Source organism: Sus scrofa, chromosome 13 (genome assembly GCF_000003025.6).
Source record: "Sus scrofa isolate TJ Tabasco breed Duroc chromosome 13, Sscrofa11.1, whole genome shotgun sequence".
NCBI lineage: Eukaryota > Metazoa > Chordata > Mammalia > Artiodactyla > Suidae > Sus > Sus scrofa.
The window spans coordinates 197,549,123-197,621,211 of record NC_010455.5 but is presented as its reverse complement, the minus strand read 5'-3'; the positions used below and the strand labels follow the sequence as shown (position 1 = coordinate 197,621,211).

The 72,089-nt window shown below is 45.4% G+C and overlaps 1 long non-coding RNA gene across 4 annotated transcripts; it reads right to left on the bottom strand.

The window, feature by feature from the left end:
• Positions 38,506-68,757, bottom strand: LOC106508031. 4 transcript variants are annotated; one of them, XR_002338041.1, is made up of 3 exons: positions 68,264-68,756; positions 60,596-60,736; positions 38,506-38,661 (listed from the first exon to the last, which is right to left on the bottom strand). It is a non-coding gene; the product is annotated as an uncharacterized LOC106508031 (long non-coding RNA). The 4 variants fall into 4 exon arrangements; XR_002338042.1 differs by lacking the exon at positions 38,506-38,661 and adding an exon at positions 44,273-45,103 and having other exon boundaries at positions 68,264-68,757; XR_001304560.2 differs by lacking the exon at positions 38,506-38,661 and adding an exon at positions 49,711-51,780.

The following is a 72,089-nucleotide window of genomic DNA, read 5'->3' as shown; positions in this document are numbered from 1 at the left end:
CCCAGGTTCCCATATTCCTGTGTCCCCAGAAAACTTGCTGTAAATGCTAAAGCCAATGTGTAAATGCAGAGGTAAACTTTCTGGAATTCCTTGATGTACCCCCTGTGCAGCCTGCCTGTGTTTTCACACTCTTTTCCTGAGTGTTTACCACCCTCCTGTAAGTACACACTTAGCAGATCCATTTAGACAACCACAGAGCAGGGATCAATTGAGGTAATCTCATCTCTGGCAATTTTGAGCCGATGTTGCTTTGTGATGTGTTACTTAAAACATGTAGGGGTGTTCCCACGGTGGTTCAGTGAGTTAAGAACCCAACCTAGCATCTGAGAGGATGTAGGTGAGATCCCTGGCCTCGCTTGGTGTGTGGCATTGCCACAATCGGTGGTGTGGCTCATGGATGTGGCTCAGATCCAGTGTTGCCAGTAGCTGTGGTGTAGACCACAGCTGCAGCTCCGATTCAACCCCTAGCCCAGGAACTTCCATGTGACAGGTGCGGCCGTACAAAGGAAAAAAAATGTAGGGTTCATAAAAGCTGCAAGCAGATTTGCAGGCAAGAGCCATTTAGCAAGAATTCATATCTTCTCTCCTTTGCCTGTCCCCCCACTGGCAAAGTGTCACTCCATTTGGACATGAGGAATTGAGAGAGGGGCTGGGCAAGGAAGCTCACCATTTAGCAAAATCCCTGCTATGGGAGAGCGGGGGATTAGCAAAGTCAGATCACAGTCGGGGGCAGTGAACCCAGGCTACCCTCACTTCAGTGAAGGGCCTTAAGTCGCAGGCATGGCTGAACGGTTCCTGGTAGTTTTCCACTTGCTGCTCACAAGTCCTTACCCTCTTTGGCCCTTTGTCACTTGGCCCCATGAAAACGCCCACTTCAGGGAACTTGAGCGCTTGCTCATGCCACCCACCAGCCCCCTGGCATGTGGGGACGAGGGTTAGAAGTTCACATACTCTTCCTCCATTGTTTTCTTGTGTTTCTCTCTCGGGATAAGCACCTCTAAATGGGCCAAATGTTTGTCGTGATTGCTGCAGCATTCTGTCCTGGTGGTTTCCTTCCGTCTTCCCATCCTCCAGGCAGGTGGGCAGTGGGAGAGGGTTAACTATTTGACAAACAGTTTGCAGGATGAGTGGCCACAGAAAACAGAGTCAGCTTTGAAATGGACTGCTTTGTATCGAGGGGCTGATTTCCATCTGCAATACTTCTTTGCAGTTGAATAGACACTGCAAAGAGTAAGCGCTCTTATCTTTCTTTTAAAAAAAAATTGTTTTCTCAGGGGGCTGGAAAAATTCTCATGAGTATACACGTTTAGGGGGAAAAAAAGAGCTAAGCTCTCTAATTCTGGCAACCAGGGAAAAGCTCTTGGATGATATGTTCTCACCTCCATCACGGTCCACTGCTGAGGCTCATGCAGCCCCAATTCTTCCCCCATCAGCTTTGAGGCAGGAAGAAGCAATTCTGTGATTCCTCTTCACGCTTCCGACTCAGATCGTTCAAACAGCTGGACTCCTTTGAAAAACTGACTTTAATCATGACAAAAACATATTCCTTGCAATGCAGAGTGGAGAGAGAAAAGAAAAACATTTTCTAGGATCGTTTTTCCTCTACGTTTCTGAAAAGGGAGGAAAATTTTCATTTGAAGAAAAAGCCATAAAGCTGTCTTAAGATGCACTCCGCATAGAGGAGAGAAGACAGCCATTAAAGGAAATTACAGGATGAGAAATGGCACCATTCTGAGCCTCTTCTGTTTCTTTTCAGAAGTGCCTTTTTCTAGAAACTTCTAAACATCTAATAAAAAGCCAAATGTTTTTAAGGTAGGGGTGGCTTTCCAGAAAGGTGGCCCTTGGCCTTAATTATGACTAAAAAAAGCAAATAAAGTCAATCTACATGCAAGCAAGAACTGGGCCACAATGAATTAGCTTCCTTCTTAGCTAGAGATTGGTCTCAAGGATTATGCTGAACCATTATCCCGCATGATGTCTCTTGAAGCTAAGTTTCCCGGCGAACTGGGAGCCATGGAGTGTGATGAGGAGAATGCTTTGGTGTCTGTGCTTGGTTCAAGTCCAAATGGAGTCACTTCCTGGTTGTGTGCTCTTGGGCAATAACTTGGCTTCTCTAACCTGAGTTTCCTCATCGATAAAACGGAAGTAAAAAATAATATGGCCTCATTCATCATGGGTTGTCAAGAAGATTAAAAGATAAGGCAAATACTTAGAGACACTAAGTGCTTGGGATGGCCCCTGGTACCTTTTAAGCCGTTGTTCAGAGGAAACCACCATAATTATCACCATCTGGAATAGTCAGGAAAAAAATTAACTGCTGCTCGGCAGACATGGTTTTTCCTCCATTTCTCCTTCCATGACTCGAAGCTCAAGCAAATCGTCGGATGTATTCCCGTACGGAGGCAGGTTTAGCATGGACTCAAAAGCAGACTGAATCATATTTGCAAAATCAGCTGGCAAACTTTCATCGTGTCATTGTGCCTCATGGGAAGAGAGTGCTAGAGACTGGATTTTGTGCTCCCCAAACTCATTTGTTGAAGTCCCATCCCCCTAGGTGATTGTATTTGGAGACAGAGCTTTTAGGTAGGTAAAGTTACAAGAGGTCATAAAGGTGGGGTCCTAATCTGATGGGATTAGCGGCCTTTTAAGAAGGGAGAGAGAGAGAGAGAGAGAGAGAGAGAGAGAGGGAGAGAGTGCTCCAGCTCCCTTTTCCCAAGTGTATGCATCAAGGAAAGGCCAGGACATGAATTGGCCAGCACCTTAATCTTGAACTTTCCAGCCTCCAGAACTGATAATAAATGTCAGTTGTTTAAGCCACCCAGTCTGCAGTACTTTTTAAAGGGAGCTCAAAATGACTAACACAAAGGGAAAGATGTTGCTTTTTTCTCCCCGGCCCCCTGCCCAGCAGAAAATTGAAAATGTGCCTTAAGGAAAACAGAATGCCTCCTTTCTGGAATAACCCTGTGCTAGTCTTGAAGGATGGCCAACTGTCCATAAAATTTTTAATGGTTTTATCTGATTTGGGATGGTAAATACATCAAATCCCACTTTTCAGGTTAAGTAATTTTCACTTGTGGGGAAGAAAATTCACGTCCGTCTGGAGAGCATGATGTCAATGGTCGCATGGAGAATTTATTTTTATTTTTATTTTTATTTTTTGCACAATTCAAACCTCTCAGCAGGACTAAGAAATGGCTTCCATGACTTTGTAAGAAACCCTCTTGAAACTAGAAGGCTTAGCTCTCTCCTGGCATGCATTTCTGCAAGCGATTCACAAGGCTAAAGACAGATGTTATCATCACTTACTGAAATTATAGTTTCCACAAGGGAGTGGCCCCACAAGAGATAAAAATGTCCACAGAGGATGAGTGAATCCTGAACCGTTCTAGTAATTTCTACAAAAACCAAGTTAAATAGCCTCCAGCTCCACTCAAAGCAAAATGCTGCACAGACCTTTGAACCTTAAAAGGGTGGTGTATGCTTAAGGGTGGCAAAAGCCCGGGGCTGGGATTCAGAACATTCCAGTTCCAATCCATTAGCTCAATGACTGTTCACGAGGGCCTGTTCCATTTACGGTAAGTGGAAGGGAGGAGAGACGAAGTCAAACTACCAGACCAAGTCCTGGCCCTGCCCTTGACTGGGGCAAGGTGACTTTGGGCATGTGTCATCCTTCCCATGCCTTAGTTTCCCGAGGTTGATGGGACAGACTGAAAATAGTACCTGTGCATCCTCAGAAGCCCCAGGTGTTTGCCATTATCATCACCGCCACTGTGGCCAGGGTCCATCTCACGTACTGACATCGACATCCCCTTTCTCATACTTCCCAGCTCTGTGTGACCTTTCACAAAACAGGTAGCTTGCAAGTGCTTCGGTTTCCTCATCTGTAGAAAGGAGGTGGCTGTACCTGCCTCACGGGATTACATGAGGATGAAGGGAAGTAAAATATGCAAAGTGCACGGTATAAAATGATGGCTCAGAGAATGTTTTCCTACTAACGAGATTAATATTCTTTTTTCTTCAACTTCCATCTCCCCCTCCCACCACCACCACTTAATTATTCACCACAGAGGGTCCTCCTCGGCCCCTGGCCACAGGCAAACCCTGATGATGCTCTTGAGTGAGAGAGGTCCCTGGGATTTCGTCAGGTGGACTTTCTCTCTTCGATCATCTGTGGACTGCATCTTGAACACACAGTATACAGTGGAAATTGAAATCATTCTCTAAACTAGTGTTCTGCAAACTTTGTCCAGAAAGGGCCAGATAGTAAATATTTTGGGGTTTGTGGGGCATATGGACTCTGATACAATTATTTAACCCTGTTGATGTGTGAAAGCAGCCTTAGGCAATCTGAAAACCAATGAGCATGGTTGTGTTCCAATAAAACTTTATTTACAAAAAACATGCAGTGGGCCAGACTAATCCTGTGAGTTGTACTTTGCTACCCTCTGGTCTAGACTCATTCATTCAACCAAAAGATACTCCGTGCTTCATACATGACAGGAAGGTGCTGGGGACATTGCCCTAAATGAAATAAAGTCCTTGCCCTAGTGGAGCTCTCACCACATCATAAAAGTGTTTGTTGTTATCTAGTCACCACACTGAAGAGACCAAGGGAAGACACTTTTTCCAGAAAGGAGTAACCATTTGCATGAGATGCTGCTAAAAGTTTGAGTAAGCTGAGGACTGAGAATTGGCCATCAGATCTGACAAGGAGGGAGCCACTGGGTGGTGAGAGCACTTTCCATGGAACAGTGGGGACAGAAGCCTGGCTGGGGTAGATTCAAGGGGAACAGGAGGTGAGGAAGTGGAAGCAGTGAGGACAGGGCAGAAGGGGGAAGCACAAGAGTGAGGTGGAGGGCAGAGGGGGTTTAGACTCAGTGAGCATTTCTTTATTTTTGTCTTTTTAGGGTTGCACCTGAGGCATATTGCAGTTCCCATGCCTGGGGTTGAATCGGAGCTACAGCTGTTGGCCAGCACCACAGCCACAGCAACACCAGCTCTAAGCCTCATCTGTGACCTATACCACAGTTCATGGCAATGCCAGATTCTTAACCTACTGAACGAGGCCAGAGATTGAACCCACTCCTCATGGATCCTAGTTGTGTTCTTAACCTGCTGAGCCACAACAGGAACTCACTGGGAGGATTTCATTACTGCTTCCAGGTGAGAACCTCAGAGCACATTTGCATAGAGCATGGCCAGAACAGAGGGACAGTTGGACATTATGACACAAGAGAAAGCAAAGAGTGGTGTTCCAGAGTGATGTTTTAGAGGGGTGGGAGGACATGGGCCTGGAGCACAGGTGAGGGTTAACCTCTGCAAGGAGCAGGTGCAGTTCATCCCAGGTAATAGTGCAAAGGGCACAGAGGCAGTCCTGGGAAAACGAGACACAAAATCAGAAGCCATATCCTCAGATGAGAAGGAGGAAGGAAGGGAGTTCTGAGGGGAGAAAAACATTCCAAACAGCCATCTCAGAGAGTAGGAGAGTGTATGCGTTGGTGATGTGGAACCAGCTGACCGGGCAGTGCTGAGGTCCCCCGTGAAGGGTGATCAGCCAACAAAGTTGTATCTTTCTCTGGCTGTTGCCCCTTGTGGGAAGAACATTCCCACTAGCCCCCTTGCTAAGCCTCTGGCCAGACTTGGGGTGTGCCCTTTCAGGTTGGGTGTCCACTCCTGGTGCAATCAGCTGAGTCCAGGGGGGTGGCCTGGAGGCATGAACCACAGCCAGTTCTCTCTGCATAATGGTCCAGCTCTGTAAGGGGCTGCTTGTTGAGTGGAGGTCACTTCCCTAGAGAGATCTATAGGCATCAAGCCCTAGAAGGGGGTGAGGGAGTGAATAATGGTCTGGGGTTAGGCCAGAGAAGATCCACTTGGTCTCAGGGGACCTTGATTTAGCATGTGACAGTGAAATCCAGGAGTTACACAGTATGCAGAGTGTCCAAGACACAGTGCTGCCAGATCCTGCTCTCTTTTTTTTCAGTTCTTGTATCGGTTGATGCACTCTATATCTGTAATGGGAGGCAACTCCTGCCTTGTATGACCATCTATTCTGTTCTTAATATGTGCAGGGCCCTGTGCTAATAGCACTTGAAATATACTCTTTCAAGGAATCCTTAAAACAATACAGTGGTCAGAACTGTTACTGAGTCCATTTTACAGATGAAGTACCAACAGTTGAGTATGTTCAAAGTCACGTAATAGAACACATCACTAGGTCTATCAGAACTCAATGTCTGTACACTCTACCACTAGTGTAGGCTGAAAAATACCTTTCACGCAGTTTTAGACATTGACTGCAAGTAACAGAAACTCCCAAAATATCAACTTAAACAAATTAGGGGTTTTTTTATAATGTAAAATAATTTAGTGGTAAGTAACTGGTACAGCAGCTACACAACACCCTCTAGAAGTGGTGTTTCTTCTAGTTTCCTGCATCCCTATACTAAATTTGTGGCCTTTGTACTCATGGCTACAAGGTGGCAATTCTACCGCCAGCATTGCACCAGTGTTCCAGGCAGAAGTAAGACAAACTTAGAGGACAAAATGTTCATGTTGACTTCTTTCCCCCAACTTCGTCTTTTTTCTGTCCTCTTTTAAAGAGTTTTCTGGGAGTTCCCATTGTGGCTCAGTGGAAATAAATCTGACTAGCATCCATGAGGATGCAGGTCCTATCCCTGGCCTCACCTAGTTGGTTAAGGATCTGACATTGCTGTGAGCTGTGGTGTAGGTCACAGATTCTTCTCGTATCTGACATTGCTGTGGCCATGGTGTAGGCCAGCAGCTACAGCTCCTATTCCACCCCTCACCTGGGAACCTCCATATACCAAGAGTGTGGCCCTAAAAAGATAAATAAATAAATAAATAAAAGAGTTTTCCTGAAAGGCCCACCCTGCAGCATCTGCTTACATCTCAATGGCTGGAACTGCCACAAAGCCCTCTCTGGCTAAAAGTATAGAATTTTAGCTGAGTCCAACCCTAAAGAAAAATGATGTTCTGCAGTAGCTTCCATTGTTTCTGTAGCAAACCCTGTTGCCATCATTGCTGAGGCAATAGGCATTCTATCCCACTTCTAGGCATACATCTAGACAAAACGTTCATTCAAAAAGATACATGTACTCCTATGATGAGCATAGCAATATTCACAATAGACAAGACGCAGAAACAACCTAGATGTCCATTGAAAGATGAATGGATTAAGAAGATGTTGTACATATATACAATGGAATACTACTCAGCCATAATAAAGGACAAAATAATGTCAATTGCAACAAGATGGATGCAACTAGAGATTCCCATACTAAGTGAAGTGAAGTCAGAAAGGGAAAGACAAATACCATATGATATGACTTATACATGCAGTATAAAATATGGCACAGATGATCCTATCTACAAAACAGAAACAGATCACAGGCATGGAGAGCAGTCTTGTGGTTGCCAGGGGATAAGTGGGAGAGTGTGGGGTGGATGGGGAGTTTGGGGTTGGCAGATGCAAACTATTCCATTTAGAATGGATAAGCAATGGAGTCCTACTGTACAGCACAGGGAACTCTATCCAATCTCTTGGGATAGAACATGACGGAAGATAGTTTGAAAAAAAAAAAGAGTGTAAATATATGTATGACTGTACAGCAGAAATTGAAGGAACATTGTAAATCGATTATACTTCAATACAAATTAAAAAAAAAAAAAAGATCCCCATAGTCAGAGTCACCGTCATGGCTCAGCAGTTAGTGAATCTGACTAGCATCCATGAGGACACAGGTTTGATCCCTGGCCTTGCTCAGTGGGCTAAGGATCCTGTGTTGCTGTGAGCTGTTGTTTAGGTCACAGACGCAGCTCAGATCTGGCGTCGCCGTGGCACTGGCTACAGCTCCAGTTGGACCCCTAAACTGGGAATCTCCATATGCCACAGGTGTGGCCCTAAAAAGAAAATAAGACCCAAAAAATAAAAAATAAAAAGAGCCCAACATTTCTAGGAGTGTGAAGTGTGGTTATGTCATAGGGAAGTTTTATTTTTCCTTAAGAGGAAACACTGAACTTCTTCAGAACAACTGATTCACCCCAAGAAGAGCAATATCCCAGGCCTTGATCCATTAGAACAGCCTAATTATAAACATTCACCCACCAATTTCCCAAAGCATTCCCAAGGATCTGAGGGTTCACAAAGGGAATGGGCACAATTCACCCAGCACTCACTGCACAGTTTATTTAGGGGCAAGAAAGAGCCCTCTTCCTCCTTCTTCTTGGAAAGAAGATCCCTCTTCTTTGAATAAGAGACTAAGAAGAATTTATTCTTCCCAGAAAAGAAGATACTCTTAAATCAGTTACATATCTGATGGATTGGTCCATGTGTCTAAGGTTTAATGACAGCATTCACATTTACTACAATTGATGGGTCACTATTGATACGCCATTTTTTTTCTTTTCTTTTCTTTTCTTTTTTTTTTTTTTTTTTTTTTTTTTGTCTTTTGACCTTTTTAGGTCCACACCCATGGCGTATGGAAGTTCCAAAGCTAGGAGTCCAATAAGAGCTGTAGCCTCCAGCCTATGCCACAGCCACAGCAATGCAGGATTCAAGCCACGTCTGTGACCAACACCACAGCTCATGGCAACTCCAGATCCTTAACCCACTGAGCAAGGCCAGGGATTGAACCCACAACATCACGGTTCCTAGTCGGTTTTGTTTCCACTGTGCCATGACAGGAACTCCCATACGTCATTATTAACTGAATTTTATAGTTTACATTAGGGCTTATTCTCTGTGTGTACATTCCATGGGTTTGGACAAATGGAAAATGACATGTATCCACCATTATAGTATCATACTGAGTAGTTTCGCAGCCCTAAAAATCCTCTGTGCTCCCCTTTTCATCCCTCCCTCCCCTCAGCCCCTGACTATCCCTGATTTTTTACTGTCTCCATCATTTTGCCTTTTCCAGAATGTCATAGCATTGGAATCATACAGAATATAACCTTTTCAGATTGGCTCCTTTCACTTAGTAATATGCATTTAGGTTCCTCTGTGCCTTCTTATGGGTTTGATAGCTCATTTCTTTTTATTGCTGAATAGTGTTCTCTTGTCTGGATGGACCACATTATTTACCCATTCACCTGCTGAAGGACATCTTGGTTGATTCCACATTTTGGCAGTTGTGAAGATAGCTGCCACAAACACGCATGCACAGGTTTTTGCATGAACGTAAGTTTTCTGCTCCTGTGGGTACATATCAAGGAGTTAAATTACTAGATTACCTGCTAAGAATATGTTTAGTTTTGCAAGAAACTCTCAACCTGACTTCCAAAATGGCTGTTCCATTTTGCATTCTCATCAGCAGTGAATAAGAGTTCCTTTTGCTCCACATTCCCACCAGCACTTGCTGCTGTTAGTGTCTTGAATTTTAACCACTTAAATATTTTGATCATTTATTCCATAAATATTTCCTGTGAGCCTGCTTAGTGTCATACACTAGAGAATCCATCTCTTTAGGTGCCTGGAGTTCGTGACATCTTTGGGTTGAACATGGAATGTTTTGTAAAGTCTTGCATCCTTTCCATCAATGGTTCTGAAACTTGATCTGGCATCCAAATCACCTCCAAGGCTTGTTAAAACTTAGGTTGTAATTGTCAGGGCAGGGAGGCAGGGCTCACCTCCAGAGTTTCTAATTCAGTAAGTCTGGGATGGGACCCAAGAATTTGTGTTTTTAACAAGTTCCTAGAGGCTGCTGCTACTGCCGGTCCTGGGACCTCACCTTGAGAATCACTGCTCTAGATGCTTCTCAGGTCAAAGGAAAATACCAGATGGGACAACCGCAACTTCCTTATTAGACCCTATGTTCTAATCCTAGGGAAAGTTCATGACACCTGTGCTTCTCCTGCTCCTAAATGTTCTCGTGCTTCTCTGCAGCAGATTAGTTTAAATTTTGTTTTCCAGAGTTCCCATCGTGGCGCAGCAGAAATGAATCCAACTAGGAACCATGAAGTTGCGGGTTTGATGCCTGGCCTTGCTCAGTGGGTTAAGGATCTGGCATTGCCATGAGTTGTGGTATAGGTCAAAGACACAGCTCAGATCACAAATTGCTGTGGCTGTGGTATAGGCCAGCAGCTATAGCCCCAATTGGCCCCCTAGCCTGGGAACCTTCATATGCTGCAGGTACAGCCCTTAAAAAAAGCAAAAAATATAAATAAATAAATAAAACTCTTGTTTTCCTTCTGGAATGGGAAACCCTTTGTTAGGCTCATCATCACCATCTGGGGGAGCAGCTCTGGGGTGGAGAACCCTAACATGAAGATCCCTTCTGGAATGTCAAGTGTCTGTTGTCTATGCTAATGTATTTTGATAAACATGAATCATGAGAGTTTTTTGGCAACAGATGCCTCACCTCCTGGTACTGGAGTTTGTGCTGCGCCACCACATGCCAAGTGACCCCAAGGTCTCGATCATTTATGGTTTACTTCTCAAAAGCACTGTCACATGCAGAAGACCTGAATTGACCCCAGGGATCAGCCCATGCCACAGCCCCTTCTATGCCTCTGCCTTTACAACCTATATTCATTAGAGACTCTTCTGCATCTCTGTCTGAAGAATAAGCTGATACTCAAGAGAGTGTTGTTCCTGCTGTACAGCAAAAATTGACAGAACATCGTAAATCAACTATAATAAAAAATAAATAAAAATCTTAAAAAAAAAAAAAAAAGATAGTGTTGCCCTAAGAAGGACACTGGTTATCATTGCTGGTCTGCTTGCCTGCATTTGGTGAACCTGACTATGCCAGATACTTTACCAGGCATTCCATGTGCCTTATGCTTAATCGTCTATGTCTTTCTGAATCCAAAGACCTCTAAAAATGGGTCCTATTGGCATCTCCATCCCCAATTAACAGATGAAGATACTGAGGTGCAGGGCAGTTAAGACCCTGACTCTGGGCCACATAGCTTATAAATGGCAGAGCCAGAATTTAAACCCAGGTCAGGCTAATAATAAAGACTCTCATGTTGAAGGCTAGAGATGAGCCAAGCTACTAAGAAGATAGGAGGTAAAGTCTATAATGAAGAACAAAGGCTTCAGGGATCTAGATCTCCAACTGGAAATCTCCTTCCACCTTCCAATCATCATGGAGCTCCATCCATACCCTGTGGGCAGCACTTCTCTTGGACCATGGAGTAAGAGAATTATTTGCACTTCATTTTTCTTATCTTGCTCCAGAGTCTTGCCCAAAGTGGGCACTGGGAAAGTTATGTGTTTAGGAAGTGGATGAATTGATTAAAAGTGGCCAAACTGAACATATCTAGGACCTAGTTCTTAGTTTTTAAAACTGTTGTCCAATATAAGGATCCAGGGCTCCTTAGAGAAATGACTGATGCTAGGACTGGAGCAGCAAGTATTTAAGATAAGCCTGGGACAGTATATAGCACCAAAAGTAAGTGTAAGCAATTAGGGTAGGGAGTCCCAGGAGAAAGAGAGCCAGGCACAGCTTTTTCAACAGAAGAGAAGCCGTTTGGGGCCTAAGTCATCTTGTGATCTAAGCCTGGCCACCATGCTTGCCCTTGAACAGGAACAAGAAGGCAGAAGCATATGATTGTTATCAGAAAAGAGAAGTAACAATAGCAAAGATAAATATATCAGCTATAAATACTCTCAGTTCTGGTTCAATGGTAAAGATTAGCATGAAGTGCTCAACCACCAGATCAACTGGAACCTAAGGGATGATGACATTGACTTTTCCTGAACTTCGTGATTAAACCCTGGACTTCGTCAATGGCCCAACCCCCTTCATGAATATGCATGTATGCTTAGCTTAAAACTCTCCCCAGTGTTGCTGTTCAGAGAGACACTGCTTTGAGAAAGATTCCCAGTGTTCTCCTTACTTGCCGCTTTGGTTCTATCTTTTTGCTCAACGCCCTCCAAGAGGTGAACTCAGTTTTTCAGGTAATATGAGGAGTGTCATGGAAAAATTAACCAGTTCATCTAAGAAAGAATTGGAAAATTTTATGCAAGCCAAATTTGCAGATTATAATCCAGGAAGAACATCTCAGAAAGCTGAGAACTGTTCCCCCGGTAGGAAATCAAGACACAGTCAGAAATCAAACACTTACATAAGTTTTTTTGAGACAGAAGGCTGTACATCAAATGATGTAAATTGATAGTTTACACAGTCTAGATCTAAGCATCATCCTGGTGGGTCATGTGACCTTTACGAAATCAAGAAGGAATGTTATCTTTTAAGGAGTTGTCTTGTTGATGCAAGGAGACTGTTACTCTGTAGTTGAGCAGATATTCCTGCCTATGGAGAGGTTTGGTTGATGCATAATGCAGATATACAATGCACACTGGGAAAGAGAGGAAGCCAAAGGGCAGAGGACAGTTTTTATGCTTAAATTTTTCTTGTCTTGCCATAAAATATGAATTTTATTTTACAGGAGGGAGGGTATCAGTATAGATTGTGGGAGGCATCTACAATTCTCAACATGAGTTTTCTCCCATAAAGGATACATTTTATAGGTGGATCATTATTCTAATTATTGCAATATGTCCTTGACTATATTAGGTCAAAATATTAGCTAAATGATATAAATCAGTACAACTATTCAAAGGCATATACCTTTCCTTGAAAAGAACCAGTATGGCTTAATAAAGAAACTCCATCCCAGATTTACAAGTCCATTTTGGGGGAGGATCCCTGAAAGTCATTGTCCTCTTCTTAGTAGCCCTCAAAGGGCTTTTAGTTCCATTTATAACCTCTACCAGAACTACCACATTGCCCCAGGCAGCCACAACATGTAGACGGCCAACCACGGTGGTTTCTGATAAAGGTCTACATTTCCTTATCTGTATTGTTGTCATGGCAGATCACACTCACACAAATAAAAAGTTCAGAAGAAAAGTTGCCCTACAGTGGGTGGTCAAGGTGATGGGCCAGAGTTCCCATAGTTCAATGAACCCTGTGTTTGACAGCAGGGAGTCAGTGCTGCCACATTCCAAATGGGGTGGTGAGCTGGTCAAAACCATTCTTCCTCCTTCCCCTTTGCTGATCACCTGGGAACTAAGCCCTGCCCGTTATGTTTTGCAGGCTTCCCTTTGAGTCTGGCTGAAGAACAATATTGGGAAAGGATTGAGGTGCGGGAAGAAAGGAGAAGCCAAGGTGTTGCTCTCCTTCTCTCTTTGCATCATGGGATGTCTTGGCAGCAACTGCATCTCTGGTGTGGCCCCAACTCCTATCAGACCTGCCACCCATGGGTGCTCGGTGACCCAGTTCCTAGCTCCTGCTGACACCCCTCCTTCCTCTGATTCCCCAGCATCAGGGACTAGAGGCCTCCTGCTGTCACTGACTTCTAGATTCTTCTACTGCCCTTTGTCTGGCTTCTCAGAACTTTCATCACCCGCTTAACCAATTCCCTATCTTAAATACCCTCTCTGTGAAATACATGGAATGGATTCTGATTTTCTGATTAAATTCTGCACTGTCTTAAGACCTACCTGATTTTTTTTTTTTTTCATTCTCATCCAGGTCAAGAAAAGGAAACACACATACACTTTTTTTTTTTTTTTTTTAGGGCTGTACCTGCAGCATATGGAAGTTCCCAGGCTAAGGGTCAAATTAGAGCTACAGCTGCCGGCATACACCAGAGCATAGCAAGGCCAGATCCAAGCCACATCTTCCACCTATACCACAACTCAAAGCAGTGCTCCTTAACCCACTGAGTGAGGTCATGGATCGAACCCTCATCCTTATGGATACTAGTCGGATTTGTTTTGGCTGTGCAACAATGGGACACCCCCCCCCACACACACACACATACACATTTTGAAAGCACTTTTCATCTGTCCTCATTTTATCTCATAATATTTAGTGTGGATTGGAGTGTGGGAGCAGAACAAAGTAGGTCCCCTTTCTATGATCAAGCAGGAGGATCTGAGAGAAGGGTCTGCAGAAGCATGACTGGACTTGATATGACCTCTTAGCCCAATAACCCAAGCAAATCATTCAGTGTATCGCCTTTAAAACTACCATATCTGTTGGCTATGCACTTTCAAGACACTCCATGGTTACACCGTGAAGGAAGCAACATTTTTCTTTGCCCACTAGGATGTCTCAGGGCACCATCCTGGTATTTCTAGGTTAACTAGACAAATGCCAAAGATCTTCCTTGATGGTTAAAAGATTCCTTTGTTCATAAGAAGAAAGACGTGGCTTTGATTTAATGTTGGCAGCTTGGTTTTTGTCTTACTGACTTCATGTGGCTAGTCCCTACATGCCAAGAATTGGAATATTTTAGAGAGCTAGTGCTGTTTTGTAGAAATGAAGGTCTATATGGTTGAAGATCCATTTGTTACTTTGTGAAGGAGGGGTTGCCATTTGTTTGCACTGCTGTTTACTGTAACAGACTTTGGCTACGTTAACCAGATAGTTTAAAACTAAAATTAAATTTTTTTCCCAAATAAGCAATTCAGATCCACCCAAATTTCTCCCCAAATAATCAATGCTTGTTTTGCTTTCTTGACACCTTGACTTAACATCCGTGTTCTTTCAGCAACAAACATCATTTTAGATTTATATATAGTGTAAATTCAGAAAAGCATGGTTTTTGAGGACCAGGCAACTCAGACTCTTGGATGATCAGGTGTGCAAGGATCAGTATAAGAATACACACGTACTGCTCCATCCTGTGGTGTAAGATCGTGAACAGTTTCACTAAACCGCTTTTTTTAATCACTTTCCGCCACAGAGAAAAAAGAAACACACCTAAACAGTTTCATTTGCTTTTCTTTTTGCTCTAATCAACATGTTACAATCACATATATTGAAGGACACATTCTTTCCAGAAGACACACAGAAACAACCTCTTACAAATACTATTCTTGGGCAGATGATGATCCACAGGGGTGAAAGGACAAGATACAATGTATCAGTCAGCAAAAGCAAAGGCTTAGAGCTATTCCTGTCCCTTGCAGTTCATACTTTCCCTACAGCAGACATACATACAGTTTAACAAGTTCAAAAAGGAACACTTCTCACTCTTACTTGCCATGATTTGCCACCATGGCTTAAAAATATGTGAAGTATTTTTTACATCCAGTGGCTCACAAATTTTAGGGTATATCAGGACCGCCTGGAGGTTGGTACCATTCAAATTCTTGGCTCCGGTTCTCACACAGTTGGTGATTAGGAGCTTCCAGATCTGCAGGTGAATCAGATCCCCTGGTTCTGATGCAGGAGGGTCTCAAGAAATGTGTTGAGAAATGCTGGGTGAGGCATTACTAGAAAGAAGACACAGCCCCAACCCTTGAACGTGATATATTTTTACCTTAAAGCCAATTTCCATTTTAACTTGACAGGTGCTGCCAGCTCTACTGTAGTTGAATTAGCTGATGAGGATGCATGTCCTAGGGCTGGGACAAAATGTCCTTCACTTGGTCCACGTGTGGAGGGTCCTCGATGCCTTTGCTTGTGTGAAACTCCCTTGGGGACACAGGAAGCACCTCATGCACTTTCATTCCCTGTGCTCTTTTCCAAGGAGGGAAAGAGCAAATCACTTGCCCTCCTCAACCACATCCCTGGGGAGATTCAGCAAGTATGTTTTAGAGCCTGGCCCTCTGCCCCGGCCCAGAGATGCCCTCCCAACTGGTGCCTAGACAAGGTTCAACAGTCTGGACCAAATCTGGAAGGGATTTCTGAAAGCCAGTACTGGAGCGTTTGTGATTGAGACCTGCCAAATCATGGGTCAGGAATGACTGGGGAAGAGTGGTGGTGTTTAATGAAAAAACACAGCTCTGAAAATTGAGATGTTCTGTGCATTATCCATATTCATCAAAACTGGAACAAAAACCCAGGAAACGGAGACACCTCCTGTCATCAACATTTCACCCTTTACTGGTGGTTATTTAATATAAATGCCACAGAAGCCATTCTACAAGGACAGACCATGTGGCAGCATCTGCCAAGCCTACTGTCCCCTTTTTTTCTTGTCCAGCCTGATTTTGGGTAGTGAGAAGAGAGGAGCTGGGGGTGGCAAATTAAACAAAACCTTTACAAACAAGATTCTGGCTGGGACTTCTACGGCACAGATTACCAAGAGGATAGGCATTTTATTTTGCTAAATGAAAGGGCTAGTTTATATCTTCCCTGGATCATGTTCTAACCTAACTGCAGTGGAAACATTCTCAGAAAGAAAGACTCCCTTGTCTGCTTGCCCTTTATGTTGCCACTGGTCATCCCACTCGTAGAACTTGGGCAGTGATCTGCTGCTTCTCCTGGGGGCCCAGGCCAACCAGCAAACTCCTCCAGGAGTCGACCAACACCAGCGTTTCATTAGATCACAGTCAACTCCGAAGCCCTGGGTAATGTCATGTTTAAGGGGAGACGGAATTCCACACCCATCCTTTGTGGATAGGAATTGTCCGCTTTCCTGACTCCTCTAAACAGGGAACCACGTCTAACCCAAGCTGTGTAAATTCTCTAGACGGGTCTTTGTTTATGTTGGGTTTTGTTTTCGCTGTTCAAGTTCAAGCAAGGGTTTTCCTCTGAAAGGAAGCTGAAAAGATGGCTCCGCGAGAACCACAGGGACTCCCCTGCAACTGGTCCATGGTTGATCCTTTCTTATGATCAAGCCACATGGTGTCCTTCTGAGAGCAAAGGGAAGGGAGTGGGCATGGCCATGTCTGCCTCTCCTGAGGTCTTTGTCCCCCAGTCTACCTGCTGCCTCCTGCCTCTGGCAGCAGCTGTGTGGCAATAACAGACCCACCCTAGCAAGCATTTACCTCCGCAGTCTCCTTCAACCCACGTGACTGTTGGCACGTTTCTGAGCTGTTCCAAGCATCCTTTCCTCAACTGATAAAATAGAAAGTAGATACATCAAAGGATTGGAGGGTGAAGTCAGAAAAATATGGACTATAAAAGACCTAAGGGGGGAGTTCCTGTTGTGGCTCAGCGGGTTATGAACGTGACTAGTATCCATGAGGATGTGGGTTCGATCCCCGGCCCCCCTCAGTGGGTTAAGGATCCAGCACTGCCTTGTGTCAGTTTGACCCCTAGCCTGGGAAATTCCACATGCTGCAGGTGCAGCCCTAAAAAGAAAAAAGGTAGGAGGGGTGCTGAGAGATGATTCCTTCATTTCTTTTCTTTCTTCTTCTTCTCTCTCTCTCTTTTTTTTTTTTTTTTTTTTTTTTTGTCTTTTTTTCCGTGAGAGGGAAAAAGACTCAAGGGCCAGAGGAAGCTGTGGTTGGTTGTTCACTTGGTAGTTGGAAAAATCTCTTCCTTACTGAAGATTTTGGGTGTCTTGATTCCAGCCCAAGGCTGTCGTGATGCTTTCCTGTCTATCTGCCTGTTTAGGGCTTGGCATGCCGTCTGCAGGAGGGCTTCTGTCCAGCCTTTTGGATGACAATGATGATGAAACCATTTCCTGCCTAGAGGAAAGCAGTAACGATTCACCAAAATGATCTAAGTTTATAGGAATATTCTTTGCGTGTATTTTGAGTGTAAATGGAAAACAACCTTTAAAATAGTCATTTAGAGCTCCGTAGCTGGGACTTTAAGGGGTCTGCCATACCTCTGAAATTACGTGAATGTTTATGTGTCCTGTGTTCAAAATAAAATTCCCAAAGAGAACCGTTCTAGCGGTTTTTCCAAAAAAAAAAAAAAACAAAAAAAAAAAAAAAAAAACAGAATGTGAGCCATAAGCATCGTTTAAAATTTTCTAGTGGCCATGTTAAATAAGTAATTAGATCAATAATATTTTCTTTAACCCAATACATCCAAAGTTGTACCATTCGAACATGTCAATATTTTAAAATTTGTTGGGGAGTTATTTTACATTCTTTCTCTCCCTCTCTCTCTCTCTCTCTCTCTCTCTCTCTCTCTCTCTTTTTAATTTTACAAAGTTCACATTCTAGTGTGGGTCTCAGTTCAGACCGGCCCTATTTTGGGTGCTCTACAGCCACACATGGCTAGTGGCTTCCACACTGGACAGTGCGTGTCTACAGCTTTATTTCGGATGTTCACATCCCACGGATAACAAGAAGTGTCACAATGTGGCAAGAGATTATCGTCGAAAACTCCAAAAGTGAGTTCTTGGTAGACCCGGTGACAATTCAAATGTCTCCTTTTGAACTCAAAAGGGCTCTCAGATAAACCATCTCATCACATCCTCTCATAACAACCCATGACATGGAAAGGGCGGGTGTCATTTCCTCATATTATGGGAAAATTTAAGTAACTGTTCCAAAGTCAAACAGCTAGAGATTGGTGAGTTAGGAACTTGAACTGAGTCTTGGAATGCTAACCCTCTGGGAAAGACACAGCTGCTGTCTTCCTGCTGCCGTGGAAGTGATGTGGGTTTTCATTCTCTACCGAATCATAAGGTCCAAGAGGGCAGGAACTGATAGGTCTCCTGTCCACAGTGCCCAGCATGGAGCAGGCATGTGGTTCCCACTTGAAGTAGATGCAAATGAACCAAAAGAGTGATCCACACCAGACCCCTTGTAGTCATTGCCCAAACCACTCCATCTCCGGGTCCTTTGGGTAAAACCACAACAACTACCTACATGCTGAGGCTCCAAATTGCCTTTGTTCACCCTTTGATGCCCTTTCATTCCCCAACACACGAGATCTGTGTCTTAGGGATTTTTTTCTTCCTGGGCAAATAAGCTTCACTGTGGCTCTGTTTTAATGCTCATTTTGCACTTTTCAATGGAAATTTACATCTCCAGGGGGAAAAACTCCTTGAAAGTGGATTCAGTCTGCCTTGTGATTTCCATGCCAACCTCCACCCATCCAAGACTGCCTGGAGGAGCCCAGGGACCACACTGTGAGCCTGGTGAAGCTGCAGCACAAGGGAAACACCTCATCAACCCACCCCCACCTGGCCAGCAGGGTTGGGTTGAATCATGCAGACCCAGGAGATTGGTAAAACCCTGACAAGGGTTGGCTTGAGACCTTGGCAGAGACACGGGCCTGTTCCCAGGCACCTCTGGCATGATCCCCAGCTGGCCCCTGGCTCACGTCTATGCCTGTCAGTGTCGGCCTCCTTCACTGAAGGTCTCTCACCAGCCTGTGTGGCAGCCTGGCATTTTGCTTCTTGTCTACTGTGCCAGGGTTTCATGGAGCCCCTGGGCCAGGCACTGAAAGCTGCTATCTGACCAGAGGTGTGGGGATGGCAGAACCAGGCAGCGATCCAAGACTGACCCTGTCTGCCCTATGTCCTCATCAGTGGCTTCTTGCCAGCTTGCCACTGGGCACCAAAGAGGAATGTAGAGCAGGGAGGGAACAAGTAAAAGCTTATTCTGAACTTTGTATGAGCTCCTTAAATCTGACTGATAAATGTCCATAGCTCTGGATCCCACACATGCCCTTACAAATGCAAACTGGGGCCAAGGGAGCCCCATGCTATTCCTGTCAATGGGCCTCATTTTTTGTTTTTCAGGGGTTTTTTGTTTGTTTGCTTTGCTTTTTAGGGCCACACCTGCAGCATTTGGAAATTCCCAAGCTAGAGGGCGAATCGGAGCTGCAGCTGCCGGCCTACACCACAGCCACAGCAATGCCAAATCTGAGCCGCATCTGCGACCTACACCTCAGCTCACGGCAATGCTAGATCCTTAACCCACCGAACGAGGCCAGGGATCAAACCCTCATCCTCACGGATGCTAGTCAGGTTGGTAACCCACTGAGCCACAGTGGGAACTCGCAAATGTGTCTTGTTTTTGCAATGCTTCTCCATGAATTTGTTTTTCTGGAGGACACCCAAAATCATAGCCACATTGTCACTGAAATAAAATAATATTTTTTAAAAGCTTTGTTAAAGGAACAAACTGAGCTAAGCGCAGTGAAAGTTTCGTTCTGTTAATAATCGAGGGCCCCCTCTTCCCGAGGATCAGAGGTGTAGGCATGAGGGAGACCACGATCATTAAACCACAGAGTCTCTTGTGACGTTTACCATGTGGGGGAGGGGCGGGAGAACCGAAAAGTAATAAGAAAACAGAGCAGTAAGCAAGATCATTCCGAGAGTCAGAAATGTTGTGAAGACATCAAAACAGGGTAACGGGGCACCCAGTCAGGCTGCGATGGGGACCACCACTAAGAAGGGTGGTCTGAGCAAGCTTTTCAGAAGAGGTGATGTTGGGGCAGTGGGATGCGTGACAAGAAGCAGCCAGCCCCATGAAGATCTGGGGAAGAGAGTGTTGAGCAGAAGGAACAGCCAAGGCAGGAGTGAGCTTGGAGCGCTGGGAGAAGTCGACATGGCCAGAGCATGGTGAGCAAGGGGCAAGTGGTGAAGAATGATATTGGAGGTCATTAGGACTGGGGCCCCATGGTGACAAGTGTAGACTTTAAGCATCTAGCAAAGCCATTGGAGGGCACCAAATAGGGGAGCAATGTGAGCTCTCTTAGGCTTTCAGAGGTCAACCCCAGCTCCCACTGGGGATGGATGATGGAAGGGGCCAGAAGGAGCCAGAAGGAAAGCAGAAAGCTATGGTGGCTTCCCTGAAGGACAGCTCAGTCTAGAGAAGGAGCAGGCATAAAATACTCAGAGCTCGGGTCAGGATGGGTTATATTTTACAACAGAGCCTTAAACTGAAGGCTGAGAAAGGAGCCAGTGAGAAAAAAACCATTCTAGCTGAAGAGATGGGAGGATTCAATGGAGATGCAGCAGGAGCCAAGCATGCGGCTGCAGGTGTAACACGTCTTGACTTTGTTTGGTCCTTCACTTACTCGAATTCTCAGTCTCTGCATAAGGTGACCAAATAAACATTCTCAGTCTCCCCATTCCCATGGAGGGCACAATTAGTGTCCTCTAGAGCTTTTTTTTTTTTTTTTTTTTTTTAGGGCTGCACCCACAGCATGTGGAAGTTCCCAGGCTAGGGGTCAAATCAGAGCTTTAGCTGCCAGCCTGCACCACAGCCACAGCCCCAGCAATGCCAGATCCAAGCAGCATCTTCAACCCGTACTGTAGCTCGGGGCAATGCAGAATCCTTAACCCACTGAGCGAGGCCAGAGATCAAACCCTAGTCCTCATGCATACTAGCCGGGTTCATTTCTGCTGAGCCACCACAGGAACTCCTTCTAGAGCCTTATCTTCTGGTCATGGGGTGTAGAGCCAATCTTTCCATAGGAACAATACAGTCATTTCTATGTGAATAACAGCAGGAGGAAAACATCTGATTTCTTTGATGTGGGAATTCAGAAGGTGCTGGAAGCCACAAAGGGCAAGGTTTATTTGCTGGTGAGATTCTAAGACACATCCTGGGTGGAGCTCACCTTGGCGAAACTGTGAAGCCCTCCTGGTTTGCAGGGGTCAGGGTGGTTCAGAACGGGGCAGGACCTCACCCACCATGCAGTCTAGCGTCTCCAGACTCAAAGGGCAGTCCTAAGCCAGCAGCGTCAGGATCACGGGAGAGTGCTGAAAACACAATCTCCAGCCTCATGACCCCAAGAACCACAATCTGCATTCTCACAAGATCATCAGGTGATTTGTGTGCCTATTTCAGTTTGGGAAACACTGCTCTAGAGGTTCTCAACTTTCAATGGCCAACAGAGTCACCAACATAGTTTTTAAAAATACTATACAGATCCTTGGGTCCCGCCCCTAAGATTTTGTTTCAGTTGGTCTGAGGTGAGTCCAGACATTGTTTATGGTTTTCTTTTTCTTTAAGGTCCCAGGATGTCCAGGAGAATCTCTGATGTAATCCAAAGGTCTTATCTTACAGGCTTAATAAATTGAGAAGCTTTATATCTTGTTAAAATGAAGACATTTTGGGATTTCCCATTGTGGTGCAGCAAAAACCAATCAGAAGAATATTCATGAGGATGCAGGTTCAATCCCTGGCCTCTCTCAGTGGGTTGCTGTGAGCTGTGGTGTACTTTGGAGATGTGGCTGGGATCCGGCATTGCTGTGGCTGTGGCTGGCAGCAGTAGCTCAGATTTCGACCCCAAGCCTGGAACTCTCATATGCCTCGGGTGCAGCCCTAAAAAAAAAGGGGCATGCATTTTGTTAAAATGCAGATTCTGTGATGAAGCCTGAGATTCTGAATTTCTGACAATCTCCCAGGTAATGCCAACACTTGTCCTTGGACTATACTTTAAATATTAGGTGAGATGGTTAATTTCCAGTGTCTGCTTGGCTGGTGCCCAGATATTTGGGCAAAGATTATTCTGGATGTGAGGGTGTTCTGAGATGGGATTAATATTTAAATTGGTGGACTTTGAGTAAGCAGATTGCCCTCCATAATGTGGGTGGGTCTCACCCAATCCCCTGGAGGCCTGAATAGAACAAAGACCAGCTTCCCTGGATCAAGAAAGAATTCTCCACCAGACTCTGAACTCACACTGGAACATTGATTCTCCAGGGTCTCCAGCTTACCAACCCATTCTGAAGATTTTGGATTTGCCAGCCTCTGTAATCACAACAAGCCAATTCTTTATAATAAATTTTATAAAATTTCATATATATATATATGTATATACACACAAATTTATGTAATATTTAGATAGTGATTTCCCATTGTGGTTCAGCATGTTATGAACCCAACTAGTATCCATGAAGATGCGGGTTGGATCCCTGGCCTTGATCAGTGGGTTAAGGATCCAGCATTTCTGTGAGCTGTAGTGTAGGTCACTGACATGGCCCGGATCCAGCACTGCTGCAGCTATGGCATAGGCCTGCAGCTGCAGCTCTGATTCAGCCCCTAGCCTGGTAACTTCCATATGCCATAAGTGTGTCCCTAAAAAAAAAGCAAAAAAAAAAAGGGATAGGAGTTCCCGTCATGGTGCAGCAAAAACGAATCCGACTAGCATCCATGAGGACGTGGGTTCGATCCCTGGCTTCACTCAGTGGGTCAAGGATCCGGCATTGCCATGAGCTGTGGTACAGGTCGCAGATGCGGCTCAGATCCCAAGTTGCTGTGGCTGTGGTGTAGGCAGGCGGTGTAGCTCCGATTTGTCCCTAGCCTGGGAACCTCCATATGCCTCAGATGTGGCCCTAAAAAGCAAAAAAAAATAAATTAATCTTATACTATATAAGATATGTAAATGCATCTTATGTAAATAAGATATAGTTGCACTTTAACTTATATAAATCATAATTCCTTATTGTATATATAATCTTATAATATATATCCACATATATATCCTATATCTTATAATTCCTCATTTTATTTATTTATTTTTTATTTGGTCTTTTTTTCTTTTTAGGGCCACACCCACAGCATATGGAGGTTCCCAGGCTAGGGATAGAATCAGAGCTGTAGCTGCTGCCCTACACCACAGCCACAGCAACTAGGGATCCAAGCCACATCTGTGACCTACACCACAGCTTACAGCAACACTGGATCCTTAACCCACTGAGTGAGGCCAGGGATCGAACCCATGTCCTCATGGATGCTAGTCAGGTTCTCTAACCGCTGAGCCATGACAGAAACTCCTAATTCTTCATTTTATATGTGTGTGTGTGTGTGTGTGTGTGTGTGTGTGTGTATCCTTTCTCTGGCTTGACTAATAGAGCCTGGCTGCAGAGTGCTCTGCTGAGGTTCCAATTCCAGCCACAATGGAGAATTCACACAAACCATTACCTTTCTCCCCAAAGTCAACTTAATTGAGGTTGGAAACCCCAAATCCGGGAACCAAAGGAAAAACCATGAGAACTTTGAAAAACAACTGCTCTGTATGTGTGTGTTATGTGACAGGCAGGGTGGGGGTGGTGTTACATCCTGGGCCAGGAGCAGCTGCTGGTGCCCTTCCAGGAGGATGACGTGGAAAAAGCAGCTTGAGGTCTGCTCTTCTTCCCTACCACCGCCTTGGGACAATCAATAGTTGTTCACCCCCTTCAGAAATGAGAAACAATGGCTGAGACTGCTGGTTTAGGAGCAAAATTGGAGCAGCTCGGAAGTCCTGATCCAGTGAAATGTTTCTAAATTAAGTGAAGGCTGAGTAGCCTCTGCATCCCCCGCTCCCCCAACCCCAGCGTGGTTCCTCTTCCCAGTTCTGCTTTCCCCTAAGAATCTAAAGAGGAAGACTTGGCCTCAAGAAGTTGCCTGTTGGGTGATACCAAATGGGGGGTGTGTTATTTGGGGCTCTTTTCTGGGCTTCTCCCTTTGCTCTCCTTTTTCTTGAGAACCCAGGAATATAAAACAAAACAAAAAAAAAGGGGGGGAGAAATTCAAGGTATGAAAATTATATAATGGGAATAAATAATACAGTAAGTCTGCAACATGTTTAAATGAACACTGAAGGATGAATTAGTGAGCTGGAAAATCAAATGAGGATGTCTCCAGAAAGAAAATAGGAATGGATAAAGTTCCCATTGTGGTGCAGCAGAAACACATCCAACTAGTATCCATGAGGATACAGGTTACATTGTTAGCCTCACTCAGCGGGTCAGGGTTCCAGCATTTTCACTGCGAGATGTGGTGTAGGTCACAGACATGGCTTGGATCCCCCATTGCTGTAGCTGGCCACTGCAGCTCCGATTAGACTCCTAGCCTGGGAACTTACATATGCTGCAGGTGAAGCCCAGAAAAGCCAAAAAGATAAAAGGAAAGAAAGAAAGGAAAGAAGGAGGGAAGAAAGAGAACATGGATAGAAAATATTTTTTACAAAGTTAAGAAATTAGAAACACCAGCATCCAGAAAATAGGAATCATGGAATACAAAAAAAATAAAATAAAATAAAATAAAATAGAAACAGAGAGAAGCAAATATTCGATGAATTAATGGAAATAAAATCTCCACAACTACAGAACACAAACAGCTGCAAATTTGAAAGGGTGCGTAGAATTCCAAAAGGAGAGCAAAGGCAAATCCAACACTTACACTCATTAAAATGAAATTTAAGAATGAAACTCAAAGAGAAAATTCTGAAAACTCTCCAAAGAGCACATCACTTGCAAAGAAAAAAGAATCAAATGTGCACGACATTTTTTAACCAGAATGCTGAATGCAAAAAAAAAAAAAAGGAGTATTAATTTTAAAGCATGGAAAAATGTACTTTGAACCTAGAATTCCATTACTGTCAAGGCTATCATTCAAATATGAGAATGTAATAAAAATATTCTCCAATACATAAGACTTGAGGAAGTCAACCATGCTAAGACTCACATTAAAAACACTTTTTGAAGACATGATACTTAAGAAAAACAAATACAGAAGAAGCTGCAAGAAATATATGAAATAAAAGACAGCGTATATCTTGGAATTTTTTTGGCTGCACCTGTGGAATGTGGAAGTTCCTGGTCTAGGGATCAAACCAAGTCACAGGAATGACAATGCCAAATCCTTAACCTCTAGGCCACCAAGGAACTTCCAGAAACAAGTTTAAATGCACCAAAAATTAAATAAATATAGTCTAAACTTCCAATTTTAAAACAAAATTTTTTCCAGATTGGATTTAAAAAACAAAATCCATCTATGTAAGATATAGCTAAAGCATTAAGAACATAAAAAAGTTAAAAATTAAAGAATGAAAAAAGATAGCAGACCTATGTCAATATTAGATAAAAGGTACTTTAAGAGAAAAAGCATAATTAGACCCTGAGAGGATCACTCAGTGGTGACAAAAAAGTGAGTTCTCCAAGAAGACATGGTAATTTGAAACATGAATGCATCTCATTAACTAGCCTCAAAATACTAAAAAAAAAAAAAAAAAAAAAAAAAAAAAGAACCATAGAAATTCTTGATAAAAGCAACAAATTTGCTACCGTAGAGAGTGATTTTGATTACCGACAGGTCTCAATCATTGAACAGTTGGGCAGAGAAAAATCTGCAACACAAATACAAGCTGACCTAATGAAGATATGCAGAATTCTGCACACAATAATTAGAAAACACACAGCTTTCTTACACATGCATAAAACATTTACTTTTTTTAATCTTCTAATAATTAATGGAGGTTTTAGTTGAGTTCCATGACACTGAAACAAAGGCTGCAATTCCCAAGCTTCACTCACCTCTAGCTATGGCCACTTGACTAACAACTAGCAAGTGTGATGTGATGAAAGTGATATATGCAATTTCTGGATCTGCCCTTAAAGAGCATCCCATTGTCTGGATCAAGAAATGGTCAGGAGGTCTTAGGTCATGGGGACAAAGAAATGAGACAGCAGGAGCCTAGCTTCCCCAACAAAGTGTTGCTAGACTGCTTATTCTCAGGTTATTTCATCAGAAAGGAAGAAAAATCTGGAGTTCCCTTTGTGCCTCAGTGGTTAACGAACCCAACTAGGATCCATGAGGATGCAGGTTTGATCCCTGGCCTTGCTCAGTGGGTTAAGGATCTGGAGTTGCCATGAGCTGTAGTGTAGGTCACAGATGTGGCTCAGATCCAGCGTTGCTGTGGCTGTGCTGTAGGCTGGCAACTGTAGCTCCGATTTGACCCCTAGCGTGGGAACTTCCATATGCTGCAGGTGTGGGCCTTAAAAGCAGGAAGGAAGGAAAGAAAGGAAGGAAGGAAGAGGGAAGGGAAGAGAAGAGAAGAGAAAAGAAAAATCTATTATGTTATAATCTCTTGTTAAAGTGGGAAGAGTCTGTTTCAATTTTGTCTCCCCCATGAGCCCTAGGACAGAGTAGGCATGAAACTGACAAAACTAAAGCTATGCACACCAGACTCACTCCAGAAAGAGAAGCCACTGATAAGGATGATAGCCAGGAAACCAGCCTTCTCCTTGCAACAGAAATCTTAAGATGCTGGTGGAGATTTTGAAAGGAGACCTCAACATGATGAGACGCTTCTGCCTGTCAGTTCTAGGACACCCACCCGATATGCAGGGCCTGGAGTGAGGAGTCCCACCCACCCTTGTTCCCACCGAGGGGGAAGGGCAGAGAACTAAAGAGGAACCAAGGGAGGAAAACACATGGGCCACTCATGTGAAGGAAGTGACAGCAAGTGGTACAGGAGCACGGTGGTCACCCTGAGGAGATAAATTCCTTGTGCTGAAATTATATCTGTTTTGAGATTGGATTGGAGGGAGGTTGTCCCTTTGTAAAAATAGTTTCTGAAGGCCACAGGCAAACTGGGAGGCAGGTGGAAAGCATGGGCTGCAGTGAGGAAACACAACCCTTTATCACAAATCGCTGAAGATGGGCTGAAACAAGACCAAAGGGAACTGAAGATGGTGAATGACTCAGAGGAGAAAGATTTGCTGGGGTGAGGTCATCAGATTCGGGGCCACCCTGATAAAGTACCACCAAAGCTTAAAGTCCCTGTGGAGAGCCCCAGCCCTCTACCAGATCACAGGAGAGGACATCCCAGGAGTTCTAGAATCACTGATAAGCACATGAAGTGGGAAAGTACCAGCCTTAGATGGTTGTGCCATGGTTTCTTTCCAGGATTTTCCTTGGCAGGCTGATACACTCCACCCACCACAGAGAAGGGGAGAGGCAGGAGATCAGTGTGCTCTGAGGGCCAGGGACATGGCATGCCAAAAAAAAAAAAAAAAAAAAAAATCCCAGGCTACTGGAGGCATCTTTAGTGCCCTTCCTTCTCCCTCATGGAAGCCTTTCCTTCCACCTAGACCCTCTCAACCTTGTCCCCTTCTTCCTTGCCTCAATGAGGCCCCAAGACTGCCATACTCCAAACCCCTTCCAGAACATTCTTTCAGAGCTCTCCTCTGAACCTCTACACTGTAAATCCCACTGGAATCCCACTGCTGCTCCAAAGCAGCCTATTCACAGCAGTTCACTCAGCCATGTGGAGTCCAGGGCACCTCTACCTCCCCAGGACCATTGGCAATTTAAAATAGAAGCCCAAAGAACACCCTTGAGCCTCCAAGTCAGAGCCTCAACCCAGGTGAGGTATCCATTGCCCCCCACCACCACCACCAATGCCTCAGAACTTTACAATATACAGATTTTGGATTTCCACTCCTAATCTAGGCAAACAGAATACCCAGGGAACATGCAGAGGTTGGTGGGGAATGGGAACATGCAGTTTTCATCTTTTGGTTTAAGGGATGCTGATGCCTGCCAAGGCAGAGAACCAGGGCTGGAGGCAATGTCCAGAGAAACTTTGATGCTGGAGCTCCAACTTCACCAAATCACAAGGTGTGAAAAAGCAAAAGGAGCGTAAAGACACAGGAGGACTAGGTAAAGCATTTGCATGGTGGCTCTTGCCTTTGTCACTCACCTCCCAGCCCACCTGGGCACTGAGTCCAGCTTTTCGGTTTGGAAAAGGGAGTGGGGAGGCGAGATAAGAGAAGGGCCAGGCACTGCCAATGCCTTTCACAGCCACCTGCATCTTTCTGCTCCTTCCCCCTCCCTGGAGACTGGCAATACATGGCTATAAATAGGTAGCAGCTATTAATAATTTCCTTACCATTAGGGTAATGTTTAATCTCTTATTGTCAACCAGACGGATCTGTGGACAAGGGATTTCTGATTTATTGTAGTCATCACTGCATTAGTGTTTGTCAACTCAAAGAAGTGTTTTCATTTCATTTTTACTAGTGAAGGGTGGGCTCTTGAATTTCTTGGCACACCTAAACTCAACCCGTATTTTTATTGTATTGTTGCTCCCCGGCCTCTAAGTTCTGTAAAACCCAGCAAATTTTGGTCCTGCCTCCTAAGGGCCTTAATCAGCTTGCTAATAGGCATCCCCTGTTTAAGGACACGGTCCTGAACAAGCACAGACGTCATCAAACTCAAATGTCATTTTCATTGACTTACTCCATGAACATGGCTGTGGCCTCCATCATGTCTCGAATTAAATTAAAATTAGATTTCCCAGAAGTTCCCATTGTGGCTCAGCAGAAACAAATCAGACTAGTATCCATGAGGATGCAGGTTCAATCCCTGATCTCGCTCAGTGGGTTAAGGTTCCAGGTTGCCGTAAGCTGGGGTGTAGGTCGCAGGTGAGGCTTGGATCCCACATCACTGTGGCTGTGGTGTAGGCTGACAGCTACAGGTCCGACTCAATCCCCTGTGTGGGAACGTCCATATGCTGAGGGCACAGCCCTAAAAAGCAAAAGAAAAACAAAACTAAAAAACTGGATTTCCCCTCAAGGCTGTCCACCATCAGCCCTCCCCTGCCTACGAATCCTCTTCTTGCTCCCCACCCGCCCCGCCCCACCCCAATGGTTGTCTTCAACCTCTTCCTGGAATCTTCTCCTCCAGGAGAAGAGAAGAAAGGGCACTAAAGATGCTTCAAAACTGCACTGAGGAGTTCCCGTTGTGGCTCAGTGGTTAACGAATCCGACTAGGAACCATGAGGTTGCGGCTTCGATCCCTGGCCTTGCTCAGTGGGTTAAGGATCTGGCATTGCCGTGAGCTGTGGTGTAGGTCACAGACGCGGCTCAGGTCCCACGTTGCTGTGGCTCTGGTGTAGGCCGGCAGCTACAGCTCTGATTAGACCCCTAGCCTGGGAACCTCCATATGCCATGGGAGTGGCCCAAGAAAATAGCAAAAATACACAAAAAAAGAAAAGAAAAGAAAAAGAAAAAAAGAAACTGCACTGACAAGTTCTCCTTCATCCTTTCAGATGGAGACCTACACCCCTCTCCCTTTCTAGGAAGCCTGCTACACCCTCTCTGGCAGGGTTTGCATCTTCTTCCTCCAAGCCTGCCCTGCCAGAGCTCAGACAGATGGTCTCGGACTACGTACACCTCCACCTCCACACTTTGAACTTTCCAAATGCTCAGAGTGGGTCTGGGTCATTACTCTTATCCCCCATGTCTTACCTAAATTCTGCCCATGGTAGGAAGTCAACCAATGCCGGATGCATTGAATGAATGTACAAATGAAAAAAGCCCATTTGCAGCTCATTTACACAGCACACTCTTGCCTCCATCTTTCTCCACGCCCATTCCTTTGGCATGGAATAACCTGAAAACCTGCACATCGACCGTGAGGGCAGGGGTGGTGTCCATTCTGTTCTCTCTTGTATCCCCAGCACCTAGAACCACACCTGGCACATGGCAGATGCTCAAGAAACATCTGGAAACTACATGGATCAATCTTTTAAAGCCAAATCCACCTCCTCGGAGCTCCTGCTATGGTGCAGTGGATTAACGATAGGGCTCGTCTCTGTCGAGGCGCCAGTTCGATCCCCAGCCCAGGAAATTCCATATCCTCAGGGGCGGCCAAAAAAGGGGGAAACAATTCCACCTCCTCGACCCAGTTGTCCTCGTTCCCTTGCAGCACTGTCCCCATCAGTGTCCCCTCCTCTTTCTTCCACATCCCCATGGCGTGACCAAGTCAAACCATTCAGAAAAAGCAAAGCCATGCCTGGATAAAGCAATAACTTCAGTGGCTTCCTGTCCCAAAGCAGACAGGATCTGATGATCCACTCAATCACCACTCAAACAAGACAAAAGTAAGGGACAGAATGAAAAGCCACCTTCTGCAAATCTCTGTCTCGATCCGGAATTTTGGTGCAAATGTCCTGGTTTGGAAGCTTGGGTAAATTTTTTTCCAATGTGATGCAATCCAGAAATTCACCAGCTACTATTTTTCGCCAAGTCCAAAAGAGGGAAAAGAGGAGTCCACTGAGCGAACTTGAGAGGTAACTGTTCCTTATGATCATTAGGCAGGTAACTATTTGAGTAGGCAGAAGAACAGAGTGATCTGCTCTGTTAAACATTGCGGTGGATGGAAAATTGCTGTTTCCATCACTCATGCCTCCCCAAGTTTCCAAGAATTAGAACACGGTGAAATACACTTCACAGTAAAAAACCTCTTGAACATGATCTGATCTTTCTTCAATGGTTTCTGGATCTACATAGCCTCAGGATCGCTCTGAGCAGCATTATTTTTTTAGGAAGTCTTGTGGTTAAAGGACCCATTAGAACGGGTTCTGTGTGTATTGACGGCCACAAGCTGCCCTCCACACTCGCTGGGTCTGTCTGTGCTTTGATGCCCCCCTGTAACAATTTCATGCCAATAAACTCCAGTGACTGCTCATACATAACCAGCTGGTTTGCTAATCAAACCAGCCATGGACCCACCCTCCAGCTCTCCTGCTCCCTAACTCCATCTCCTTGCAAATTCCAGTGGGAAATTCGATTGTTTTGCTGTATCTTACTCTTTCCATTTCCTTCCCCTTCTATTTATTTCTCTGAAGGTTTGGGCTCCAAAAGACTTTGGATACACCCAATGAGCCATAACTTTTATAAAACAGTGCTAGGGGACCATGTGCCACAAGATAAAATAGCAATAAAAAGCTTATGCTTCCAGCTTAAGTTGACTGTTTTCAAAGCACCCGCATTTTGATGGCTCTCATTTTGAGGTGGAAAAGATGATTTGACCATCTGTGTCTGGAGAGACAGGTGAAAAAATATGAAAGATCAATCTAATTGGCCCTTGAAGTTAGTCCTAGAGTCCATGGCAGATGTGTCACCACAGGGCTATTATATTTCTAATAATAACTTCAAGAACAACAATAATGACAGCTACCATTTTATGAGGTACATTATTCTCCCAATTTTACAGGTAAGAGAACTGAGGCTTAGGTTATAAAAAGACAGCATCAAAAGCTAATAAGTGGACTTCCTGTTGTGGCTCTGCAGGTTAAGCATCTGACTAGTATCCATGAGGATGCATGTTCGATCCCTGGTTAAGGATCTGGTGTTGCCCCATCCGTGGTGTAGGCTGGCAGCTGCATCTCCCATTCGACCCCTAGCCCGGGGATTTCAACATGCCACAGGTGCAGCCCTAAAAAGAAAAAAAGAAAAAAAAAGCTAGTAAGTAAGGTTGCTGGTACTCAGATGCATCTGTATGATGCCAAACTCATTCTTTCAACTACTCTGCTCATTTGAGGTCATTTCCAGCCCCGTTTTGTGCATGTGGGTGTGTGTCCTGACGTTAGAGAACATTTGTGACCATTTTGACTGCCCAGCATCCCTGACCTTGGAGAATGCTTCATCCTAAGGATGTATCCTGTGGGAGGCAGAGTCTAGAATGTTCTGGTGCAGAAGCTGAAAACACAGACTGCTCCCGTCCCCAGCCAACATTGCTGTTAGGGCTTGAGCGCATGGCCTGGGCTCACCCATTCCAGAGTCTGACTCAGGAGCGGTGACAGTGAGAAGCAGGACTCACAGAGAGCCACTCCAGGGAGTTCCCGTTGTGGCTCAGTGGGTTAAGAACCTGACTAGTATCCATGAGGATGCAGATATGATCCTTGGCCTCGCTCAGTGGGTTGAGGATCTGCTGTTGCCCCAAGTTGCTGCATAGGTGGCAGACACGGCTTGGATCTGGCATTGCCGTGGCTGTGGTGTAAGCTGACAGCTGCAGCTCCAATTCGACCTCTGGCCTGGTAACTTCCAAATGCTGCAGGTGAGGCCCTTAAAAAAAAAAGAAGAAGAAAAAGAAGTCACTCCAGTGCAGCCACAGAGACAACCACACCATGGCAGAGCAGGGTCAAGGGCCAGTGTCCAGGTTGGGTGGGTGGTGGTTGCCTGGAGTCCTGGCTGTAGTCTTGGCTTCCCTCCACCCTATTGGCATCTTCAGTGGCAAGCCTTTATGAGCTTGGCTTGCAACAAAAGTGGGCACATCCACCAAGGCCCACTATCTCAACATCGGCAGCATCAGTGTCAAGTGTATCATGTGAGCACCTAGTGGGGGGCGGGGAAGACCAGCCAAGGAGCCTCCTAGCCCCACCGTGTGACTCCTTATCCCACACGTGGCCAAAAGTGGGAGCAGTGCTAGACAACCTTTCTTTTTTTTTTTTTTTTGCCTTTTGTCTTTTTGTTGTTGTTGTTGTTGTTGCTATTTCTTGGGCCGCTCCCGCGGCATATGGAGGTTCCCAGGCTAGGGGTCGAATCAGAGCTGTAGCCACCGGCCTACGCCAGAGCCATAGCAACGCCGGATCCGAGCCGTGTCTGCGACCTACACCACAGCTCACGGCAACGCCGGATCGTTAACCCACTGAGCAAGGGCAGGGACCGAACCCGCAACCTCATGGTTCCTAGTCGGATTCGTTAACCACTGCGCCACGACGGGAACTCCTAGACAACCTTTCTAAGTAGGACAACTCCTTTGACAGTCTGCATGGCTGCTATAGATTAGATGGCCTACACAACAGACATTTACTGTCTCACAGTTCTGGAGGCTGGAAGTTCAAGATCAAGGTGCCAGCAGGCCTGTCTCCTTGGCTTATGGATGGCCATCTTCTGGCTATGTCCTCGTAAGGCGTTTCCTCTGTGCCTTTCTCTGTCCTAATCTCTTTTCCTCAGGACACCTGTCTGATAGGATTAGGGCCCCCCTTATGGCCTTATTTTAACCTAATCACCTCTTCAATGACCCTCCCCCCACTTCCAAATACAGTCACATTCTGAGCTACTGGAGGCTAGGGCTTCATTATGAGGAAATGTGGTGACCTACACCACAGCTCATGGCAACACCAGATCCTTGACCCACTGAGCGAGGCCAGGGATTGAACCTGTATCCTCATGGATGCTAGTTGGATCCACTGCACCCCAACGGGAACTCCAGTCTTGCCTTTAGAATCCAAAGCCCCAGAGGGCTGAGTCCCAGCAGCGGGGCGCTTGTATACCTGGTGTTATGGACTGAACGGTGTCCCCCAAAATTCATGTGTTGACGTCCTAACTCCCAGGTCCTCAGATTGTGAACTTGTTTGGAAGTAAGACCATCACGGATGTAATCAGTTAGGATAAAGTCATACCAGAGTTGGGCAAACCCTAGTCCAGTACGACTGGGCTCCTTATGAAAAGGGGAAATTTGGACGCCGACATGCACACAGAGAGAACACAGTACAGCAATGGCGGCAGAGATGGGGCCACATGTCTATAAGCCCAGGGACAGCAAAGACAGCCAGTGCCCCTCCAGGGGCTCGAGAAGAGGCCACACCACTGCTCCCTCCCAGCTCTGAGAGAACCAACCCTACCCACACCCTGACTCAGATGCTGGCCCCCAGGACTGTGAGACAGTCAATTTCTGTTGTTTCAGCCACTCAGTCTGTGGCTTGCTACACAGCCTAGCAAACCACTACACCTGGCAAATCCTGCCAAGTATCGATTTGCTATATTTGCCAGAAAAGGAACTGGTAGCTGGGTGAGGGGAACCCTGGGAAACGCTTATCTGGGTTGTTTCTCCAGGAGTGTGAGCTCTCATGAGAACACCCTACACAGCCTCACAGGATATGTGGGGGATGTGTGTGTGTGTGTGTGTGTGTGTGGTGTCTGTTTGTATGGTGTTCAGTATGCGTCTGTGGGGGGGGGTATGGAGGTATGTGTGGTATTGGGTATGTGTGTGTGTGTATGTGTTGTGTGGGGTGTATGGTATGGGGTGTGTGTTGTATATGTGGTGTGGTGTGGTATGTGTTGTGGTGTGTGTGTCTGTGTGTATAGTATGGTGTGTGTATGGTATGGAAGTGTATGTGGTACTGGGTGTGTGTATGTGTGTGTGTGTGTGGTATGGGGTGTGAAGGGGTGTGGTGTGGTATGTGGTGTGTGTGATGTTGAGTGTGTGTGTGTGATATTGAGTGTGTGTGTGATGTCGAATGTGTATGTGTGATGTCGGGGGTGTGTGTGTGTGATGTTGAGTATGTTGTGATGTTGAGTGTGTGTGTGATGTCGAATATGTGTGTGTGATGTTGGGTGTGTATGTGTGATGTCAAGTGTGTATGTGCGATGTCGGGTGTGTGTGTGTGATGTCGAGTGTGTGTGTGTGATGTTGGGTGTGGGGGGGGATGTTGGGTGTGTGTGATAAGGGGTGTGGTGTGGTATGAAGGGGTGCAGTGTGGTGTGTGTGTGTGGTGCGGTGTGTATTGGGGGCGGGCAGCCGCAGGAGCAGGGAAGGGGGCCTCAGGGCAGGACAAGGTCAGAGTCAAAGTGTTCCCCTCAAGCCCAGCCTCCACACCCCTGGCCCCCCACCCAGGGCCCCTCAAACTACTTCCACGTACCTGCCATCAGCCTCGAGCAGAGAACGGGAGAGAGAAGGAAAGAAATACTAATTCTTCCAAGATTCCTCTCTGTTTCCTCTTCTCTCCTTCCTGCCCCTCGAACCCAGTGCCAAGTGTCAGCCTTGAGCTCTGAGGCGAGCTGACATTTCCAAGCAAGCAGTTCAGTTCTGGGCCCTGCAGCAAACACCAGACATCTATCTGTCTTCTTCTTTGGCTGGGGAAAGAAAACGCTGGAGAGACACAAAACCGCACGGACACAAAAGAAGGGTGGACGATGACACAGACCTTTCCACGCTTATGTCCCTTCTCCTCCCCGGAGGAGCATCTCCAACGAGAGCACATTGTGCAGAATCTACGCCAGGCCCGCAGCACAGCTTCGGACGTGGGAGCAGATGTCACATGAAAATGAAGGGCACGCTTTGGGGGGATGTGACAGGCACTAGCAGTGTGTCTTTTGCCTTTGGAATCCTGAGCCCCGCACAGACCCCCACAGGTGAGAAAAAGGCCAAAAGTCAAGCCTGGAGCCTGATTCCTAAACAGACAGCCAGGCTCTTGCCAGGGTTCCTAGGCAAGGGCCCGAGAAAATTATGCGGCCTCATGTGCCCAGCGGTATCGCGCATGCACCTGCATATTTTGGACCTTCCCTGGGCCCATGGGGGACTGTTTGCATGGAGTGACCTGGAGCTGCCGGGCCAGGGACAACTTTGTTTTTGAAAACATCATTTCCCGTAATAGCTTGGGAAGAACTTAACACCAAAATGAAATGCATCCAGGCGCCAGAAACATTCTCCCGCCACAGTCCCCAGATCGAGGCGATTCTCATCCTTCTCCTCGGACGTTGCTCCTCCTCAACTTCCTCCTGAGGCAGGTGTCCCCATAGCTGCTTTAGCCCAGGCCTCCACTTCCAGAATGTTCTTCAAAGGACATCCCACCAGGAAGGGCATCAGGCTCTTTGGTCATGCAAGGCAAGCATGGCGAGAAACGGCTCCATCTCCGTCCGGGGGATAAAAATGCTGCCGCGTGTCAGAGGTCCCCCTGGCACGTGTTCTCACAGACTCCCTCACAGTGACCCAGAGATGCCTTCCCATGGGGTTTATCCCCACAGAGGAGGAGAAGCGGAGATGAGTGCTCTCAAAGTTAAACCACCAGACCCAGGGTTCCTCGACCCCACATTCTCTGCCTGCTCTAGGAGACCACGAGCAAGCAATACGTTTACTCAGATAACTCAGTCCAGTTGGTTGTGTATAAATGAGTTATTGTGGGTTATGTGTGTTATGATGAGTTCAGGGCGTGTGTCTGAATATAAACTGGAATGCCTCTTCTTCTCCCTTAAGACAGTAGAATGTTCTTTGATGACCAAAGAGCTGTGAGAGCCAGCCCACCCGACCCTGGAACAATGAGCCGTTGGAGTAAAGAGGGCAGCAGAAGGAAGTGCCAAGGACAAGAGAAAACCCAAAAGGACCAGCAGACGCCTTAGAGCAGAAGAAGGAGTTGCCAGAAGATATGGGCTGGAAGTGGGCACATCCCCCAGATGCGACTCCTCAGCCAGCAGGGCCAGACGGGAGGCAGCCAGGAAAAGGGACCCATTCAGGTCAAGTCCAAGCCCATTCAGACCATCCCCCACACTGGACAGAGCTGTCCTCTGGTCCCTATGGCTGTCCTGGAGACCAGCAGCACCCATGTCCTCATTGCTAAGGTCAGCCCTAAGGTTCTGGAAGAACTGTCTAAATGAGTGGCCATGAAAGGTCCCCTAGAGGACCAGAGTGGATGACCCGCTGGCTGCTTCCAGGGCCTTCGGCCACAGCAGGAAAGACAGAGAGCAAGCAGCTAGCTGGCCTGGGGAGGGGATTATTGCATTTAATAAGCCAAGCGTTCTGGAGTTCCCATTGTGGTTCCGTGGATTAAGAACCCAACTAGTATCCATGAAGATGAAAGTCTGATCCCTGGCCTTGCTCAGTGGCTTAAGATTCCAGCATTTCCACACCCTGAGGCACAGGTCACAGAGGCAGCTTGGATCTAGTGTTGCTGTGGCTGTGGTGTAGGCTGGTAGCTGCAACTCTGATTCGATCCCTAGCCTGGGAACTTCCATATACCACAGGTGCTGCCCTTATCCAGGAGAAATTGAAGCCCTCAGACACTCTAATGGGAATAAAAATGGTGCAGCCACTATGAAAAACAGTTTAGCAGTTCATCAAGCTGATCAGAGTTACCATTTGACTCAATAATTCCACCTCTAGGATGTATCCAAAAGAACTTGAAAGTGGATATGCCAAAAAAATTTTATGTAAGAATGTTCATAGTCGCACTAGGCACCAGTCGCAATAGGCAAAAGATGGAACCAACCCAAGGGTCTATCAGTGAATGAATAGAGGAACAAAATGTAGCATATCTATACCATGGAATATTATTCAGCCCTAAAAAATAATGACATACTGACACATGCTACAACATGGATAAATCTTGGAAACTTGATGCTGTGTGAAAGAAGCCAGACATGAAAGGCCACATGTTGTGTGATTCCATTTAAAGGAAATGTCCAGAATAGGTAAATCCATAGATACAGGAAGCCAGGGGCAGCGGTGGGGGTGGGGGTCAGGTGGGGCAGAAACCTCTTGATGGGTATAGGGCTTTTCTCTTTGGGATGATGAAAAATTCTGGACCTAGAACGGACTTAATGCCACTAAAATGTACACCTTGAAATGGTTAAAATGATAAAGTGTATGTTGGCTATATTTTACTACAACTGGAGAAGAAAAAAGGAGACTGAAAAATAAAGTTACCCAGCAATTTTTCCCAGTTCATGAAATCTGATTTATTGAAAAGAAACTTGATCCACAGCAGATGAAATGCTACGAGTCAAGCTTTTAGTCATTCTGTGATGTCAGATCTGCTTCATCTGGAAACATCACGTTTGCAGAGCACTCGCTGGGTCCAAGTCCTCAGATTCCCTGTCATCCTCACGGCGACACTGAGAGAGAGAAGGGGCCATGGTTTTTTCCTTCCCGCGGGAGAAGAAACTGAGGCTGGTGGGGACAAGGAGCAATGACATCACTGAAGGTCACATAGCCTTGGGGGTCGCAGCCCCTAGACCTTGGGTCCAGGGCTCCCTCCCCCGCCCCCAATCACCTTGGCGGCTCTTAACACAGCATCTCAGGCCTGAACCTGAGAATCCCGGGCAGAAAACCTCTGCCCCAAACTTGGGAAACTCCACAGTGTGCTGCCTGAGCCCGTCGTGACATCAGAGAAGCTTGTGTTATTCTCTCTCCGGATCTGCCCTTCAGGAGGCAGCCAGTCCGCCCGAAGGCAGTGGGGGAGTGGGAAGAAAATACACCTCAGGGAGTTCCCGTCGTGGCGCAGTGGTTAACGAATCCGACTAGGAACCATGAGGTTGCGGGTTCGGTCCCTGCCCTTGCTCAGTGGGTTAACGATCAGGCGTTGCTGTGAGCGTTGCTGTGAGCTGTGGTGTAGGTTGCTGACGCGGCTCAGATCCCGAGTTGCTGTGGCTCTGGCGTAGGCCGGTGGCTACAGCTCCAATTCAGCCTCTAGCCTGGGAACCTCCATATGCCGCGGGAGCGGCCCAAGAAATAGCAAAAAGACCAAAAAAAAAAAAAAAAAAAAGAAAGAAAAAAAAAGAAAATACACCTCAGGATCTTAAAACCAATAAAGAAATTTTATTCTTTTTCCTCCCCAAGATCAGTCACATGGCTGTGTCCTTTTAAAAGATGTTTCAAGAGCTCTCTTGTGGCACAGCAGGTTAAAGATCCAGCATTGTCACTGCAGAGGCTCAGGTCAGTGCTTTGGCGCAGGTTCAATTCCTGGCCCGGGGAACTTCTGCCTGCCATGGGTGTGGCAAAAAGAAAAAAAAAAAAAATGACATCTCAAGAACTCAGGCACTCCTAGATTAAACCATGTGACATCCATGTGTGCAAGTGTAGTGGGTAGAACTGTGTCCCCCACAAAAAGATATGTTAAAATCCTAACCCAGTAATTTTGTTTTGTTTTGTTTGAGGCACTTCCACTGTTTTCCACAATTTACATTTCCACTAATAGCGAATAAGGATTCCCTTTTCACCAACACTTGTTATTGCCTGTCTTTATGATAGCCATTCTAACAAGCAGGAGACGTTATCTGACTGGGGGTTTTTTGGATTTTTTTTTTTTTTTTTTTTTTTTTTTTTTTTGCTCTATAGGTCTGCACCTGTGGCATATGGAGGTTCCCAGGCTAGGGGTCCAATCAGAGCTGCAGCTGCAGGCCTACACCACAGCCACAGCAACTCGGGATCGAGCTGCGTCTGTGACCTACATCACAGCTCACAGCCACACCAGATCCTCTACCCACTGAGCGAGGCCAGGGATTGGACCCTCAACCTCATGGTTGGTAGTCAGATTTGTTTCTGCTGTGCCATGATGGGAACTCCGTAACCCAGTAATTTTTAGTGTGACCTTATTTGGAAATAAGTTCTTTTATTATTATTATTATTAAGGTATAGTTGATTTACAGTGTTGTGCCAAGGGACTCAGTCATACATAGATACACATTCCTTTTAAAAAAAATATATGATTTTCCATCATGGTCTACCCCAGGAGATTAGATAGGAGCTCAATGCTTATCCATTCTAAATGTAATAGTTTGCAACTACTAATCCCAAACTCCCAGTCCATCCAACTCCCTCCTCCCTTTTCCTTGGCAACCACAAGTCTGTTTTCCATGTCTGTGAGTCTGTTTCTGTTTTGTAGTTAGGTTCATTTGTGCCATATTTTAGATTCCACGTATAAGTGATATCATTCCACGTATTTGTCTTTCTCTTTCTGACTTCACTTAGTATGAAAATCTCTAGTTCCATCCATGTTGCTGCAAATGGCATTATTTCATTCTTTTCCTATGGCTGAGTAGTATTCCATTGTACATATGTAGCCCATCTTCTTAATCCATTCATCTGTTGATGGACATTCAGTTCGTTTCTATATCGTGGCTATTGTGAATAGTGCTGCAGTGAACACAGAGGTGCATGTATCTTTCCGCATTACAGTTTTCTCCAGATATATGCCCAAGAGTGGGATTTCTGGATCATGTGGAATCATATGGTAGTTCTGTATTTAGTTTTCTGAGGAAGCTCCATACTGTTTACCATAGTGGTTGCACCAATTTACATTCTCACCAACAGTGTAAGAGGGTTCCCTTTTCTCCACACCCTCTCCAGCATTTGTTATTTGCTGACTTGTTAATGATGGCCATTCTGACTGGTGTAAGAAGTTACCTCATTGTGGTTTTGATTTACATTTCTCTAATAATCAGTGATGTTGAGCATTTTTTCATGTGCCTCCTGGCTATCCATATGTTTTCTTTGGAGAAATATCTATTTAGGTCTTCTGCCCATTTTTCAATTGGGTTTTTTTTTGTTGTTAAGTTGTATGAGTTGTTTGTATATAACAGAGATTAAGCCCTTGTCGCTTGCATCATTTGCAACTATTTTCTCCCATTCTGTAAATTTGCCTTCTTTCGTGGTTTCCTTTGCTGTGCAAAAGCTTGTAAGTTTGATTAGGTCCCATTGGTTTATTTCTTTTTTTTATTTCTACTGCTTTGGGAGACTGACCTAATAAAACATTTGTACAGTTTATGTCAAATAATGTTTTGTCTACGTTCTCTTCTAGGAGTTTTATGGTCTCACGTCTTATGGTTAAGTCTTTAAGCCATTTTGAGTTTACTTTTGTGCGTGGTGTGAGGGTGTGTTCTAGTTTCATTGATTTATATGCAGCTGTCCAGTTTTCCCAGCACCACTTGCTGAAGAGACTATCTTTCCCCCATTTTATATTCTTGCATACTTTATCAAAGACTAGTCAGCTATGGGTGTCTGGGTTTATTTCTTCCATTGATCCATATATCTGTTTTTGTACCAGTACCACATTGTTTTGATCACTGTAGCTTTGTAATATTGTCTGAAGTCTGGGAGAGTTATGCCTCCTATTCCTCCCCACCCCCCAACCCCTGATGGCTTTTTCAATTCTAGGTCTTTTATGATTTCATATAAATTTTTGGATTATTTGTTCTAGCTCTGTGAAAAATGGCATGTGTAATTTGATAGGGATCACATTAAATCTGTAGTTTGCCTTGGGTAGTACAGCCATTTTAACAATATTAATTCTCCCAATCCAAGAACATGTGCTCTTTCTATTTCTTTGAATCCTCTTTAATTTCCTTTGTTAATGTTTTGTTGTTCTCAGCATATAAGTCTTTCACCTCCTTGGTCAGATTTATTCCTAGGTATTTGGGGGGGGGGTTATTTTAAAAGATATTGTTTTTTATATTTTTTTCTTTTCTTTTTTCTTTTTAGGGCCACACCTGTGGCACATGGAAGTTCCTGGGCTAGGGGTCAAATCAGAACTGGAGCTGAGGCCTACACCACAGCCATAGCAACACAGGATCCAAGTCACATCTGCAACCTACACCACAGCTTGTGGCAACACCAGATCCTTAACCCACTGAGCAAGACCAGGGATCAAACCTGCATTCTCATGGGTACTAGTAAGGTTCATAAACAGCTGAGCCACAACAGGAACTCCTATATTTCTTTTCTAATATGGAAATAAGGTTTTGAAGATGTGATCAAGTTAGGATCACACTGGATTAAAGTGGGCCCTAATCCAATGACTGGTGTCCTAATAAGAAGAGGGAAATTTGGATCCAGAGACACAAAGAAGGCATGTGAAGACAGGCAGAGATTGTGGAGATCGTCTTATGTTTAAGCAATAAGCCAATAGAAGCCAAAGGCTGGGCATCAGCAGCTGAAGAGAAGCAAGGCAGAATCCCTCCGCAGAGTCTTCATCAGGAGGGTGGCCCAGAAGGCACCTTGATTTCAGACTCGCACCCTCTAGAACCATGAGAGAACAAATGTTGAAGTGATCCAATTTGTGGTAATTTGCCATGACAGCCTTAGGAAATTAATATAGTGAGGAAAACAAGATTGGACATCAGCCATTTCACGTGGTTCCATCTAATGGATGTGCCTGTTATGGACCACTCTGACTTCAGCAGTTCAGAAGGTGCTAGGTTGGCCTGGGTGCAGGAAGCAGGTGGTCTGAGCTCACTGGGCCCCTGGACATGGGTTGCTCATGGAAGTGGCACCATCTTGGTTACTGACCCTTGACAGGCCCTGCCCAGGCCTCCGTCCCTGCACCTCTTCTCTTTTTCCCCTCCCTCCCTCACTCCCTAGGCCAAGAAAGCAGCCGCAGACAACACACAAAGGAATGAGCATAGCTGGCTTCCAGTAAAACTTGTGAACACTGAAATTTGAACTTCATATAATTTTCATGTGTCACAAAAGATTACTCTTTTAAACATTTTTTCAAACATTCAAAAATGTAAAAATCATTCTTAGCTAGACATTGGTACAAAAAGAGATAGCAGGCTAGATTTGGCCCATGGGTGGCAGTTTGCTCACCCCCGACCTAGACAATCTCATTGAGTTCCTGGGGCTAAAAATGCTAAATATTCATGGTAACCAGCAAAGCAAATTCCTATCTTTTACACAGCCTTCTCTCTGACCTTCAAGTACCACAATCCATGTCCACTTGGATGTCTAATGTGTATTCGACTCTCCCAATGCCGCATTCTAAATACGACTTTTGACTTCCTTTCCTACTTGAAGTCTATCCCACCCTCTGGTCCCCATCTCAGTGAATGGGGTTACTATTCCCTATCAGGCCAAAAATTTGTAGTCATCCTTGACTTCTTTTTCTCAGACTCCATATCCAATCCATCTGCAAAACCGATCAATTCTACCTTCACAGTTCACTCAGATCTGATAACTTCTCCCCACCACCACTGCTCTCAACCTCGTCCAATCTACCAGCACCTCTCCATCCATCTCCATGGTCTCCTACCATCTATTCCCACAAGGGAGCCGATGGGATCCTTTTGATCCAAAGCATCCTATTCCCCTACCTTCAGTCCTACCTCTAATCCTCCAAACGCTCTCTACCACCCTTACAATAAAATCTAACACCTGGAAATCAAAACCATGAGATATCACTTCACACCACTTAGGATGGCTACTATCAAAACAATCAGGAAATGACTGTTGGGGAGCATACAGAAAAAGTGGAAACTTTTATTGGTGGCAATGTAAAATGGTACAGCAGCTATGGAAAACAGTACGGTGGGTCCTGTAAACAAAATATAGAATTACCATATGATCCAGCAATGGGTACCTACCTAAAAGATTTGAAAGTAGGGTCTAGAGGAGATATTTTGTACACCCATGTGCATAACCACATTATTCACAATAGCCAAGAGACAGAGGCATCCCAAGTGTCCAATATCAGATAAATGGATAAAGCAAAAATAGTTATATACACACAATGGAATATTACTCAGACCTAAAAAGGAAGGAAATGTTGACACATGCTACAACATGGATGACCTCGAGGGCATTACGCTAAGTGAAAGAAGCCAGACATAAAAAGGCAGATTCTGTGTGATTTCACTTGTGTGAGGTACCTAGAATAGTCAAATTCATTGAGACAGAAAGTAGAATGGTGGTTACCTGGGGCTGGGTGTGGTTGGGAATGAGGGGTTGTTATTTAATGAGTCCAGAGTTTTTGTTTTATAAGAGAAAAGTCTTAGAGATTGGTTGCACGAGTTGAGTGTACTTAACATTACTGAACTGTGCACTTGAAAACAGTTAAGATGGTGAATGTTATCTGTGTTTTAACACAATTTTTTAAAAATGCAACTCCTGTATTGCACCCTTAGGTAATCTGGCCTAACCTCCATCTTTGACCTCATTTCCCAGCCCCCTCCCCCTCCTCCTTAGCTCTAGCCATCCTGGCCTTCCAGCTGACACTCTTCCTCCCACCTGGAAGCTGCTTACTCCAGATGTGCTCAGGACTCGCCTTCTCAGCACCGCAGGCCTCTGCTCCGGGAGCCCTCCCCTGACAACCGTGTCCAAAATGGCAGCCTCCCACACTTGACTTGTCTTTATGGCACTTTCCACACTCAGCATTACGTTGTAAGTACAATTATTTTCTTGTTTATTACTTCTCTCTTCTTTGTTCGGGTAAGGACTTTTCCTGCTTTCCTTGCCACTATGTCTCCAGCTCCTGGCACACAATAGGTGCTCACTAAATACAGTGACTTGTTGAGAGAATAAATGTGAGCCCGACAATGCAGTCTCTCATCAAAAGACAAGGGAGTTCCCGTTGTGGCTCAGAGGTAATGAACCTGACTAGTGTGCCTGAGGATTCAAGTTCCATCCTTGGCTCCACTCAGTGGGTTAAGGATCTGGCATTGCAGTGAGCTGCAGTATTAAGCCATAGATGTGGCTTGGATCTGGTGTTGCAGCGGCCATAGTGTACGCTGGCAGCTGCAGCTCTGATTTGCTCCCTAGCCTAGGAACCTCCATAAGCTTCAGGTGCAACCCTAAAAAGAAAAAAAAAAAAAGACAAGGGTAGGGGTCTCCAGGGGCCTCAAATCACCCCCCGCCCCCGCAACCGCCACTCATCAGTAAATCCAGTTCCCTCCCTGGAAAATGGGATCCCTTCAGGTGCCTCCAAGACTGAGATGATAAATAATGGAATCTTATATGTAAAATACTGTGAGTTCTTAGGAAAACAATAATTCTGAAACATGCAACAACTGGTACACAGCCATGCTTGACGTTTGCAGAATAAAGATCTTTGTGTTGGCATGATTTAAAACATTAAGCTATTTTTCCATTTCCACCAACCAAAGTGAGGCTGCTGGGCTGGGGGTCAGAACACCTGGCCTCTATCCCTGGTGCCACCAGTTACCTGCCTTGTGACCTTGGGCAAGCCAATTTCCCTCTGGGGACCTTGGCTTTCTTTCTGGCCCCGTGAAAGGACTAAGCTGGTATCTCATGAGTCCCTTTCTCCTTGAAGACTCTAAGATCTTTGACAAGTTGTAGTTCACTCACCCTTTGATATTGTTGAGATTTTTAAGTTCATCTCGAATTACTGATTAATCGGATCCCTTTTTCATGCTTCCGTCTGTTGGCAATGCAACAACAGTAGAAAAACATTTCTACCCAGGAGTAAAACCACAATGACTCATGACTTGTTAAACCCAAATGTGAATGGGGGAGGGGAGGAAATACAGGCGAGAAGGGAAATTTACTGATTCGTGGAAGGAGAAAGAGCTTCAACTCAAAACTGCATGATTCATGGTAACATCGTTCATTGGGACAAACCGCTGGGTTTTCCACGAGGGTCTAAGATGATACCTCAGGCATTCGATGTTCTTAGAATGGTGGAGTCCCGTCCTGTCAATAAAAATGGAATAAACTCTATTTTTAGGGAGGTCAAGAGGGAGTCTCACCCAGGAAAGGCACAGAGGGCGACACGGTGCTGGGAGCAGTCCCTGGACATGGACATAGGGTGTCTGGGACTAGGAGGGGGGTGCGGGGGGGCTCCAACTGACTCATTTCAACTCCACTGAGATGAAACAGGAAGCGGGCAGGCAGGCCTGAGCATCACAAGCTCCGAGCTGGGAGGGGGCCAGTGGGGACTTTTTCAGAGCATGGCTGTAGGAAATTTACCAAGTGGAACCTGGGGACTCGAAAGCGTGCCTGTGCTTTCCCCAAAGAGTCCAGAGGCACTTGTGCCAAAAATAGACGAGTGAGTGAGTGTGTGTGTGTGTGTGTGTGTGTGTGTAGCAGGTCCTGGCAATTTAAAACAAGTTCTGTGGTTCTTCCCACTCAAATTCCCCCACCCCTACATCCCCTCCTGGGTTCCACGTGTCTGAGCATGTCTAGCTGCGTGTGAGGTGACACCACGCCTCCCCCCACCCCTGCCACCAGAAGCTAATCAGCAGGAGCCAAGCAGCGCAGGTGAGTACCTGAAAGGAAGGGAAAGGTAGACCCAAAACCCTGGCTGCCCTCTAAAATAATAACCACGGAGTTCCCATTGTGGCTCAGCAGTTAATGAACCCAACAAGCATCCATGAGGTTGCAGGTTCAATCCCTGGCCTTGCTCAGTGGGTTAAGGATCCGGTGTTGCCGTTGCCTTGAGCTGTGGTGTAGGTCACAGATGTGGCTCAGATCCTGTGTGGCTGTGGCTGTGGTGGCTACAGCTCTAAATGGACCCCCAGCCTGGGAGCCTCCACATGCCACAAGTGCAGCCCTAAAAAGACCAAAAAGACAAAATAAAATAAAATGATAACCACTATCATCAAAGGGGAAGGACTGTTATATTTACAGCCTCCTCTGACCCCTGTGACCAGAATCTGTCCCCATGGGATGGAACCAGAGGAACTACATGTGAAAATGGAAGGAACTGTTTTTACTCGAAGTTATAAAAACTTGACCCAAGCCGCTTAGGAGCCTACCACCGCCACCACCCCTACCTGTCACTGTTGCACAGAGAGCTGTGTGGCTTCAGTTTTCTGAGAAGCTCAGAAGTTGAAGAATCACTCTGGCCCTCTGAGTGTCCCTAAGGGTTTTGGCACAATAAGCAAGAGTGGCTTTGGTTGTTTGAAGAAGTGGCAATGGCCAGCAGGAGGCAGCTTTCAGTGAAGGCAAAAATGAGGTGATTGGAGTTCCCTGATGGTCTAGAGATTAAGGATCTGTGTTGTCACTGCTGTGGTTCAGGGCACTGCCGTGCATGGATTCAATCCCTGGCCTCGTTCAGTGGGATAAGGATCCAGCATTGCCGTGAGCTGTGGTGTAGTTTACAGACACGGCTCGGATCTGGCATTGCTGTGGTTGTGGTGTAGGCCAGTGGCTACAGCTCTGATTCGATCCCTAGCCTGGGAACTTCCATATGCTATGGGTGTGGCCCTAAAAAGACAAATAGAAAAGATGAAAAGGAATTCCTGTCATGGCGCAATGGTTAGCGAATCCAACTAGGAACCAACCATGAGGTTGCCGGTTCACTCCCTGGCCTTGCTCAGTGGGTTAAGGACCCAGCGTTGCTGTGAGCTGTGGTGTGGGTCACAGACGAGGCTCGGATCCCGTGTTGCTGTAGCTCTGGCGTAGGCCAGTGGCTACAGCTCCGACTGAACCCCTAGCCTGGGAACCTCCATATGTCACGGGAGCGGCCTTAGAAACGGCAAAAAGATGGAAAAAAGAAAAAGAAAAAAGAATAGGATGTTCCCATCATGGCGCAGAGGAAACGAATCCCAGTAGGAACCATGAGGTTGCAGGTTCAATCCCCGGCCTTGCTCAGTGGGTTAAGGATCTGGTGTTGCCGTGAGTTGTGGTGTATGTTGCAGATGCGGCTCGGATCCTGTGTTGCTGTGGCTGTGGTGTAGGCTGGCAGCTGTAGCTCTGATTGGACCCCTAGCCTGGGAACCTCCCTATGCCGAGAGTGAGGCCTAAAAAGGCAAAAAAAAAAAACCCAAAGAAACAAAAAAGAATGATGAATATCTTCATGATAAAAAGTGACTAGATTTCCAGTGAATCAGAAGTGTATTTGGAACGACTTAAGCTTGGGCTCCATAGCATGGGAACCATTGACTTAGAGGATCCTTGTGTAGGTTTCAAAGAAATCAGGCCAGCAGCTGTCCTCCAGGACAGCTGAAGCTGAGCCGCGTTGGATCAGGAGAGGCGTGCCATGCCTGGTAAGATGCAGAGGAAGCAATCTGGGTTTCCTAACCTGAGCCAGAGACAGAGAGTCACAAGCACATTTGTAGGTGTTGGGTTGCAACAAAGCGGATTCTCTCATGACGCCATCCAGCGTGCCTCCAGGTGAGAAAACTCAGGGTCTGTTTATTCAACAGTGGTTAATAATTATCCAGTCTGTAGTAATCCACGAAGCAAACTACACCCAGAGTGGGAAAAAAAAATCTTTAAGGTTATGCAAGTTGAAGATGACGTTGGCCTGGCGCAGGTGGAATGCAGTGGATGCATGTTTTTTTGTTTTGTTTTGTTTTGTTTTGTTTTTGTTTTTTTGTCTTTTTGCCTTTTCTAGGGCCACTCCCGTGGCATGAGGAGGTTCCCAGGCTAGGGGTCCAATCGGAGCTGTAGCCACTGGCCTACACCACAGCCACAGCAACGCAGGATCCGAGCCGCGTCTGCGACCTACACCACAGCTCACGCCAACGCCGGATCCCCAACCCTCTGAGCAAGGCCAGGGATGGAAGCCGCAACCTCATGGTTCCTAGTCAGATTCCTTAACCACTGCGCCATGACGGGAACTCCTGGATGCACATATCTTAGAGGGCAATGTAGCTTAGCCACAAACAGACCGGATAGGAAATGTGGGATGGGGATCAAGGATTACTCAAACAAACCTAACTTGAGAGACTTGAAGCACCTTTGAGATGAGAAAGACACAGAAAAGAACACTTTTTAAAATTAGGGGGCAGGAATGAGGAGGGAGCGGATTCAAATTTTCCATTTTAGACTTTTAAATTGACAACACCTCTGAGACCTCCAAGTGGCAACATCACTTCTGCAATTGGAGCCCCGAGGAAGGGTTTAGGCTACAAATACAAATATTGGCATCATTAGCCCATTACAGGTGATATTTACTGCCAGAGATAGGGATGAAAATCATCTAGTGAAAATGCATATAATTTTAAAAGACCCTTTTTTTTTTTTTTTTTTTTTGCCTTTACTAGGGCTGCTCCCTTGGCATATGGAGGTTCCCAGGCTAGGGTTCTAATCGGAGCTACAGCTGCCAGTCTACACCAGAGCCAGAGCAACGAGGAATCTGAGCTGCGTCTGTGACTTACACCACTGTTCACGGCAACGCCGGATCCTTAACCCACTGAGCAAGGCCAGGGATTGAACCCAAAACCTCATGGTTCCTAGTCAGATTCATTAACCACTGCACCATGATGGAAACTCCAGAAGACGCATAATTTTTTAAGAGAGAATACAAATCACCCATAGTCTATGAGCAGAGACCATCTATAAATGATCTAACCACCTAATTATAAATTTATGGAATTTTATCCTAGCCATGGATAAACGAATGTATCACTGGGAGGATAATATTGAAATAACAAACTACGGTTTGATTTACAATTTCCTTGTACCCTTGGCTCTCGATTTTTTCCTCCAATTTCTAGGAACCTTTTGATGCCCGCTGCCATAGTGAAGGGATGTGTTAATTGGCTGCCTTCTAGTTTGGGGGTTTCCAAGGGGCATGGAAAGGACCAAAATCAACCCCCAGGGGACGGGATGGAAAGAGCACCCAGTGAACACATGTTCCAGTCTAGATAAAGCTCCCCTGGAATGGGAGGAAAAAGAGGACAAGAGGGAAGTCAGGGGCCCCAGGTGCTGGTGGCTCCCCATGAAGGACCCTCCAGCCCCGCCCCAGGCCAAGAGCTGGATCAACCTCCACATGGAATCTAATAGCAAGGGGGGTCCTAAGCCTCATTGCTCACGTAGCACTCAATGAGCGGGGTCTGGACCCCACAGGAGGAAAGCTGCCAGATGAAGGGGTCTTGGCCCCCACTGTGGGGCAGAAGCAGTGGCACACCCAAGTGGCTGGGAAACCCAGACTGCGCAGAGCCTCTGGCAATGGATGGATCCTTGGCAACCTGTGTGGACCAACAATGAATGGACAAGTCCAGGGACACCAGTGAGGATGGGAGGGACCCACACATGTACCTAGGCACACTGAAGCCCCCTGGAACAGATGTAACCTCAGGGAAAACATGGAATCCTAACATGACTTGGAAACAGGGGGGCTTGTGTTAAAATCAGTTAGGGAAGAATTTTTTTTTTTTTTTTTTTTTTTTTTTTTGCACCCATGGCATATGGGAGTTCCCAGGCTAGGTCTTGAATCGGAGCTACAGCTGCTGACCTACACCGCAGCCACAGCAACTCGGGATCTGAGCCACATCTGTGACCTTCACCACAGCCCACAGCAATGCCAGATCCTTAACTCACTGAGCAAGGCCAGGGATTGAACCCAAATCTTCATGGAGGCTAATAGGGTTCATGACCACAGGAACTCCAGGGGAGAATTTTTTGAAGTTATGCTTCCTGTGATATATCAGTGAATTCTTGGAGGTGGGCTTTGCAGAGAGGATGAGAAATTTGCAAAAGCAGACATGGCAAACATGGAAGAAACACCATCCATCACTATTCAGGGCATCACATTTTGCCTCCCAGGGTGGCGGGACTTGGGAAACAAGGAAGGGAGGAGGGGAGAAGATGAAGACAGAGGGAGTGCCCTCCCCAGGACCTGGGACACACAGAGGGTGAGCTTGGCGACAACGCCAATTACGCCCGCTTCACTCACCACGGGCACAGCGCCTCGCTCAATATTAAGCATCTAATAAACGTCTGCAGAGTGACTGAATGGTAGGTACACAATAAATATTTGTTGAATAAACACGCACATTGTATATGTGAGATATAAAGCTTGCCGAAGCAGCGCAATATTGTTGGGGACCAAAAGTTAAGAAAAAATTTTCGTTCAGCTGAATCCCATCATCTCACGAAATCAAAGTGTTGGATTTTTCGGTACTCCCTCCTGTCATTGTTCTGGATAAAGATGGAATCAGAACTTCTAGACTTTACTTGTTTTTGCTAAGTTTTCCTTTTCTTGCAATAAGCATTTGTAATTACAGCCATTAGCCTCCTAGAGGCAGGAGTCTCAAGCGCATGTCCCCACTGTCAAGGGAAGGGCTGGATCTGGCTCGCGCTGTCCGTGGGTGCGCCTGCGCAGTGGGACCACGGCCTCCTTTCCCGGGATGGGCGTGAGGGCCAAGGTGGCCGGTGGCGGAAGCTGCCCCAGCCTGAGCAGCAGTTGGACCCGCTTCTGGGCCTGACACTGGCGCCACTGTCTCTCCGTCAGCAGTCCGGCTTCTGTTCCCCTGATCTTGGAGATGCCTTTCAGCTTAAATGTTTGATGAGGCTGAGCTTCTTTGATTCAAGTAGCTGATTGTCACGGGGGTTTGATTCCAAACCCGTGTGTCAGCACTGGAGCTGACATGCGAAGAAGCCTGGCTCCCCCAGGATGAGAAACCCAGGCCTGAGGGAAGTTCTCCTGCCTGCCCAATGAGCCAGGCTTCTGCTCACAGTCCCCAGCCCCTGGACCTTCCACATATGAGGAGAAACCCCTGCTGCAAGACCGAGGGCAAGGGGTGGAAAGCGGCCAGCACGGTGGTTCCCTCTGTCCCAGCAGCAGCGCCTCCGCAGGTGGCTCGGTCTCTGGTGACTCCAGCTTCCCCAGGTCAGGTCCACCTGACTTCAACGTCCAAGAGTGACCCCCAACCCTACAAGGGTGACCCCCCACCCCCAGGGGGCCAGGAGCCCTACCTCCTCCCTCTGTCACTGCAGCCAGAAAATGGTCTTGGCGCCATTGGTTATTGCTAATCTCTGAGTTTTTCCACTCCCCTATTTGGTGTCTCAGTTTTCCCACCAATTTCCTGAATGGTGTATATTTTCTGTCTCAAATACGAAGAGGAGCTTCTAGTTTCCTCATCAGCCCTGGCAGTGAGATGGAAGAGCGTGTGGCTCCTGGAGGAGTCAGGCCAGGTCTCCGAGGCCCGTCTGAGCAGGTGACTGGGTGCTTGTGGGAGGGCTCACAGAGGGGGACCAACTCATCTCAATTTGCCCAGTTTTAGAGCCCAAAATCCCACAGCCCAGGAGACCCCTCTGTTGAACATCCTGGGGAGGGTGGGGGGCCGCTGGTCACCCTCTGCCTCAACAAGATGGCTCTGAGGAGCAGAAAACAGTGTCTTCAGAATGAATAAATCCCTTCAAGGAGTCAGAGGCAGGCACATTCCTGGTTCTTGGGGTCACGGCCAGAGCCCTGGACTCAGGCTGGCCGCATGTGTCATGTGACTCTGAGAAGTCACCCCGGCTCCCTGGGCCTGGTTCCTGTGGGGTGGAGAGGAAGAAGTCTGACAGAACATCTCAGCCACCCCCTGAGTTTCGAGGAGAGTCAAAGAGGGAAGCTTCTGGAAGGCAGGTGTCACGGTTGCCTCATCTCACTCCTTGACCATGACCGAAAGAAAGTCAGTCAGAAATTTAGGCACCTAAACAAATGACAGATGCGTCAAGCTCCTGTGAGTGGAGTTCACAGGTCCATTGAGTAGAAGCCCAACTTAATCCCTCATCTCATGACTGGACTTGGGGGACCGCCCCCCAACCCCGGATTCCCTAAAAGAGGCCAGAGCCAGGCCTTGCCCCCTCTCCTGGCTTCCCCTGCCAGGAGCAACCTTCAGAGACCGTGGGCCCGTGAGGCCATTCTCCCTGGCTGCTCCCATGGAATTCCCAACACACCTCCACCTCGGAGCCCCAGCGGCTCCCCCAGAGGCCAGAAGGATGGTGACAATTCCAGGGACGTAGCTGCACACACTGGCCCCAACCTCCCTGCCCTAAGGGTCCAGAGGAGGAATCTCATTCCCCAGGGTAATAAAACTTCCTGGGGAAGAGGGATTGGTAAAGATTGAAAGCCCACTGGGCACCTGAGCACACTGCCTTCTTGAAAACAGGATTACAGAATTCCACCACATGCATTTTCACAAATGTAGCCTCGGTCCACTTTTATGTCCTTTAGGATAGGAAATATTATCTTTCCTTAATAAATAGTGGTAGGCTGAATAATGGCCCCTAGAGATGCCCCAGCCCTAATCCCTAGAATCTGTGGCTATTACTTTACATGGAAAAAGAGCTGCTACAGATGTGATTCCATTAAAGGTCTTAAAACTATTATTCTGGATTATCCAGGAGGGCACAAAATGCAATCACAAATGTGCTTATAAAAGGGCGATATAAAACAATAAATGCTGAAGAGGGTATGGAGCAAAAGGAACCCCATCACACTGTTGGTGGGAATGCAAATTAGTGCAACCACTGTGGAAAACAGTATGGAGATTTCTCAGAAAACTAAAAATAGAATTACCACTTGATCCAGCAATCCCACTCCTGGGCATCTACCAGAGAAAACCATGACTTCCAAAGACACATGTACTCCGATGTTCATTGCAGCACTCTATGCAATAGCCAAGACATGGAAACAACTTAAGGTCCATCGACAGAGGAGTGGATCAAGAAGATGTGGTACATATACACAATGGAATATTACTCAGCCATCAAAAGGAATGAAATACCAGCTTTTTTAGCAATATGGATGGACATAGAAATTATCATGCTAAGTGAAGTCAGCCATACATCGAGACACCAACATCAAATGCTATCGCTTATATGTGGAATCTCAAAAAGGACACAATGAACTGCTTTGCAGAACAGATATAGACTCACAGACTTTGAAAAACTTACAGTTTCCAAAGGAGACAGGTTAGGGGGTGGGGGGATGCACTGAAAGTTTGGGAAGGAAATGCTAGAAAATTGGGTTGTGATGATCATTGTACAACTATAAATGTAGTAAAATTCATTGTGTAAAAAAAAACACAGGCAAACCAAATAAATAAGTAAATAAATAAAAGAAAAGGGAGGCAGAAAGACAGGAAAGAAGGCACCGTAACCACCAAAGCAGGATGTTATGCTACCGGCTTTGAACGTGGAGGAGGAAGCCAAGAACCACAAAATGCAGGGAAGATGGCATTTGAAGCTGGAAAAGGCAGGGAAACGGAGCCCCCAGAAGGCCCATGGCCTCAGCCCAAGGAAGTCAACTTCAGACATCTGACCTCATCATTCTCAGCGAATAAATGTGTATTATTTAAAACCACCAAGTGTGTGGTAACATATTACAGTGGTAATAGGAAACGAATAAAATGAATAAACAGGGAGCTTTACTCTGACTCACTTCAAGCCACCCAGCAGGTAAGCAGAGCTAGAATTCACACTCTGTCCTTTGGATTCTAAGCCTCACATCTTTCTGTTACACCATGCTGCTTCCAAAGTTCAGGGTGTAATAATTAGGAAACAGATAAATTATTTAAATGTGTGTGTGTGTGTGTGTGTGTGTGCTCGATTGCACACCCAATATTAGCAGGAAAGAAAGAAGCATTAAGACAGCACATCATTGAATTGCATTCATTCCTCAAACTATGTCCAATGGGAAAATGAGAAGCACCAAATAAAAGCTTGACTAGGACAGGTAATTTTTTTTTTAAGGCCGAACCTGCAGCATATGGAAGGTCTTGGGCCAGGGGTCAAATCAGAGCTGCAGCTGTAGCCACAGCCAGAGCCACACGGATCTCAGCTGCATCTGCAACCTATACCACAGTTTGTGGCAATACTGGATCCTTAATCCCCTGAGTGAGACCAGGGATCAAACCCGCATCCTCGCAGAGACAATGCTGGGTCCTTAACCCACTGACCCACAACAGGAATTCCTAGGACCAGTAATATTTTTTTTTTTTTTTGTCTTTTTAGGGCCACACCTGTGGCATAGGGTTCCCAGGCTAGGGGTCAAATTGGAGCTACAGCTGCCAGCCTATGTCACAGCCACAGCCACAGCAACAGCAACACAGGACTGGAGCTACGTCTGCAAACTACACTGCACTCACATCAACGCTGGCTCCCTGACCCACTGATCAAGGCCAGGGATCGAACCCACATCCTCATGGACACTAGTTGGATTCATCTCCACTACACCACAACAGGAACTCCGGGACCAGTAATTTTTAAAAGACATCATTTAGCTCATTTCTCTGATCACATTGCAGTCTTGGCGTTGCAATGAAAAGTGAGGATCTGGTGAGCCCACATGCTCACCTCAAGCAACGGACTTAAAGAAAGATCTGGGACTTCCCGTCTTGGCACAGTGGAAATGAATCCCACTAGGAACCATGAGGTTTAGGGTTCAATCCCTGGCCTTGCTCAGTGGGTTAAGGATCCGGCGTGGCCATGAGCTGTGGTGTAGGTCACAGACCGTGGCTTGGATCTGGTATTGCTGTGGTTCTGGCATAGGCCAGCAGCAACAGATCTGTAATCCTCTAGCCTGGGAACCTCCATGTGCCACGCAGATGTGGCCCTAAGAAGACAAAAGACAAATAATAATAATAATAATAAACAAACAAATAAATAAATAAGATTTGGAAGAAAGCAAAGGTTGTATCCTTGAGAGTCCTGCTAAATAATAGAATATGAGTGGGATGGATTCCATCCAGGGCTCCAGTTCAGAAGGTCTTGAACTTCAACATGGCCTTTCCTGAACACCTTGAGAAAGCAAGTACGTCATTGATGGATGTTGGTCATGCAAGCCATCCACCATCACTTGGCAATTGAATTTTCTTTCATGACTCAAAACAAAAAAAAAAAAACCCAAAAAATAGAAAAAAAAAGAAAAAAAAAAAAAAAAAAACAAAAAAACAAAAAAAAACCCAAATAGCCCAATTGAAAAATGGGCAGTAGATCGAAACAGACATATAGACAGTTCTCCACGAAGACGTACAGATAGTCAATAGCACATGAAATTCTCTAATAATTCACAATGCTCATCATCGTGAATTATTAGAGAAATGCAAACAAAATCACAATGAGGTAAAAAGTCCAAAAATGATAAATGCTGGAAAGAGTGTGGAGAAAAGGGAACTCCTGGAAGTTCCCTTGTGGCACAGCAGATTAAGGATCCAGTGTTGCTGTAGCTGTGGCACAGGTCCCAACTGAGGCATGGGTTTGATCCCTGGCCCAGGAACTTCTACATGCCAGGGTGTGGCTAAAAGAAGAGAAAAAAGAAAAGAAAAGGGAACTCTCTTACACTGCTGGTGGGAATGTAAATTAGTAAAGCCACTATGGAAAACAGGATGGAGATTCCTCTAAAAATAGAGTTGCCACATGATGCAGCAATCCAACTCCTGGGCAGATACCCAGACAAAACTATAATTCAAAAAGATACATGCTCCCCTATGTTCACTGCAGCACTATTCACAACAGCTAAGACATGGAAATAATCCAATGTCCACCCACAGAGGAATGGATAAAGAAGATGGGGTACATGTGTACAATGGAATATTACTCAGCCATAAAAAAGAATGAAATAATGCCATTTGCAGCAACATGAATGGACTTAGAAATTATCATACTAAGTGAAGTAAGTCAGAAAGAGAAAGGCAAATACCATATGATATCACTTACATGTGAAGTCAAAAGTACGAGACAAGTCAACATGTCTACAAACAAAAACAAGATACACAGACACAGAGCACAGACTTGTGGTCGCCAAGGGGAAGGGGGAGGCAGGATTTGGGAGTTAGGGATTAGCAGATAAACAGCAAGATCCTCCTGGAGAGCCCAGTGAACTGCATTCAATGTCCTGTGATAAACCATAACGGAAAAGAATATGAAAAAAATATATGTATAACTGAGTCACTTTGCTGTATAGTAGAAATGAAAACAGCATTGTAAATCAACTATACTTTAATATAATATTTTTACAAGGGAAAGTACCTCCTTCAACGTAACAAGGAATCTGAGGCCAGAGAGATGAAGGAATGGCTCGAGTGCTCACTGGAAGTGGTAAGGGAAGCTTCTCTTACTTTCTTTTTTTCTTTTTTCTTTTTTCTTTTTTCTCTTTTGTCTTTTAGGGCCACACCCGCAGCATATGGAGGTTCCCAGACTAGGGGTCCAATTGGAGCTGTAGCCACCAGCCTACGCCACAGCTACAGCAACGCCAGATCCCAGCCACATCTGTGACCTACACCACAGCTCATGGCAACACCCGATCCTTAACCCACTGAGCAAGACCGGGAATCAAACCCGAAACCTCATGGTTTACTAGTCAGATTCGCGTCCTCTGTGCACTAATGGGAACTCCCTTCTTTAATTTTTTAAAGTTTTCAGCAGGGAGTTCCCACTGTGGTGCAAAGGAATTGGTGGTGTCTCCGGAACACAGGGACACAGGTTTGATCCCAGCCCAGCACAGTGGGTAAGGCTCCAGCGTTGCCACAGGTGCAGCTTAGGTGGTGACTGGGGCTCAGATCTGATCCCTGGCCCAGGAACCCCATATGCTGCGGGGCAGCCAAAAAATTTAAAAAGAAAAAATAAAATAAAAAATTAAGACATTTTTGAAAAAGCTCTCAACAGAAGAACTGCAAGAATCTGGCCTTGCCTCATCTTCTGGAAAGCAGTTAATCAGAGAAATCTGTGGCTGAGCTATTCAACGTGTTTTTACATATGAAAACTTCACTACATGCTGCTCCCTTTGATATAGAAATTTTGACCTCACCTAACTTTAATAATCTATATGTTTATTTGGAGTTCCCGCCGTGGTGCAGCAGAAACGCATCCGACCGGGAACCATGAGGATTCAGGTTCCATCCCTGGCCTCACTCAGTGGATTGAGGATCCAGTGTTGCTGTGAGCTGGGGTGTAGGTCGCAGATGTGGGTCGGATCCTGCGTGGCTGTGGCTGTGGTGTAGGCCGGCGGCTACGGCTCCAATTCGACCCCTCCATATGCCGCAGGCACAGCCCTAAAAAGACAAAAAAAAATCTATATATTTACGTATAAATACATGTCCAGTTAAATGCATGTGACTTGGACACAGTAATGTAAGAGTATCTGAGCAATCACAGCGCATCTCATGCCCTGGGTTGAAGAGAAAAACAAAAGTCAAAGACTCCTAGCAGACAGATGATAGCGTGTCAACGTTTAACTCTATGGGGCTTTCATTTTTATTTTTTGGCACCTTTAACTCAGGCAAACATGCCATATAACAAACACTGAGAAATGAAGGTGGGAAGGTCCCTCTAGCTGATTAAACTCCCTAATTCTTTTCCAAGGTGCCCCCGCAAAAACCTGAAATCCCCTTATCAGCTCTCATATGGGCAACAGAAGGAAACAAGCATTCTCTAAACCCTTAATCCTATGCCTACCTAACCTCCTTCACGGCCTATGCCAGGCTTCCTGTTTCTTTAACTCGATCTCCACCGCTGGTGTTAAAAGCCACTAACACCTCCTCTGTTGCCAGGAATTTTCTGTAGCTGGGACCGACTTAGTTGGTTTTAATTAGGGGGTTGGAGTGGGGAGCCGTCTGAAGCCCACCTTAGTGGACCCACATAGAATCAAGGTAGATTATTGATGGTCTGGGTATAGAAACTTCCACTGAGACAAGGTCCTGGCAATACGGCTGCATTTGCTTGGCTCACCGAGTGACAATGACCACATGTGCTGGGGAGATCTTTGCTCAGGGCACCTCTTGGTTGGCAAGTCTTCAGGGATGCCAAGCATGGGCCAGACCAAAAGGTAGGAGTTTAAATAGCACAGCAGAGGAAATTTGGAGCCAGCCATAAACTCGAATTCCCTGAACCAGAGGACTTTGTCCAGGAAACATGCTTATTTTGTCAATGACATCGACCAGCAGAGAATCCGAGGCCAGAGAAGCAGTGGGCGTGCCTCCAGGCAGGAGGAGTCACCTGTGACCTTAGCACATCCCTGGTTTCTCTTCACAGTTGACAGCTTGATGGCATTGGACATTCTCCTCTACAACCACTTCTACAAACTTGCCTTTCTGTTTCAAGCGGTTCTCCCGGGAAACTGATCACATTTTAGATGGTGCTAAGTGGGCACCATCTTAAATCCAGCCAAATGCCAGTCTTCCCAGGTGTGCTTTGAGGAATTCACCAGACTGATAGCAACTTACTTAAAATTCAGCCGCTACTCTTATTTGTTTAAATTCAACAAAGCATTGCTGAGTGATGCTATCGCCAGGCTCTGCCCAGCTGGGAATCTTACTGGTCGCCTCTGACCTCAAGGAGCTCCCCATCTAGCTGGAAAGACACATTTAAATGGGGAATCACGCTGCAATGAGCTTTGCAGCCTGGGCTATAAATAGCATGGGGATTAGCGCTAATCTAGAGGACCAGCTGCTGCTGATGTTGTTGCCACTGCAGCAAATTGAAGCCAGAGAGGGAATGAAAGAAAATGCAGGAAATGTGCCTGAAAATAATAATAATAGCCTGGTGGCCACACACAATGGTGACCGAGTTGGTTTTTTTTTTTTTTTTTTTCCCCACAAGTTCCAATGAAGCATCCATTCATTTTTATGTTGTGAGATTGAAGCAGTAATAGCTGGGTGTACACAAAGAATTTCCTGTAGATTAAATGAAGCTGGAAGGCATTGATAGACTTCAGGCAGCGATTTGGGCTAATAATCCAAGCCAGTCATTCATTAACCCTCAGGAAGTTTTCTGTGCCAAAGTCATTATTATTATTATTATAAACGAAACCCCAAGCCTCCAATGGGTGTATGGCTACTTTTCTCTCCAGGATGCTCAATGTATGAGTCAGCCAGGGAGCTTGAATCATTTCCGCAATTCCCTTCTGGTTCGTGGGGAGTGTGGCTTTGTGTAGAGCACTGCTGCTGCCGAAAACCAGCAAAGAGCCCTCTTGAAAGGTAACTATCATTCTTGCCTTTTTAATGAGATCTTGAGCGGCTCTGGCAGCCTGCTGGTTGTCTCCCGATTTCTATGCTCCCATCCTTTCAGAATGTAACACTTTGGCTGGCAACATGGCCATCACACCAAGGAGCACGTTTCCCAGTCTCTCTTGCAGTGGGTGTGGTCATGTGATGTGGTAACGTGGGCAGAAGTGATGGGGTCCCTTCTGGATCTTACCCTCAAAGAATTGGAAAGATGATAGTCCATCGTATGTCTGTACCACATCTTCCTTTATTCAGCCATAAAAAAAAGAATGAAATAATGCCCTTTGCAGCAACACGGATAGATCTAGAGATTATCATATTGAGTGAAGGAAGTCAGGCAGAGAAAGACAAATATCATATGGCATCACTTATATGGGGGATCTAATTTAAAAATGATACCAAAGAACTTATTTGTAAAACAGAAACCAGCTCACAGATTTCAAAACCAATATTATGGGTAACCATAGGCGAAACCCTTGGGGGAAGAGAGGAATTGGGAAATGGGAATAACATATACACACTACTGTATAAAATAGATGCATAAAAAGAACCTACTGTAGGCGTTCCCGTTGTGGCTCAGTGGCTAACGAATCCGACTAGGAACCATAAGGCTGTGTGTTCGATCCCTGGCCTCGCTCAGTGGGTTAAGGATCTGGCGTTGCTGTGAGCTGTGGTGTAGGTCGCAGACACGGCTCAGATCCCATGTTGCTGTGGTTCTGGCGTAGGCTGGCGGCTATAGTTCCAATTAGACCCTAGCCTGAGAACCTCCATATGCCACTGGAGCGGCCCGAGAAATGGCAAAAAGACAAAAAAAAAAAAAAAAAAAAAAACCTACTGTAGAGCACAGGAGAGTCTACGCAATAGTTTATAATAACCTATATGGGAAAAAAAAAGAATGGATAGATTTATATGTATGATGGATTCACTTTGCTCTACACCTAAAACTAACACAACAGTGTCAGTCAACTTTGCTCCAATAAAATTAAAGAAAAAAAGAAAGAATCAGAAGGATAATTCCCTCCCCACTCCCAGTCCCTTTTCTCGTTCCTATTTTTGGGAGATGAGAGAATCAAGAGCAGGCTCCTCAGAACATAAAAGGTGACCCAGGTAGCCATCCTCCAGCTTAAGGATGCAGAGCTGACCTGAAAGCCCCAGACTGCCACCTGTCACATAGGATGAGACCAAATTCTATCTGGGCAAGTCACCATACTTTGGACTGTCTTAGTTACAGCAGCCAAACCTGTACTCCTACAAATACAGTGACTACCAAGCAAGCCCTGTGGCCCCAGATCAGACCCCTTCCCACAGCCTAAATCCGTACATTGGGGTGGTCATTTTTATCCTGAGCATATGTCATATGAGGTACACACTCTGGAACCAGTGCGGGGGTTTTTTGTTTGTTTGTTTGTTTGTTTTTTGCATTATCTCATTTAATTCTCCCAGTATCCCTATGAGGTTGGTTCCACTGCTGTCCCATTTTAAAGATGAGGAAACTGAGGTGCCAAGACATCAAGAAACTTACCCAGGATCCCACAGGCAAGTAGGTGGTGGAGCAAGGATTCAAACCCGGAAGTGTAACTCTACCTCTTCCCTGAGCGGCCTCCAGCCAGTACGATGACCTGTTCACATAAACATTCTCCTTGGGGTCCGAGTCAACATGTATCTGAAGTTAAACAAGTCCAGAAAATAATCAAATATTCACTCCTTGTGCATCTAATCTGCATCTCTTGCTTTTCTAAAGGCACCATTGATCCTCCACCCTCAAAAGCTTTGCCTGGCAGTTCACTAGTTCAGTAGCTCTGCATTGATGGAATTCCTGTTGTGTTCCAAGTGGCAGGTTTGACGTTGGGGGTGTAAAAATAGGTAACATATGGCCCTGGGTCTCAAAGAATCTGACTTCCAATGGAAAAGAAAGAGACTTGCGTGGATTATTTTCGTATAATGAACATGACCAGTGATAAGAGTACGCCGTAGAGCGTCACTGCACAAAATGCTGCCATATTTTGCTTTTCCGAGATTTCTCAAAGGGTAAAGAACTACCCAGTCCGTACTTGAAGGGGAAGGTAAATAAAAGAACATTGGCTGAGACCCTGTGCTCTTTTGTAATGCAAGTTATCTTCTCTAACCCTCACCATAAAACTCAGAGCGGTGTAATTTTATCTCCATTTTACAAAGTGAGGCCCCCAGAACCTAAGTAACGTTCTCAAGTTTCTACATTCTGCAGGAGAATCAAGATTTAAATCCAGATTTGCCTGGAGTTCCCGTCGTGGCTCAGGGGTTAACGAATCCGACTAGGAACCATGAGGTTGCGGGTTCGATCCCTGGCCTTGCTCTGGGTTAGAGATCCAGTGTTGCAGTGAGCTGTGGTGTAGGTCACAGATGCAGCTTGGATCCTGAGTTGCTGTGGCCCTGGTATAGGCTGGTGGCTACAACTCCAATTGGACCCCTAGCCTGGGAACCTCCATATGCTGTGGGAGCGGCCCTAGAAAAGGCAAAAAGACAAAAAAAAAAAAAAAAAAAAAATCCAGATTTGCCTGACTTCAGAGCCCATGTGATTTTTATATACTGTGAAATGATCACCACAAAATGTCTGGTTAAATTTTTTTTTTTTTTTTTTTTTTGTCTTTTTAGGGCTGCACCCATGGCATATGGAGGTTCCCAGGCTAGGGGTCAATTCAGAGCTGTAGCTGCCGGCCTGCACCACAGCCACAGCAACACAGGATCTGAACGGGGTCTGCAACCTACACCACAGCTCACAGCAACGCCAGATCCTTAACCCACTGAGCGAGGCCTGGGATCGAACCTGCATCTTCATGGATTGCTGGTCAGATTCGTTTCTGCTGAGCCACAGTTGAACTCCCCATAAACTTTTTTTCTTGTAATGAGAACTTTTACGGTCTGAGCAACTTCCAAATACATGATAGTGTAACTAACTATAGCCACCATGCGTGCTTTGCATCCCCACAACTTACGTATTTTATAACTGGAAATTGGGACCTTTTGACCTCCTTCAACCATTTCACCCAATTTCCCCAACCCCCTGTCTCTGGCAGCCACCCGTCTGCTCTCTGTATCTATGAGTTCTGTTTTTTATTGGTTTTTGACTTTTAATTTTATTTTTTATTTGTGTATTTATTTTTTTAGCCATACCAACAGTATGAGGAAGTGCCAGGCCAGAGATCAAACTGCCACCACAGCAGCGACAATGACAGATGTGCTGCTGAGCCACCAGGGAACTCCTTGTTTGTACTTTTCTCGATTCCACATATAAGTGAAATCATATGATATTTGTCTTTCTCTGACTGACATTTCACTCAGCATAGTGCCCTCAAGATCCATTTATGTGGTCACAAAGGGCAATATTTGATTTTTTATTGCTGAATAATATTCCATTGTGCATATATAAAATATATATGCAAAAATATATAAAATATATACAAATTTTATGTTGTGTGTATAAAATATATACATTGCATATAAAAAATAGTTACATTGCCTATATAAAATATTACATTGTGCACATATAGAATATATGATCAGTTTCTTTACCCATTTATCTGTTGGTGGACTTTTATGTTGTTTCCACGTCTTGGCAGTTGTAAATAATGCTGCAATGAACATGAGAGGGCATATATGCATAAACCTTTTCAAATTAGTGTTTTCGTTTTCTTCAGGTGAATACCCAGGAGCGGAATTTCTGGATCATACGGTAGTTTTCTTTTTAATTCTTTGGCAAAACAGAAACCTCCTTCTTGCTTTCCACCATGACTGCACCAATCGCCATCTATATTCCCACCAACAGTGCAGGAATATCCCCTTCTCTCCACATCCTCACCAATGTTTGTTATTCCTCTTTTTTTTAATTTTTAATTTTTATTTTTACCAGCTGCACCTGCAGCAGCATATGGAAGTTCCTGGGCCAGGAGTCGAATCGGAGCTGCAACTGCAGCCTACACTGTAGCCATAGCAACACCGGATCCAAGCTGCATCTGGCACCTACACTGTAGCTTACATTAATTCCTTAATCTACTGAGTAAGGCCAGGGATGGCACCCGAGTCTTCACAAAGACAACGTTGGTTCTTAACCCACTGAGCCGAAATGGGAACTCCTCCTTATCTTTTGGGTAATAACCATTCTAACAGGCATGAGGTGATAGCTGATGGTTTTGATTTGCATTTCCCTGATGACTACTGATTTGAGCATCTTTTCATGTATGTCTTCGCCATCTATATGTCTCCTTTGGAAAACTGTCTCTTCACATCCTCTGCCCATTTTTTAATGGGATTATTTGTTTGCTCTTGAGTCATAGGAGTTCTTTATACATTTTGGCTCTTAGCCCCTTATCAGATATATGATTTGCAAATATTTTTCCCATTCAGTAGGTTGTCTTCTCATTTTGTTGGCCATTTCTTTTGCTGTACAGAAGTATTCCAATTTAATATCAGAGGCCCCCCCCAAAAAAACAATATCAAAGCCTACATTTTATCAACAGCTCCCAAAGTAAGAAATAAATTATCCTTGGAGTTTTCATTGTAGCTCAATGGGTTAAGAACCCAACTGTATCCATGAGGATGCAGGCTCCATCCCTGGCATCGCTCACTGGGTTAAGAATTCAGCTCTATGGAGTTCCCGTCATGGCACAGTGGTTAACGAATCTGACTAGGAACCATGAGGTTGCGGGTTCGATCCCTGCCCTTGCTCAGTGGGTTAATGATCCGGCATTGCCAGGAGCTGTGGTGTAGTCGCAGATGCAGCTCGGATCCTGCGTTGCTGTGGCTCTGGCATAAGCTGGCAGCTACAGCTCCGATTAGACTCCTAGCCTGGGACCCTCCATATCGCGGGAGCGGCCCAAGAAGTGGCAAAAAGACAAAAAAAAAAAAAAAAAGAATTCAGCACTGCTTCAAGCTGAGGTATAGGTCTCAGATGCAGTGTCGCCATGGCTGTGGTGGAGGCCAGCAGCTGCAGCTCTGATTGGACCCCTAGCCTGGGAACTTCCATATGTGGCAAGCACAGCCCTAAAAAGAAAAATAAATAAATAAAATAAATAAGTTAGCTTTAAATTGGAAAATTCTCTATCCAAGTCTTTGACTGGAATGCAAAGCACCTGGCTTATGGAAACATCCAGAAGAAAGGGCTTTAAAAACATTCCTTAAAACGTGGTGCTTTCTACAGTCTCAGAGAGAAAACGTCTTTTGTTAGCATAGGGGGAAAGCTGAGATCATGGGAGATTGTTGTTTCCCTTCCCTGTTCCTTTGAGGACCTGCTTCTCACCAAGCTGATGTGGTTCTTCAGGGCTAAGCCTCAGTGGCCCCAAGGATGTGGTGACAGTGGCAAAGGCCTGGCCAATCTCAGGCCCCCATGGCTCCTGCCAACCTGCAAAGCCAAGGGAGGGGCATGTGACCTGGCAGGGCAGTCCAGCTCATCCACAATTTCACATGTCCCTGCTGGGGCAAAGAGGTGCTCCCTTTGCCCTTTGGGCATCAAGCCACAGAGATCTGGGAGTGAAATATCATGTTCCTCTGGCCAGAGGACATGTGTCTGCAGCCAGAGCCGGAAAGAATGATGCCTGCGGGAGCCAAGCTGCAGAGACCAAGGGGAGGCGGACAGATTCCCAACCCTGCTCATCCCCGAGCAAAAACAATAAATAAATAAGTCAAGTCCCCCTTTGTCCTAAGCTTGGCTGGATTCATGTTCCCTTATTTGCCAATTAAAGCATCCTTATAGCATAGGGGACTGGTCTGAGTGCAAAAAGCAAGCTCGAAATTTCAATATTTATATTTCTTGTCTTTTTTTTTTCTTTTTTTTTTTTTTTTGATCTTTCTAAAGTTGCACCCACAGCATATGGATGTTCCTAGGCCAGGGATCGAATTAGAGCTACAGCTGCTGGCCTACACCACAGCTCACAACAACACCGGATCCCCAACCCACTGAGCAAGGCCAGGGATGGAACCTGCATCCTCATGGATACTAGTTGGTTTCGTTAACTGCTGAGCACGATGGGAATTCTGTTTCTTATAAATATTTCTTATTGTATTTATACCTAGGTACTGAATAGATTTATTTTTATTGATTATCATATTTGGGTTATACATTATATTCTTAGGTATTTCATACATTTTATCAATTCTGAGAATTTCAGACGTACTCCATTTTCTTTCTTCTTCTTTTTTTTTTTTTTTTTTTTTTTTGTCTTTTTGCCATTTCTTGGGCCGCTCCCGTGGCATATGGAGGTTCCCAGCCTAGGGGTCCAATCGGAGCTGTAGCTGCCGACCTACGCCACAACCACAGCAACACAGGATCCGAGCCGCGTCTGCAACCTACACCACAGCTCACGGCAACGCCGGATCCTTAAACCACTAAGCAAAGGCAGGGTTCAAACCCGCAACCTCATGGTTCCTAGTCGGATTCGTTAACCACTGAGCCACGACGGGAACTCCCAGACGTACTCCATTTTCAAATGAAATCGCAAAGACAAATGCCAAGGTCGACTATTTGGAATTGCCACCTTTTTATCTGGCTTCTGTAGCATTGGTTTTCTGTGTATCTCATAATTAAGGTCTGGTCCCCATTCTTAGCTTATAAATTCCAGTGGCTATAGATGTAACTTCTGACTTAATCACCAGCTCCCCCATGAGAGGGCAGCTGTAGTCTAAATTTGTATTTCTACCTAAATTGCCATTTTTGTCTAAAAAAATTTATCCTATGATTAACAACTTTCATTTTCTCTTCTTTCTTATAAAAAGTGTTACTCAAAATGGGTTTCCCAGAGTTCCCATTGTGGCTCAGGGGGTTAAGAACCCGACATGTTGTCGGTGAGGATACAGGTTCACTCCTTGGCCTTGCTCAGTGAGTTAAGGATCTGGTGCTGCCACAAGTTGCAGGATAGGTCGCAGATGCAGCTCGGACCCAGTGTTGCCATGGCTGTGGGGTAGGCAGGCAGCTGCAGCTCCCATTCAACCTCTACCCTGGGATCTTCCATATGCTTCAGGTGCGGCCGTAAAAAGGAAAATAAATAAATAAATTTCCCTAGCTTTTCACAGCTTTCTGGCATCTGTGGCCAAAAGTAGAGCCACTTTTCTATTTCTATTATCCAGGCATGGCCTGATGTATGGACAGATTTGGGGGTGACTTCAGGGCTTTGGGGTGCCTGCTTATTCCAGAGCCTCGGCACTTGCTTCTTGGGGTTACAAAGTCCTTCTCAGGGAAACACCGCCTCTCATTCCTTGGAGATAACGTAAAAATGAGACCACCTGGCAAAAGGTGACCCATGGATTAATGAGTCCGCAATAGGAAATGAATGACTGACAGCAGGTCCTTTCCAATTCCGACAGGTGGAAAGAATGAGGCTAAGAAAAGGTGGGCAGAGGCTTTGTCTGAGAGAGAAGCCAATGAATGGAAGGCAATCGTGGAGGAGGCGCCTGAGGACACGGGAGCTGCCCTGTAACACAGTCCCGCCAGCAACACGCTTTCCCCAGCCACACGACCTCAGCAAGTCCTGGTCGAAGTGGAGACCCTCATGCTTGCGTCACAGGATGTCGTGATTCTTAAAATATCTCAAGTCTATAATGTGCAAGCCTGATACTTAAGGGTCACTACCAGTGTGCAAAAATCTTGATTTCCGTCTCCTCGGATAAACAGTTGTGGAACGACTCAGGGGGTATGTGAAAGAATAACCGAAGGCGTGAACAGCTTTCCCTCCCGTCAGCTGACCCATCGGCACCCATCTGCCGCACATCTGCTTTGCCAGCCACCACATTCGACATTCAGCGCATGATTTATCGACTGCCTAATATATGGCTGGTCGTCATAATCTGCAAAGGCCATATGTGAAATGAAAATAGGCCAGGGGCTTGTTCAAAAAGCACTAAGGATTTCAAGATGCAAACAGCAGAGCGTTACACCAAGTGCAAAGTCATCATGCCTGCACGGACTAGCCATGCAGCTGGCCCTGCTGGTTGTATTTCATGAGGCAAGGACACAATGGGGACGACATAAACAACCACTTCAGCAAGAAGAAATGGAAAAGAAATAAGAAAACATAGAGAAGGCAGAAGATCATCAGTGCTATGGGGGAAATAGATCAAGAAGACAGGGTAGGCGGCTGGGGAAGGGAGGTTATATGCCATTTTTATTAGGATGGTCAGGGAAGACCTCTCCAAGAAGGGAAATTTGCATGAGGACTCAAGGGGACCAGGGATGTGCCGAGCAGATATGTGGGGGAAAGGCTTTGGGCAGAAGGAACAGGAAGTCCAGAGGCTCTGGGTGGGAGTGAACCCGCTTTGCAGAAGGAAGAGCAAAGGGCTCGGCATGGCAGGGGGGGAGTTAGGGGGACACAGCGGCGCCAAGTGAGGTCAGAAAGGAGGAGGATGTGCAGGACTCTCCGTCTGAGGTCACTGCCATTATCCAAGTGACAAATTCTGCGGGCGTGAAGCAGGGTGGGACGGGGAGATGGTGAGAAGTGGTCAGACGGCAAATGCACTTGGAACGTAGAGCCCAAAAGACTTGCTGAGAGACTGACCATGGCACATCAGAGAGAAACAAGGATGACTCCAAGCTTTTTGACCTGAATAATGAGAATCAAGATGCTATCAACCAAAAAGAGAAGCATGTGGGGAGGAGGAGTGTGGGAGCATCTTAGGAGCCCAGTTTTGGACAAGTTACGTCTGAGATGCCCGTTCGTTGTTCTGGTAGAGGTACAGAGCAGGCAGTTGGAGATATGAATTTTGGTGTCAGGGGTGGGGTCCAAGTGAGAGATGCCAGGGTGAGAGTCATCAGAGGTGGCATAGGGACACAGGAGGGAAGGGCTCTCTGAGAGCTTCGATCAACCCGGAGAGAGATGACATACACAGAAGCTTCTAACAGTACTGGACACTGTGTGACGAGAGTGAGAAAGAGACAAAGACACTAAATGTGAAAGGAGTTCGCAGCCACATGTCAGAGGTCAGGAGTGGCGAGGGCCAAGCCTGGAGGAATGAGGATGAGGAAACAAGACAGACTGACCAAGACAGGAAGAGCTGAGCCCAAGAGCTTGAACGCGGGGGCCCCAGGGCTGCTCCCTGACCACTCACCCACTGCCTACCAGCCACCAGCAAGTCCAGTCCATTCTAACCCCCGAAATACCTTCCAAATTGACCTGTTTCTTTCCTGCTTCATTACCAACACCCCAGGGACAATCACAGGAGAACTCACCTCTGCTCTGATTTGCCCCCGGTGCTTCCTCTTCTCAGGAAGACCTGGTCTTAGAATACAAATCACATCTCATCGCTCGCTTGTTGAAACTCTACATTTATGTGGCTTCTCACAGCATTTCCACTTCAGCCAGACTCCTTTCCAGGGCCTCCCAAGTCCTGCATGATCTGGCCCCTGCCAACATCTCAGGCCACTTCCCCTTTCCTTCTGGGCTGTGGCCACGCTGTTCTACTTCCATTTCTTGGCACAGGATGGTGGCGAGAAGTGAATGATTCTGGATATATTAGGAAAGCAGAACCAAAAAGACTTGCTGACAGATTGAATACCTGAAAGTTAAGACTCTGAGCTTTTTCCCATCTCAGGGCTTTTGTATGCACAGTTCCCACAGCCTGGAACACTCTCTGTACCATCTTCCACCAACCTGTCTGGTTCAGAGAGGGCTGAACCGTTCCATTTCCTTTATGGCTCTTTGCACAATGTGAAAGGATAGAGGTACTAGGTTTTTGTTGGCTTGGGTTGGCTCTCCCACAGTGGTCCCCAGGCCCCACGAGGGAAGGGCTCTGCTTGTCTGTATTGCCATCTGCTCAGCTTCCCTGCCTACCCTGGGTGTCGGGCAAACAGACACTGGAGCTACAGTCAGTTCTCATTATTCATGGATCCCATATTTGCAAATTCTCCTACTGCCTAAAATTTATTTATAACCCCCTAATCGATACTCATGGCGCTTTCACAACTGTTCACGCATGGACATGCACTTGCTCAGAGCGGTGAAGAATTTGCATCATCTCTGCACATATTCCTGGCAAGGCTGATCCAGGAAGTACTCTCTGTTCTTATTTCAGCTTTTGTGCTATAAACAAGGGTCCTTTTCCTGGTCTCTTAAGAGCCACATTTTGTACTTTCTGTTGGTGACTTCACTGTTAAAATGTCCCAAAGAACACTACCAAAGTGCTCTCCAGTGTCCCTATACACAAGAAAGCTGGAATGGGTCTTATGGAGAAAATACATGTGTTAGAGAAGCTTCCTTCAGGCATGTGTTATTCTGTTGGCTGTGAGTTCGATGTCAATGAATCAACAAAGGCATTAAAAATAGTGTCTTTAAACAGAAACACACATAAAATAATGTTAGGTGTTGCACTGATGAAAAGGGCATCTTAAGAGCTTATATGAATTAATCTCAGAGGCAAAGGGAAGCATGGAAGGTTTCAGAGAAAATTTATTTTTCTGACTTCTTTTTATTATTATTGTGAACTTTTCACATGTTAAAGTATAATAGAAAATAATAAAATTAACTCATAGGTACCAATCATTCTGGTTCTAATTATTATTATTTTGTCTTTTTAGGGTGTACCCATAGCATATGGAGGTTCCCAGGCTAGGGGTCAAGTCAGAGTTGTAGCCACTGGCCTATACCACAGCCACAGCAATACCAGATCCAACCCATGTCTGTGACCTATACCACAGCTCATGGCAACTCCAGATCCTTAAACTACTGAGCGAGGCCAGGGATTGAAACTGAGTCCTTATGGATGCTAGTCGGATTCATTTTTTCTGAGCCAGGACAGGAATTCCTGGTTCTAATTATTTTATCATATTTGCTCTATATATTTTCCTTTTCTTAAAAAATCTGTGTCATTGTGTTTAACTGGTTTCTTGGTAGACAGCCTAAATTTAGGTCTTTTTTAAATCAAATATGACAATCTCTGTTTTTTAATTGTTGTATTTAGATCATTCACATTTAATGTAATTATCAGTATGGTCAAATTTAGATCTGTTGGTATAGTATTTTTTGTTTGTCCCTTCTGTTTTTTGTTTCTTTCATTCCCTCTTTCCTGCCTTCTTTCAGAGTGTTTGATTTATCATATTCTGTTACTTATCTGTTGGTTTTTTGGCTATATCTCTTCATCTTATTTTTTTAGCAGTTGCTCTAGAAATTATAATATACATTCCTAACCTTTCACATCTACTTCAAGTTAATGTTACTATTTCATAGTAAAATGTAGACACCTTATAATCATATATAGCTCCCCCCCATTATATTTGTCATATGCATTATTTCTTTTCTTTTCTTTCTTTTTTTTTTTTTTTTTTTTTTTGTCTTTTTGTCTTTTTGTCTTTTCTAGGGCTGCACCCACAGCATATGGAGTTTCCCAGGCTAGGAGTCAAATTGGAGCTACAGCTGCCGGCCTATGCCACAGCCACAGCAACGCAGGATCTGAGCCGCATCTGTGACCTACTCCACAGCTCACGGCAACGCTGGATCCTTAACCCACTAAGCAAGGCCAGGGATCGAATCCTCAACCTCATGGTTCCTGTCGGATTCGTTAACCACTGGAGCCATGACAGGAACTCCGTGTATTATTTCTAAATATACTGAGAACCCCATTAATGTTATAACTTTTGCTTTATAAAGTTTTTAAAGAACTCAGGACAAAGAAAAGGTTTATTATATTTGCCCAGACATGTACCATTTCTGTTGCTCTTCCTTCACTCATGAAGTTCTAAGTTCCCCCCAATATCATTTACCCTTGGCCTATATGACTCCCCTTAGCATTTATTTTAAAGCAGATCTAATGGCAAGGAATTCTTTTACTTTTAAAATAAATTTTATTGGAGTATAGGTGACTTACAATGTGGCATTAGTTTCAGGTGTACAGCAAAGAGAATCACCATACATATACATATATACTTTTTTTTTTTCAGATTCTTTCCCCCATAGGCTATCACAGAGCATTGAATAGGTTTCCCCAAGCTATATAGTAGGTCTTTGTTACTGATTGGTTTTGTAGATAGAAATGTGTTTATGCCAATTCCAACCTCCCAATCCAAGAATTTTCTTACTTTTCCTTCTGAGAACATCTTTATTATGCCATAATTCCTAAAGGATATTTTCTCTGGATATAGAATTCTGGGTTAACTCCTCCTCCTCCTCCTCTTCTCCTTCTCCTTCTTCTCCTTTTCTCTTGCTCTCTAAGGGCCACAGGTGCAGCATATGGGAAGGCTAGGGATCAAATCAGAGCTACAGCTGCTTGCCTATGCCACAGCCACAGCAACACTAGATCCAAGTCATGTCTGTGACCTACACCACACCTTGCAGCAATGCCAGATCCTTAACCCACTGAGCAGGGCCAGGGAATGAACCCGCATCCTCATGGATACTAGTCAGGTTCGTTTCTGCTGAGCCACAATGGGAAATCCCCGTTCTTCTCTTTAACCACTTGAAAGATGTTTTCCAGTGTCTTCTGGCCTCCACGGTTCCTGATGAGAAATTCTTGGTCACATGAGTCATTGTTCCCCTACATAAAAAATGTTACTTATTTCTGGTTGCTTTCAAGATTTTTCCATTGTAGTTGGTTTTCAACAGTTTGATTATGATGTGTCTAGGCATGATTTCCCATTTTGTGTATCCTGTTTGAGGTTTGCTAAGCTCCTGGGGGTTTCTTGATTTTTCTTACCCTCTACACCACAGATGTATTTTTTAAAATTCTGCTCAAGATTTATTGGGCTTCTTGGGTTTTAGGATTCACGTTTTTAATCAATTCTAAAAATTTCTCAGTCATTAACACTCTGAGCACTGCTTCTTCCCCATTAACTATCTTCCTACTTTCTGAAAATCCCATTATACCTATACTGAACTTCTCAGCCTGTCCTACCTGTCTCTTAACCTCTTTCATTTCCCGACTTTTTTTTTTTTTTTTTTTTTTTTTTTTTTTTTTTTTTGTCTTTTCTAGGGCCACTCCCTCGGCACATGGAGGTTCCCAGGCTAGAGATCTAATCAGGGGTATAGATGCCGGCCTACGCCAGAGCCACAGCCGCATCTGCAACC